This window comes from Haliotis rubra, unplaced genomic scaffold (genome assembly GCF_003918875.1).
Source record: "Haliotis rubra isolate DU_JTF1 unplaced genomic scaffold, ASM391887v1 Scf102, whole genome shotgun sequence".
In the NCBI taxonomy this organism is placed as follows: Eukaryota; Metazoa; Mollusca; class Gastropoda; order Lepetellida; family Haliotidae; genus Haliotis; species Haliotis rubra.
This window is the reverse complement of record NW_025764915.1, coordinates 859,157-931,245: the sequence shown is the minus strand read 5'-3', so window position 1 is coordinate 931,245 and position 72,089 is coordinate 859,157. Positions and strand designations below refer to the sequence as shown.

Below are 72,089 nucleotides of genomic sequence, written 5' to 3'. Positions count from 1 at the left end.
CACGTGTAAAGGGAGAGTACTGGAGTATTACAGATATAACATGGCCACGGGTAGAGGGAGAGTACTGGAGTATTACAGATACAATGTGACCACGGGTAGAGGGAGAGTAATGGAGTATTACAGATACAATGTGACCACGGGTAGAGGGAGAGTACTGGAGTATTACAGATACAATATGGCCACGAGTAGAGGGAGAGTACAGGGGCTATTACAGATACAATATGGTCACGGCTAGAGGGAGAGTTCTGAGTATTACAGATACAATATGGCCACTGGTAGAGGGAGAGTACAGGGGCATTACGTATACAATATGGCCACGGCTAGAGGGAGAGTACTGGAGTATTACAGATACAATGTGACCACGGGTAGAAGGAGAGTACTTAAGTTTTACAGATACAATGTGACCACGGGTAGAGGGAGAGTCCTGGAGTATTACAGATACAATGTGGCCACGGGTAGAGGGAGAGTACTGCAGTATTACAGATGCAATATGGCCACGGGTAGAGTAAGAGTACTGGAGTATTACATATTCAATATGACCACGGGTAGAGGGAGAGTACTGGAGTATTACAGATACAACATGGCCACGGGTAGAGGGAGAGTACTGGGGTTTTACATATACAATATGGCCACGGGTAGAGAAAGAGTACTGGAGTGTTACAGATACAATATGACCACGTGTAAAGGAAGAGTACTGGGGTATTACAGATATAACATGGCCACGGGTAGAGGGAGAGTACTGGAGTATTACAGATACAATTTGACCACTGGTAGAGTAAGGGTACTGGAGTATTACAGATACAATATAACCACTGGTAGAGGGAGAGTACTGGAGTATTACAGATACAATGTGACCACTGGTAGAGGGAGAGTACTGGAGTATTAGAGATACAATGTGCCCACTGGTAGAGGGAGAGTACTGGAGTGTTACAGATACAATGTGTCCACAAGTAGAGGGTGAATACTGGGGTTTTACAGATACAATATGGCCACTGGTAGAGGGAGAGTACTGGAGTTTTACAGATACAATGTGGCCACTGGTAGAGGGAGAGTACTGGAGTGTTAGAGATACAATGTGGCCACAAGTAGAGGGGGGAGTACTGGAGTATTACAGATACAATATGGCCACGGGTAGAGGGAGAGTACTGGAGTATTACAGATACAGTAAGGCCACGGGTAGAGGGAGAGTACTGGAGTATTACAGATACAATATGGCCACGAGTAGAGGGAGAGTACAGGGGCATTACGTATACAATATGGTCACGGCTAGAGGGAGAGTTCTGGAGTATTACAGATACAATATGGCCACTGGTAGAGGGAGAGTACAGTGGCATTACGTATACAATATGGCCACGGCTAGAGGGAGAGTACTGGAGTATTACAGATACAATGTGACCACGGGTAGAAGGAGAGTACTTGAGTTTTACAGATACAATGTGACCACGGGTAGAGGGAGAGTCCTGGAGTATTACAGATACAATGTGGCCACGGGTAGAGGGAGAGTACTGCAGTATTACAGATGCAATATGGCCACGGGTAGAGTAAGAGTACTGGAGTATTACATATTCAATATGACCACGGGTAGAGGGAGAGTACTGGAGTATTACAGATACAACATGGCCACGGGTAGAGGGAGAGTACTGGGGTTTTACATATACAATATGGCCACGGGTAGAGAAAGAGTACTGGAGTGTTACAGATACAATATGACCACGTGTAAAGGAAGAGTACTGGGGTATTACAGATATAACATGGCCACGGGTAGAGGGAGAGTACTGGAGTATTACAGATACAATTTGACCACTGGTAGAGTAAGGGTACTGGAGTATTACAGATACAATGTGCCCACTGGTAGAGGGAGAGTACTGGAGTGTTACAGATACAATGTGTCCACAAGTAGAGGGAGAATACTGGAGTTTTACAGATACAATATGGCCACTGGTAGAGGGAGAGTACTGGAGTTTTACAGATACAATGTGGCCACTGGTAGAGGGAGAGTACTGGAGTGTTACAGATACAATGTGACCACGTGTAAAGGGAGAGTACTGGAGTATTACAGATACAATATGGCCACGGGTAGAGGGAGATCACTGGAGTATTACAGATACAATATGGCCACGGGTAGAGGGAGAGTACTGGAGTATTACAGATACAATATGGCCACGGGTAGAGGGAGAGTACTGGAGTATTACAGATACAATATGGCCACGGGTAGAGGGAGAGTACTGGAGTATTACAGATACAATAAGGCCACGGGTAGAGGGAGAGTACTGGAGTATTACAGATACAATATGGCCACGGGTACAGGAGAGTACTTGGGTATTTCATATACAAAAATGATAGCTTGGGATTATGGACAGCAGTCGGTCACGGCAGCGTGGAAGTGTATAGAGTAGTAGAAACAGGGACAACATAAGCAGGTTTTTATATAGCCAGAATAGATGGAAACATGTGCACAAACAAGCCAACATTCGAGGAACACGGACTTCTGAATAAATCTTCACGAACTATTCCACGGAAGCGATTCAAAGAGGCGGACGTACAATCACCGGGTAGTTCTTGTTGTAGGCACGTATATAAGGTGAGGTGAAGCGTACTTGAGAATATTTCGGTCATATGACTACGTGCAGGCGTGTTATGTGTGGCTGCTTGTACCAGCCCAGGCTTCAGCTGGTTTTATAGTGCTAACTTACTGAGATACCATGCCGCAGTTAAGCATGAATGCCCCACTCAGACACATTATACTGACGTCGATCCGACCAGCACGTCCTTGTTGTACCCATTAATGCCGAGCGCCTGGCAGGGATCAACAAGTACCATATTTTAACGTCTTTTGGTATGTCGTGGCCGGGGATCGAACCCGCGACCTTCCGCTCTCCGGGCGGGCGCACTAACCACTGCACCACGGAGGCGGTGGCACGTATATAAACCCTTTGCAGCATTAATATTTTGTTAAAATTTCTTTCGAAGTGGGCATATCTAGCATTGTATTCGATTGTAAAACACAAACCATTGTCGTACTCGAAAGATGAGCTCGAAACGCTATCAATATTTTCACGGAAGTAATATCCGGTGAATAATTTACGACGCTACTTCTTGGTCCGGGGCGGTGAGGTAGCCGAGTGGTTAAAGCGTACCCTGCCCTACATAATTGTCATAAACAAATGGAAAGACAAATGGTATAAGTTCAAAGGGACCCATAGATCAATTAATAAGCCCCACGTGATTAATTCAACAGGTAAATTGTAACAGTAAATTATCACATAGATAGTGACTGTCACTATCGCCTTCTCGACCTTTGTGAACAGTGTTGATGTGCGAAATCACGATAACGATATGACACGTCATTTGGCGACGTAAATTCCAGCACCAAGAGTTGGGTTTTACCCAGTTTTAAAATATACATTTCAGCACATTGCACCCATATGGGGAATCAAATCTGGGTCTTAGGCGTGGCGAGGGAACGCTTTAACCAGTAGGCTACTCCACCGCAATTGCCTATACCAAATTCCATACTCTCTGAAATTGTCCCAAGAGGGCTACACGCTCCGTAAAAATCAAAGAAAAGAATGATTCAATGGTCACCAAATACGACATGGGCCAGGTTCCACAGTACAATCTTAGTGTGGAGTGAGCGAGTTTAATTTTACGCCGCTTTCAGCCTTATTTCAGCAATATCACGGCAGGGGACACCAACATGGGCTTCACACATTATATCCATGTGGGGAATCGAACATTTTAACCATGAAGCTACCCCACCGCCCCTCTTAGCGTTGAGACGACCGTAGCTTTGGTGTGGACTTAACGCTAAGATAACCCGACTTGTGCATCTTTGTACAACACAATGTTATTTGTCTGTCGCTTGTTTATCATGATACTGCTGTAACGTAGGTTGACTGTTATTTAAGACAACATTCGGTCATCATCTTTTAAAGCCGCCCTGAAGAGTGTTTCAGTTATATCCTGGAGTGGCAGCTTGATGTGGCTGGAAGTGATGCTTACAAATTTAGTTTGTTTGTCTTACGCCGCACTCAGCTATATTACAGCTACGAGCTATTACAGCTATTACAGCTATTACATATACAGCTCGTATATGGCGGCGGTCTGTCGAGTCCAGACCAGACCATCCAGTGGTCAACAGCATGAGCATCGATCTATGCAACTGGAATACGATAACATGTGTCCACCAAGTCAGCGAGCCTGACCACCCGATCTCGTTAGTCGCCTCTTACAACAAGCATGGGTTACTGAAGACGAATTCTTACCCGGATCTTCACGGTCTAATAAATTCACGGTAAATTATATTCCATTCCACCATGTATCGTTGATACACGAGACGAGGGTTAATCTGTTAAGTGCTTTGTTCATACGAGCAACACAACACCGACCCTGTGAAAGATGGCGTCTCATCACAGCAACTGGTCGCCAAGGCTGATCGTTGAACCGTTACAAAACCACGTAACAAATCTGGGAGTAAAAGAACAGAACAACTCCAGTCACCTGCATCTGCGTATTTGTCAGTACACGGGACTATCGTTCAACTAATGATACTATGTCAGTTTGACGTTGGTGTTTATGCATACACATATCTATAGTACTGTCGGAAATAGAATAAAACTGGTTTTAGGCTGTTACTCTGTATCCCTAAAATTGACACAATTGCAAATAGCATATGTCGAAATAACCCACTTCGGCCTAACTGGGCGTTCAGTGGGATGCGTAATACGATATCCAGAAAAGCATGTTTACTCGTAAAATCGGGCAAAACTTAGAAAAAATACGAATAGCTGCTGAAAACAATAGATCAGACTATAGATGGCAATTAGGTCGCTCAGCCAGGTATGACGACGGACCGTCGACTCACCTGGCATGAAATGCACTTGCTGCCTACAGGCACAAGGGGTCATCTCAAAGGTATTTTGTGCTTTTTCATGTGTGTTGGCTATGCCTCATCTACTGATCAACATCTTACGTGACTTTCTTTCATAAAGTTTATGTTGACATATGTAAGAGAGTATGATACCCGAAAACCATAGAAACGCATCGTAGTATATAGGTGGCATGACCACGTAAATTGTTATGACGTGCCGTGTACCTCCCCAGTATAATTGCCCTAAAGGATTATCTTATCTTAGCTGATATCTCTATCCCCAAGCCCGACCCCAGGTTTTGCTTTTGAGGCGACCCCTCCTATCTGTTTCTTTTTATAGTGACAGTGAGACTGCATGGTAGCTACATCCTTAATAGTTTCGGCATAAAAGTTATTATTTTTTACGTCAGCTGTCGTTTATAATGAATCTACGTCTAATTTCAAATTGGGCATTTAAAAAGTGTCCTTTGTAATACAATATCGTCGCACACTAATTTGATTAAAGCCATGGTCTGTTCCAAATAAGTCTTTTGGACTTCGGAAAAAACCGCATTGCTCATTTCTGCACTAATTTCCCGGTTTCCTATCTCTCTACCACTGAGACTAGTTAGGCCGAACTTAGTTTAAGAGATATTTCACACTTTCACATATCAACTACATAAATTGTAGAGATAAATGAGAAAATACACTTTTTTCCATTTCCGACAGTAGTAGGTCCGTGTCACACACTCATGAATAATGTAAATAAGCTGAGCCGGGTGTACAGAACGCCGACAATGACAAGGTTAGGGACGGGTGGAGACGGTTCGCTGTTGTAGAACATCTAACATCTGGTTGACTGTTGTCCATTACCGCTGTCTGTGGAGGTATCGTGCATTATGTTTATACAAAGAGGGCTCCGAAGGTACTTCGGTCTCAGTCTGTTCGATAGGTAAGTGTTTCAGTTATTATTGTAATCTATCAGCCCTATAATCTTTCACCCCCACCCAGTGTCTGTCTCACCGTCAATGATTCATACTATTTCCTCTCTATCTAGCCATTACTGTAATGCTGTAGCCGTTATATGAAACATGTCAAGATGTCCTAGAATTTCTGAAACTCCCATAACCTTTTCAAAATAAATACAATGTGTTATTTCTGTTCGAATACCCGTTAGTCTTCATCCTTCTCTGTAAGTGTCACACACAATCCTCTCTCGCTTCAAATCCGGGCGACATATTTATTTTAATCGTTCGCTCGTTACACCGAATACCCGGCATATATTCCCCACATGGGTACAATGTGTGAAACCCATTTCTGGTGTCACACGCCGTGATATTGCCGGAATATTGGTTAAAGTGGCGTAAAATCCAACTCACTCACTCATTCACTTTCTTTCCAACCGTGTTATTTTTCTTCTCACAATAACAGTCGTTTAATGTGAGTGAGTGAGTGAGTTTAGTTTTACGCCGCACTCAGAAATATTGTCTTTAACATATGAACATATGATCATTACACGGCTCTCAACGATATTTTGCAATATCTGAAGCCCATTCCTGGTGTCCCTTACCATGATATTGCTGGAATATTGCTAAAAGCCGCGTAAAACTAAACTCACTCACTCACTCACTCACTCACCCTCCACAATATTACATGCGATCAAGATGGAATAACTAAATACGATAAATTCAACTCTAAAACTCTAAAACAACAATTGCCAAGCAGTCATCCCATTCTCCAACATGGCGTGACAAAACGAAAGCTTTGACGAAACCGAAATGACCAAACTTTGGTGTATAAGTAGCCTTTTAGGCCACCTCTCGCCCTACCCCTCCACCAAAAGGAATAAACAAATTAAACTGACTCAAGACGGCTGGGGAATTTCCCGTCATTGTTCTTAGACAGTGTGTATCTTCGTCCCTAATATTAATCCCACTCTTGCCTGGCCCAGTCTCGAATACTCGCTTCGGTGATATTGGGTCTTCACATATACGTAATCAAACCGGGTCGTCTTTAACTATAAGGCTCCCCCGCCAGCGTTTGGGGCGTTGGTAGTAGTCGCTTGTATTACTGGAATAGGTTGGAACAGTGGAAGATGGTTGTTTTCGAGTGCAAACAAGATGATTATTTCAATTTGATGACTCGTTTCCTCTTTCAGATTAGGATGTCATGTGGGCCATGCCAAAAGTTGGGAAACTGTACACAAAAACACAAGCAAAAGCACCGAATGTACTGATTCAACACTTGACCTATTCTGACTTGAGGGGCAGAAGGAAACACAACCCTAATGCAAAAACTGCACTCAGAAGGATTCAAGTTTGTTTGTCAGCCCTTCGTAACACATCCGGTGGCAAACTGATCATTCATGTCAGTGGACAAGCTTACAGTGATCATTTCCTTGGCTATTTCGATGAGTTTCTTGAAGAAAGTCTGAACAATTTGATCTGTGATGGACAACTATTCATTACAGCATATGAGAGACACTGGTTGCGGGAATTACCAACGTTTCAGAATTTCAAAGACTTCATCGTCATATCTGTTACTCAAACCAAAGGAGTGGCTACAGTTGATTTCAAAACGAAAGTGTGTTCAGATCTGAAAGTTGAACGCCCATCAGCACTCAATATTCTGTCCATTTTGAGTGACTCGCTCCCATTTCGAGTCAAACCAGCAGAATTGAGAGGTATCGAACCAGTACCCTATGAAAGTCGACATGTGCAGCTAAAGACTTTCAAACCAAACGAAGACGACAGGAAGATTATAGACAAAGACCCAGAGAGATTTGCAAACTACGTGTGGGATAAGCTTCGATTTCGAGAATATCTGAGCTGTATGACAAAAATTGAAAGCGGGGGTTCTTATTATTTGGGCATTACTGAAAAGAAGAATACGTTCAAGACGTCTAGTGAAGTACAGTATGAAAGTCTAGTTCCTCACATTGAAGGTTTTGAACTTCAGTTTGGTGTTCAGGAGCTAGAGGAGCAACTATATCGTGTAATAACATCAAGTGCTATCGTATTAGTTGCAAATAGTTCCTTCATCGCCATTCAACGAGAGCTTGTTCAATTCAAGTTCTATACTGTGGCCACGGATAAATACGTTCTTGAAATTGCAGTTGGTCGTTTGACAGGAGGTATTGTGTTCTTTGACAAGCAAGGCCCAGAAGCGTATCAAATATTGCCGAATGGAAATGTTGAAAGATTGACCAAAGAGGATTGGTTGCACAGAATGCGGAGTACGCTAGATGACATTTGTAAATCAACGTACAACAAAGGTTAAACCTCTTACCATTTTTATCAGCAAGAGAGTCAGTTGGAACGTTTACGAAAACGGATAAAAACTCAGAACTAAATGTAGAACACTCTGCTGTGCTTTCTAAATAGTTAAATGATCGAGAGTGGGACAACGCAACTTGTGTGGAGTGCAACATATGCATGAACATGGCTTCAAACTCGGATGGAACCGATTCAGATATAAATACTGGCAATCTGTATGAGAACATTCGCTGTGAGTACACGAAGGGATACTCCTCTACCTTTGATAGTAGCAGTGATTCGGACTCTCGGGCCCGTTACCACTCTGATTGTGATGGGGTTTCAGTTCTTCGTGATGAAATCCTTCTTAGAGGTATGAGTGGACGAAGGATGGAACCGAACAATAAGGATTCAGAATCAGGTAATTTGGAATTTGATTTTTTTAAAAATCGCAGTCAGTAGTATTCAAGCTGTACGACTACGGCGTGTTCATGTAAACGTGTAAAAGAAGCGAAACAGATGCAAACAAGAAATATTTATCCAATGATGATGGACTGATTGTCTGACTGAGTTTAGTTTTACGCCGCTTTTAGCAATATTCCAGCAATATCACGGCGGGGGTCACCAGAACTGGGCTTCACACATTGTACCAATATGGGGAATCGAACCCGGGTCTTCGGCGTGACGAGCCAACGCTTCACCCACTAGGCTACCCCACCGCCCCCGTTTTAAGCCAAGAGACATTTTGGAAGGTTTGAAGTTTTATGGTCAAATACAGTAAAGGCAAAGATGACTGACGTCATCCCTCTTGTCATAGAGTCGTGTAGAGAGGTCTTTTATCCATATGAATTGTTATGCATATTAGATATAAATATGCGTAGATGACGTAGATGACGCAGATGACGGACATTATAAGCAAATATGAACATCTTAGGGACACATTAACTTTGCAGCGATCGCATATGGTGAACAGTCGCTTCTGAACTCAAGCACTTGGTGCTATGACCTGATCTGCCCTGTTGTATCTCCTGACCGGTCGAGGCGATGGTGTAGCCTAGTGGTTAAAGCGTTTACTCGTCACGCTGAAGACCCGGGTTCTTTTCTCAATGTGTGAAGCCCATTTCTGGTGTCCCCCGTCGTGATATTGCTGGAATATTTCTAAAAGCGGCGTAAAACCATACGCACTCACTGACTAGATACTAAGTGGTCCGCCATGTATACATTTTCTGATCCTTATGTTATACTACTCCAAAGGAGTGAAACTGAACACGATTTTCCACATGACTTTGTGTTCTTGTTGCCATGACAATGATTTCTTTAATTTCTTTAACCTTCTTGAGTCCCCCGCCGTGAATTTGCTGGAATGTTGCTAGAAGCGGCTTACAACCATACTCACTCACTCACTCTTTAAGTTCTTGGTAGGTGTATATCTCCAATTACAGTTATACTGAAGCGAGCACAAACATACTTATCACTTAGTAAAGCTTGGGTTGTACAATACGCATTTATCAGATGATCATAAGCATAACTATTTAATGCATATTGTTTCTATGAATTCACATACAAGATGTCAAACCGCAGCCGCCTGTTGATTGTGATCAAAGGGGCCTCTTTCAAATAATCATGGACATGCAACGCCAGATCATGGATGTCAAAGCTTCTGTAGGTGAGAGGTGTTTGACAAGGATTGTCTTTAAAGATTTGCAACTGAATATAATGTTCACCAATATTCCTTCTGTGTCATTGTTTATTTAAAGTATCGACTCTGAACCAAACAAACCGAAAACTGATAAACTATTATCCTGACCACTTGATCCAGGCAAGCACACGTTACTGGGACCCCAGAATTCCAAATGTGCTTGAAGTGGATTAGTTGGATTCAAACAACTCCGGCTCTTGAGATATTCAGAGTGGAAAACAAACAGGCCACCTCCCTACAAATATTAGCGCCTACTACAAGCATATACACTAAGTCAAAAAAGGAATTTGATTCTGAACTTCTGATATCGATCAGACTAACGTTAAGAAGACTAAGAACTAAGAAAATTACATTTCGTCCCCTATATATATTCATATATTATTTTCATAATGTATGTAAAACATTTTATAAGTTGAATATCATGATACGATTACAGATGATCCCAGGATAATGAATTCCGACTTATTCTGATAATAGATAATAGACATGCTTTCACTCTCTGGTTATCCACGACCAGCATATCGACACCTTTACATTACGACCCGTGAAGATCCGGGTTAGAATTGATCTTCAGCAACCCATTCTTGTCGTAAGAGGCGACTAACGGGATCGGGTGGTCAGGCTCGCTAACTTGGTTGACACATGTAGTCATCGGTTCCCTGTTGCGTAGATCGATGCTCATGCTGTTGATCACCGGATTGTCTGGTTCAGACTCGATTATTTACAAACCGCCTCCTTGAAGCTGGAATATTGCTGAATGCGGCGTTAAATTACAAACAAACAAAGAAACTGACAGTAAGTCGGATCAAGCAATCTAACGGGCATTAGTTGACAGCGCTAACATTTTCAGACTCACTTCGAGAGGAGGTTCGGGTAAACCATGAGCAGATCATGAAGCAGTTGGTGAGGATTGAAGGTAAGCAGTCTATAGTGACAACTAGTGTTGGGAATTGGTTAAAATCTAATAATTGATGATTGGTCCATTACAACCGATCAATCATCGAAAATAATTGGTTAGCGTCATTTATCAAATGTTCCTGTTATCTTTGTTAATGCACACAATTTTTTTTAGAAAAAAAATGTAGTAAATTTGGGTTTATTGCAAATTGCTCAAAATTCATTTGCAAATTTTGCATATTTAAAGGATGATTAGTTTGTTAGGAACACAGAATTCCTGGATTCTTTAAGATAAATTCAATCATGATTTGGAACGAGCTTGTAGCGCTTATGAAATGTAAATTTAATGACACAGACAAAACCAACCTTGTGAAAAATATTGTTAATGCAAACAAGTGTTCCAAGATTGGTTGCGTTCGATTATGAGAAAACATGTTCGATTGCTTAGTTGTTTAGCCACTGCGACCAATCTTCGATTATTTCAATTAATCGGACCACCACTAGTGACAACCCACGCTTCAGTTAAACCATAGACCCATGTGAACGATGTACATGCCGTTCCCAAAGTGTAAAGGGAGATATTTGATACGTATATGTTACAGGTGTGTCGTATAAGGTTGACCTCGTTTTGAGTGGATAAATGTGTCCTTGAACCACGTGAAATCTCATGCAGAAATCCTTTTCATTAATAATAAAAACGAAGCTTTTTCTGGATTTACACTTCATTAAACCGCTCGCTTTAAAATTGAAAATGATGCATTCTTTGTAAGTTGTATGTAAATCTACAGCCAACACTATCTCGGCGAATAGATTGTGAGCTCATGAGCTATATATATATGCTCGATAACGTTCTACGTTCGAATTCGTTTAACGTAAATGTAATGCCTCAACGCGGGGGAGTATGATTGACACTGGATGTTTTTTGCTAAAGGTTTTGTTTGATAGTATCAATAAATACGAATGCTCGTTTGGTAAAGTTGTTGTTTAGCGCCGCACCCAGCAATAATCCAGCTATATGGCGGTGGTGTATAAATAATCGAATCGGGACAAGACAATCCGGTGATCAACATCATGAGCATCTATCTACGAAATTGGGATGCGATGATATGTGTCAACCAAGTCAGCAAGCCAGACAACCCGATTCCTTTAGTCACGTCTTGCGACAAGCATGGGAAAAAGAATGTAATACCAGAATAGTGAATCTGAACATACTCGATACAAAATACACATTTCAGTGTTAAGTTGAACTATTATTCATACAAGTTAACATTCAGATTCCCCAAAACCTCTACTTTCACATTAGTAATCTGTTTCGTCAGACACCAAATCGAAACTAATTATTCTCTCAGACTGACGTTTTGAAAATATTCGATTTCCGGGCCACACGGAAGTGTATTAAATGTTTATGACACTTTTGTTATTTGTCAGGAAGTAATGAGGAAAGCGTCAAGAGACCTCGCAGTCGGCGACCCAGCGTAAGTAAACAATGAACAGTAAACAATAAATTAATGGATTGTTTGGTTTGTTTGCTGTTTAACACAGCACTCCGCAGTATTTCAGATATATGGCCGAAATCTGTAAATAATCGAGTCTGGAGCAGCCAATAAAGTGATCAACAGCATGAGCATCGATCTACTCAATTAGGATTCGATAAATTAATGGAGAATCGGTGGAACCTTCTCTGTTGAAGATATTTTCACCTGGAATTGCCTTTGATAACAATGTCGCACTTGTTTGATATGTTTGTCATCTTTGCTTCAGAAGAAGAAGTTCATTCAGCTTTAAGACCACATATTTGCTCTCGCGATATATATTGACATTAAATACTGAATGTCAACAAAAGTGATTTGAATACTTAAAGAACGTATAATTCTGCTGCTGGGTTACTAAAGTTTCAAGGATACAAAAGCGGTCCTCACATGCGTCCCACATGCAGAACTGTCGTTGCTCATTTGCTGATCATTTGTTAGAATCTCGCATTCACCTTTCTGGGTCCTTGGATCGTCAGCTTGTGGGTTTCATCCAAATAAACGAAGTCTAGGACCTACATGATTTCCTCTACATTAGCCGACGGTGGCCAATTCATGTGTAAAACAGCATTAGTCACGACAGAAACCTATGATCGAGGGGTCGAATCCCGGATCGGCCCGATTATGTTTCTGTAGGTGCAGCATGTGCAACGTCTCATACCTGCATAATGTTGGTCTTTCCTCCCAGGTTGAGCTGACAAGCCGTGATGTAACTGAAGCTGTTCAAACCTGCGTTAAACCCAACTCCCTTAAACTAGTGGGCTAAAGAAAGTGAACACCCTTATTAATGATCGATAAAATCAAATCAAAACATACAATGTTTTTCAGTTATAGTACATTTAATGAAGGCAGCATTTGGGACAATGCACCCACAGTGTCTATGATAAACTCCTCACAGATAAAGAGCACGTGTCATGTAATGGACAGAGGGGTAGGAATAGCACAGTTCACAGATACAAGAGTCAATCATGGAATGTCTTCATCATGTCAAGTCTCTGGTCACGCATACACGCATCCGTCGTAACGAGTGTGACCACCTCTAGCAGCAATATACGCCCCGACTCGCCGTCTAATCGATGTCGTCAGCCGCCGAATGACGTCATTCTTAATCCTATTCCTCTCGTTCCTGAGAGCGTCTTCAGGTTCTTGTGGTCGTCTTCTCGCGTGGCCGTTTCGGCCTAAAAGGATTCTACTAACTTGGACAACTTTGCCAAAAAATCAAAATAAAGAGTGTTCACTTTCTTTTGCCCATGAGTTTAGATCCGTAAAAATCCGGGTTAGAATTGATCTTCAGTAACCCATACTTGTCGTAAGAGGCGATTAACGGGATCGGGTGGTCAGGCTTGCTGACTTGGTTGACACATGTCATCGGTTCCCAATTGCTTAGATCGATGCTCTTGTTGTTGATCACTGGATTGTCTGGTCCAGACTCGATTATTTACAGACCGCCGCCATATAGCTGGAATATTGCTGAGTGCGGCGTATAACTAGACTCACTCACTCACAATAACTGAAACTCAGCGTTAAACTCAAACCACTCCCTCGGTTACAGGTCACAAGGATTTCTCCTGAAGACACGTCTATTGACAGCCAAATATTGACAACACACCTACTGCAGGTTCCGCTACATGGACATGACGTGCACCGTAAAAGAAGTCCTGGAGGAAGCGAAACTGATGATTAAACAGAGGGTTTGTCATCTCGCATTTAATAGACAAGACATGAAGACAAGTGTTGACAGTACTTCACAGTTGAGTCGAATGCAGGTCGAATGTGACAATATTTAATGTTTAATCAGCAGCCACCTGCCTGTCTTTTTCATTAAGTCCAGAAAGAGTTACGTCCCCTGCCACAAACCTACCTGTTTGGTGCTGGTTTCATTTCTGTTTTGATTCTAGGCTCGCCAGCAGCATACACATGCTACTGTTTCTTCGAAATGGAAAATGGCAAAGAAATGCATCACTTCGGACTTAGCTTTCATCTAAATCTGACAGGGCGGTGAGGTAGCCTTGTAGTTATTTCATAGTTTTCGCACGTCACGCCGAAGACCCGGGTTCTATTCCCCACATGGGTATAGACTGGCGCTCGGCATTAATGGGTTCAACAAGGACTGGTCGGCTCGGAGTCAGTACAATGTGTCTGAGTGGGGTATTTATGCTTCACTGCGGCATGGTATCTCAGTGGGCTAGCACTATAAAACCAGCTTCAGTCTGGGTTAGTACAAGCAGCCACACACATACACACACATGCACGTCGTCATATGAGCGAAATATTCTCAAGCACGACGTTAAACCCAATTTCACCTCACACCACCTCACCTCACATGGGTATAATGTGTGAAGCATATTTCTCGTGTCCACCGCCGTGATATTGCTGGAATATTGCTGAAAGCGGTGTTAAACTAAACTCACTCTTAATCTGACATGCTGTGATATAACTGATCATGAATTACTGTTCAATGGAGCAGTAAACCGTACTCCACCTTCGAAAAGCTATATACGACATGGGACAGAGTTTGAGGGAACGGTACTGTCAAAAACAGAAAAAAGCGTTTCTCATTTATGATTACCATTTTACGTTTTTTTCTTAAAATATTAATATATTAAACGTATTATGCTTTGTGTTGCCAATGAATTGATTTCCAAATGGTTGTGTTTAGATTTGATTTAAGAATCTGTCGGTCTCTGTGACAAGTGATTAATGTGAAGATAATGTGGATGCACGGACAGTCATATTAACTAATCAAATATTATTGTCACACATTTCGCAACTTCACGTACAATAGGTCTGTTATATATGTTGCTGTACAAATATCAAGTTTCCACAATCTACTGGAATATTAACATAGCACGTTATGGCTGAGAGTAATGCCACTGGGATCAACATAAAGTCCTTTATTGCCTTCTTATTGGCATACGTACACAGTACAACTTTACTTCTTTACGTACAGGACAGTATTGTAGAAATAATTAGCGAGCTCGATTTGGAAGCTGTCAACTTACAATTTATTTATATGGATTAATACTACAAATATGTACATATTTCGTTGATAACAGACATCGTACTGTCCATACTCAACCCTATATTCTAATTCTCCAGCCTATTAACCCGGTGGATGAGAATTACTTACAATATTATTTCATTGTAATGTTTCCAGGTTATCTAGTTCTGTACCTTTCATAATTGTATTGTATTGTACTTAAAATATATTCTTTACAAATGCGACATTGTGATTGTTGATCTGTTATATCTGTCGGCGATGATCTGTATGTTGGCAATTCTGAAACCAACGTTTGTTCGATATGTATTCGGCAGGTGCCGTTAAAGAATACAGAATGGTGTTTTGTTGCACGAAAATAGCGTGCATTTTGTTTGTTCAATTTTCAACTGAATATCATGACAAAAAAGAGAGAAAATATTTCATGTGAAAATATCAACACAAACACAATCCTCAACGAAATCCTTATTGGTTCCCTAAGCTATACGTTTCTGGTTAACGCTGTGGAGCTGTCGGAAATGAAGTTTAGGGTTGCGGTTCTCTTATTAGCAATTACAAACATCCTTCCTATTGGAACATAGACCCGTAAGGTTGCAAATCTATTGGAGTATGTGTAACACTTGTGGATAACATCCGCTGTTCTTAGCATCACAAGTTTATGACATTACGTTATCTGAAGAATGGTTTTACTTACATGCCAAATCTCTGCAGGGTTCATAGGAAATGGTACAGAAGATGGTACACACTCAATCGTACACCCGTGATATACTCTATCATTCGCCCCCAATACACCCGATGGTGTACATAGTGTAACAAGCAAAAGTACACCCAGTGTAACAAGCAAACGTACATCCAGTGTAACTAGCAATAGTACAGCCACAGTAACTAGCAACAATGCACCTTATGTAACAAGCAATGGTACACAACGATCTAACAAGCAATAGTACACACAATGTAACAAGCAATAGTGGACACAACATAAAAAGGAATAGTACACCCAATATAAAAGCAATAGTGCATTTTATGTAAAAAGCAAAAGTACATCCAATGTAAAAAACGATAGTGAACACAATGCAAAAAGCAATAGTACACCCAAAGTAACAAGCAATAGTGAGCACAATGTAACAAGCAATAGTACATGCAAAGTAACTAGCAATAGTACATGCAAAGTAACTAGCAATAGTGCACCTTATGTACCAAGGAATAGTACACCTTATGTACTAAGGAATAGTACATTCGATATACCAAGCAATAGTACACCCAATATAAAAAGCAATAGTGCATTTTAAGCAACAGTACAATAATACACCCAATGTAACAAGCAATAGTGGATATAATGTAACAAGCAATACTACACATGGCGTACCAAGCAAGAGTACACACGATATACCAAGCAATAGTACACCCAATGTAACAAGCAATAGTACATGCAAAGTAACTAGTAATAGTGCACCTTATGTACCAAGGAATAGTACACACGATATACCAAGCAAAAGTACACCCAATATAAAAATCAATAGTGCATTTTATGTGAAAAGCAATAGTACACCCAATGTAACAAGCACTAGTGGACACAACATAAAAAGCAATAGTACACCTAATATAAAAAGCAGTAGTACATCCAATGTAAAAAGCAATAGTACACCCAAAGTAACTAACAATAGTGCACCTTATGTACCAAGGAATAGTACACCTTATGTAACAAGCAACAGTGCACACGATGTAACTAGCAACGGTACACCCAATGTCAAAATCAATAGTACACCCAATGTAACAAGCAATAGTACACCCAATGTAACAAGCAATAGTACATCCAATGTAAAAAGCAATAGTACACCCAAAGTAACAAGCAATAGTGTACACAATGTAACAAGCAATAGTACATCCAAAGTAACAAGCAACAGTGCACACGATGTAACTAGCAACGGTACACCCAATGTCAAAAGCAACAGTACACCCAATGTAACAAGCAATAGTACACCCAATGTAACAAGCAATAGTACATCCAATGTAACAAGCAACAGTACACCCGTGTACACAATGTAACAAGCAACAGTACACCCAATGTAACAAGCAATAGTACATCCAATGTAACAAGCAATGGTACACCCAATGTAACAAGCAATATTACACCCAGTGTAACAACAAATGTAACAACAACTATAATCCCAAATTGTACTGTTATTGAAACAATAAAGCTCTATAACACACTGTGCGACATATTTAACGTTTAATGGATAAAATATACTTTGATAATGGGATGCAACATGGATGAGTTTGTCGTGCATGGTTGAATGCGTGTCATTTAACCGCGTCAATGTTGATAACTGCTGACAGTACGCGGCACTGGATTGTTAGGTCCAGACTCCACATCGTGCAGGCCGCTATTTAGTGCGGATTTGACGGACGAGCAAAACATGATTTCCAAATTAATATCGAGTTGATAAAGTTGGAAGACTTATGGTATGTTATGGAATCGTCTGGTGATCACATTCGTGGATTGATAAGTCATACCGAAGATGTTGGTGCACGGTATATAGCATTTAACTGGTAAGGCGATAAAAACAATGCCATGAATACATTGGCTGCTGTTTGGGAGAGGTTGTCAGTCAAAGGGACGAAACTCTGGGCAGACTGATTACAGCCAACATCAAAGCTGAATGTACTGATGGAAGACGCTGCAATGGAGGACGTAAACAATACGGAGATATAATGTTGTAGGACATGGGTTGGTCACATATATCATATCACGAAAACATGACGCAGGGACAACCTACACAATGTGGGTGCAGACAGTAAGGTCAATCTGACAAATCTGAAAGGTTTTCCAGGTATAGTGGTGAATAAAGCAGTTACAATGTGGCAACTGGTAGAGGGAGAGTACTGGATTATTACAGATACAATATGGCCACTGCTAAAGGGAGAGTACTGGAGTATTACAGATACAATGTGACCACGGGTAGAGGGAGAGTATTGGAGTATTACAGATACAATGTGACCACGGGTAGAGGGAGAGTACTGGAGTATTACAGATACAATATGGTCACGGGTAGAGGGAGAGTACTGGAGTATTACAGATACAATGTGACCACGGGTAGTGGGAGAGTACTGGAGTATTACAGGTACAATGTGACCTCGGGTAGAGGGAGAGTACTGGAGTATTACAGATACAATGTGACCACGTGTAGAGGGAGAGTACTGGAGTATTACAGATACAATGTGACCACGGGTAGAGGGAGAGTACTGGAATATTACAGATACAATACAGCCACTGGTAGTGGGAGAGTACTGGATTATTACAGATACAATATGGCCACTAGTAGAGGGAGAGTACTGGTGTATTACAGATACAATATGGTCACGGGTAGTGGGAGAGTACTGGTGTATTACAGATACAATATGGTCACGGGTAGAGGGAGAGTACTGGAATATTACAGATACAACATGGCCACGAGTAGAGGGAGAGTACTGGAGTATTGCAGATACAATGTGGCCACGGGTAGAGGGAGAGTACTGGAGTATTACAGATACAATATGGTCACGGGTAGAGGGAGAGTACTGGGGTATTACAGATACAATGTGGCCACGGGTAGTGGGAGAGTACTGGAGTATTACAGATACAATGTGACCACGTGTAGAAGGAGAGTACTGGAGTATTACAGATACAATATGGCCACGGGTACAGGGAGAGTACTTGGGTATTACATATACAATAATGATAGCTTGGGATTATGGACAGCAGTCGGTCACGGCAGCGTGGAAGTGTATAGAGTAGTAGAAACAGGGACAACATAAGCAGGTTTTTATATAGCCAGAATAGATGGAAACATGTGCACAAACAAGCCAACATTCAAGGAACACGGACTTCTGAATAAATCTTCACTATTCCACGGAAGCGATTCAAAGAGGCGGACGTACAATCACCGGGTAGTTCTTGTTGTAGGTCCGTATATAAGGTGAGATGAAGCGTACTTGAGAATATTTCGCTCAAATGACTACGTGCAGGCGTGTTATGTGTGGCTGCTTGTACCAGCCCAGGCTTAAGCTGGTTTTATAGTGCTACCCATTAATGCCGAGCGCCTGGCAGGGATCAGCAAGTACCATATTTTAACGTCTTTTGGTATGACGTGGCCGGGGATCGAACGCCCGAGAGAGAGAGAGAGAGAGAGAGAGAGAGAGAGAGAGAGAGAGAGAGAGAGAGAGAGAGAGAGAGAGAGACTTTTGCCACTACTAGAAATTGAAGATAGATACAATGAAACCCTTTCCACTTCCATAAGAAATCTCTTATCTGATAAAAGCAGTATCATGAGCATGTCTTTGTGAATCACCGTGAAATAGTCACCATGCCAAACGTTCGTTAAAAGGGGACGTACCCTGGCCTACATAATTGTCATAAACAAATGGAAAGACAAATGGTATAAGTTCAAAGGGACCCATATATCAATTAACAACATCCCACGTGATTAATTCAACAGGTAAATTGGAACAGTAAATTATCACATAGATAGTGACTGTCACTATCGCCTTCTCGACCTTTGTGAACAGTGTTGATGTGCGAAATCACGATAACGATATGACACGTCATTTGGCGACGTAAATTCCAGCACCAAGAGTGAGTGAGTTGGGTTTTACCCAGTTTTAAAATATACATTTCAGCGATATCACGGCCTGTGACACCAGAAATGGGCTTCACACATTGCACCCATATGGGGAATCAAACCCGGGTCTTAGGTGTGGCAAGGGAACGCTTTAACCAGTAGGCTACTCCACCGCAATTGCCTACACCAAATTCCATACTCTCTAAAATTGTCCCAAGAGGGCTACATGCTCCGTAAGAATCATAGAAAAGAATGATTCAATGGCCACCAAATACGACATGGGCCAGGTTCCACAGAACAATCTTAGTGTGGAGTGAGTGAGTGTAATTTTACGCCGTTTTCAGCATTATTCCAGCAATATCACGGCGGAGGACACCAACATGGGCTTCACACATTGTACCCATGTGGGGAATCGAACATTTGGCTCGTCACGCCGAAGACCCGGGTTCGAGTCCCACATGGGCACAATGTGTAAAGCCCATTTCTGGTATCCCCCGCCGTGATGTTGCTGGAATATTGCTAAAAGCGGCGTAAAACCAAACTCAGTCAATCAGTCAGTCTTTGTGCTGAGACGACCGTAACTTTAGTGTGGACTTAACGCTAAGATAACCCAACTTGTGCATTTTGTACAACACAATGTTATTTGTCTGTCGCTTGTTTATCATGATACTGCTGTAACGTAGGTTGACTGTTATTTAAGACAACATTCGGTCATCATCTTTTAAAGCCGCCCTGAAGAGTGTTTCAGTTATATCCTTGAGTGGCAGCTTGATGTGGCTGGAAGTGATGCTTACAAATTTAGTTTGTTTGTCTTACGCCGCACTCAGCAATATTACAGCTACGAGCTATTACAGCTATTACAGCTATTACATATACAGCTCGTATATGGCGGCGGTCTGTCGAGTCCAGACCAGACCATCCAGTGGTCAACAGCATGAGCATCGATCTACGCAACTGGGATACGATAACATGTGTCAACCAAGTCAGCGAGCCTGACCACCCGATCATGTTAACTGTCTCTTACAACAAGCATGGGTTACTGAAGACCAATTTTTACCCGGATCTTGACGGTCTAATAAATTCACGGTAAATTCTATTCCATTCCATTCCACCACGTATCGTTGATACACGAGATGAGGGTTAATCTGTTAAGTGCTCGGTTCATACCACCAACACAACACCGACCCTGTGAAAGATGGCGTCTCATCACAGCTGCTGGTCGCCAAGTCTGATCGTTGAACCGTTACAAAACCACGTAACAAATCTGTAAGTAAAAGAACAGAACAACTCCAGTCACCTGCATCTGCGTATCTGTCAGTACACGGGACCATCGTTCGAGTAAACTAATAATACTATGTCAGTTTGACGTTGGTCTTTATGCATACACATTATCTAGGTCGGTGTCACACACTCATGAATAATGTGAATAAGCTGAGCCGGGTGTACAGAACGCCGACAGTGACAAGGTTAGGGACGGGTGGAGACGGTTCGCTGTGCTAGGGATATCTAACTTCTGGTTGACTGCGGTCTGTGGAAGGTATCGTGCATTATGTTTATACAAGAGGGCTCCGAAGGTACTTCGGTCTCAGTCTGTTCGATAGGTAAGTGTTTCAGTTATTATTGTAATCTATCAGCCCTATAATCTTTCACCCCACCCAGTGTCTGTCTCACCGTCAATGATTCATACTATTTCCTCTCTATCCACCCATTACAGTAATGCTGTAGCCGTTATGAAACATGTCAAGATGTCCTACAATTTCTGAAACTCTCATAACCATTTCAAAATAAATACAATGTGTTATTTCTGTTCGAATACCCGTTAGTCTTCAACCTTCCCTGTAGGTGTCACACACAATCCTCTCTCGCTTCAAATCCGGGGACGGCGTAGTAGCCTTATTATCTATTTAAAGCGTTCGCTCGTCACAGCGAAGACCCGGCATATATTCCCCACATGGGTACAATGTGTGAAACCCATTTCTGGTGTCCCCGCTGTGATATTGCTAAAAGCGGCGTAAAACTATACTCACTCACCTTTTTATTCGTGTAGATTTGCAAAGTCGTATTAAAGGTGAATTTAACCAGATTGTAAGTTAAATTGAGGTTTGGATAAGTTCCGTAGCTATGGCAATGGATAATGGTTACATTTTTTCCATGTGTATACTAATAAGGTTCTTAAGCGGCATATAGAAGTTGGTATTCAAGTAGAAGAAGGAAACCCTCTTTGAGTGGCATAAAGAAAAAGAAGGAAAAGCCCACAAACGCTGTGTATACAATAAAGAAGTTGACATCCATAATATTTTGTCTTTTACTAATAAAAATCACAACGAATCTGCGATTCGAACCCTCGATCAAAAATTTGTGATACGTAGTTGCGTCGCCTACCCCCCCCCACCCCACCCCCCGACGCGTGACAGGCGATATATTCACAGTCAGCAGACCGAAGAAAACATACTCAAATTATAGGGATAAAGGATCTTCGTGGGAATTCAGTTGTGTACAATAAAATTCTAGGTGCGATTTCTGTCCCCAGCTCGTCACAACACCTATGTTTTTTTCACTCATTCATTCACTTTCCATCCAACCGGGTTTTGTTTTCTTTTCACAATAGTAGTCGTTTAATGTTGTCTTTAACATATGAACATAATTATGTTCTTTACACGGCTCTCAACGATATTTTCCAGGGATAGAACAGTTACGCCGTCCTGCCGCCCCGCCATATCCTCCGCTTTTCTCCCTCCTACACTCCTGGGGCGGTGGAGTAGCCTAATGGTTAAAGCGTTGGTTCGTCACGTCGGACCCGGGTTCGATTCCCGACATGGTGCAATATCTGAAGCCCATATCTGGTGTCCCTCACCATGATATTGCTGGAATACTGCTGAAAACGGTGTAAAACTAAACTCACTCACTCACTCACCCTCCACAATATTACATAATGCGATCATGATGGAATAACTAAATACGATAAGTTCAACTGTAAAACTATAAAACAACAATTCCCAAGCACTCGTCCCATTCTCCAACATGACGTGACAAAACGAAAGCTTTGACGAAACCGAAATGACCAAACCTTGGTGTATAAGTAGCCTTTAAGACCACCTCTCGCCCTACCCCTCCACCAAAAGGAATAAACAAATTAAACTGACTCAAGACGGCTGGGGAACTTCCTGTCATTGTTCTTAGACAGTGTGTATCTTCGTCCTTAATATTAATCCCTCTCTTGTCTGGTCAAGTCTCGAATACTCGCTTTGGTGATATTGGGGCGTTGTTAGTAGTCACTTGTATTATTGGAACAGGTTGGAACAGTGGAGGTCTGTTGTTGTCGCAAACAAGATGATTATTTCAATTCAATGACTCGTGTCCTCTTTCAGATTAGGATGTCATGCAGGCCATGCCAAAAAGTTGGGAAACTGTACACAAAAACACAAGCCAAAGTACCGAATGTACTGATTCAACACTTGACCTATTCTGACTTGAGGGGCAGAAGGAAACACAACCCTAATGCAAAAACTGCACTCAGAAGGATTCAAGTTTGTTTGTCAGCCCTTCGTAACACATCCGGTGGCAAACTGATCATTCATGTCAGTGGACAAGTTTACAGTGATCATTTCCTTGGCTATTTCGATGAGTTTCTTGAAGAAAGTCTGAACAATTTGATCTGTGATGGACAACTATTCATTACAGCATACGAGAGACACTGGCTGCGGGAATTACCAACGTTTAAGAATTTCAAAGACTTCATCGTCATATCTGTTACTCAAACCAAAGGAGTGGCGACGGTTGATTTCAAAACGAAAGTGTGTTCAGATCTGAAAGTTGAACGTCCATCAGCACTCAATATTCTGTCTATTTTGAGTGACTCGCTCTCATCTCGAGTGAAACCTGCAGAATTGAGAGGTATCGAACCAGTACCCTATGAAAGTCGACATGTGCAGCTAAAAACTTTCAAACCAAACGAAGATGACAGGAAGATTATAGACAAAGATCCCGAGAGATTTGCATACTATGTGTGGGATAAGCTTCGATTTCGAGAATATCTGAGCTGTATGACAAAAATTGAAAGCGGGGGTTCTTATTATTTGGGCATTACTGAAAAGAAGAATACGTTCAAGACGTCTAGTGAAGTACAGTATGAAAGTCTAGTTCCTCACATTGAAGGTTTTGAACTTCAGTTTGGTGTTCAGGAGCTAGAGGAGCAACTATATCGTGTAATAACATCAAGTGTTACAGTTTTAGTTGAAAATAGTTCCTTTATCGACATTCTACGAGAGCTTGTTCAATTCAAGTTCTATACTGTGGCCACGGATAAATACGTTCTTGAAATTGCAGTTGGTTGTTTGACAGGAGGTATTGTGTTCTTTGACAAGCAAGGCCCAGAAGCGTATCAAATATTGCCGATTGGAAATGTTGAAAGATTGACCAAAGAGGATTGGTTGCACAGAATGCGGAGTACGCTAGATGACATTTGTAAATCAACGTACAACAAAGGTTAAACCTCTTACCATTTTTATCAGCAAGAGAGTCAGTTGGAACTTTCACGAAAACGGATAAAAACTCAGAACTAAATGTAGAACACTCTGCTGTGCTTTCTAAATAGTTAAAGGAACGAGATTGGGAAAACGTAACTTGTTTGGTGTGCAACATATGCATGAACATGGCTTCAAACTCGGATGGAACCGATTCAGATATAAATACTGGCAATCTGTATGAGAACATTCGCTGTGAGTACACGAAGGGATACTCCTCTACCTTTGATAGTAGCAGTGATTCGGAGTCTCGGGCCCGTTACCGCTCTGATTGTGATGGGGTTTCAGGTCTTCGTGATGAAATCCTTCTTAGAGGTATGAGTGGACGAAGGACGGAACCGAACAATAAGGATTCCAAATCGGGTAATTTGGAATTTGATTTTTTTTAAAAATCGCAGTCAGTAGTATTCAAGCTGCTCGACTAAGGCGTGTTCATGTAAACGTGTAAAAGAAGCGAAACAGATGCAAACAAGAAATATTTATCCAATAATGATGGACTGACTGACTGACTGACTGACTGACTGAGTTTAGTTTTACGCCGCTTTTAACAATATTCCAGCAATATCACGGCGGGGGTCACAAGAATTGGGCTTCACACATTGTACCCATATGGGGAATCGAACCCGGGTCTTCGGCGTGACGAGCCAGCGCTTTACCCACTAGGCTACCCCACCGCCCCCGCTTTAAGCCAAGAGACATTTTGGAAGGTTTGAAATTGTATGGTCAAATACAGTAAAGGCAAAGATGACTGACGTCATCCCTCTTGTCATAGAGTCGTGTAGTCGTCTTTTATCCTTATGAATTGTTATGCATATTAGATATAAATATGCGTAGATGACGTAGATGACGCAGATGACGGATATTATAAGCAAATATAAACATCTTAGGGACACGTTAACTTTGCAGCGATCGCATATGGTGAACAGTCTCTTCTGAACTCAAGCACTTGGTGCTATGACCTAATCTGCCGTATTGTATCTCCTGACCGGTCGAGGCGATGGTGTAGCGTAGTGGTTAAAGCGTTTGCTCGTCACGCTGAAGACCCGGGTTCGTTTCTCAATGTGTGAAGCCCATTTCTGGTGTCCCCCGCCTCGATATTGCTGGAATATTCCTAACAGCGGCGTAAAACCATACGCACTCACTCACTAGATACTAAGTGGTCCGCCATGTATACATTTTCTGATCCTTATGTTATACTACTCAAAAGGATTGAAACTGAACCCGATTTTCCACATGACTCTTGTTGCCATGACAATGACTTCTTTAATTTCTTTCTTCTTGAGTCCCCCGCCGCGAATTTGCTGGAATGTTGCAAGAAACGGCTTACAACCATACTCACTCACTCACTCACTCTTTAAGTTCTTGGTAGGTGTATATCTCCAATTACAGTTATACTGAAACGAGCACAAACATACTTATCACTTAGTAAAGCTTGGGTTGTACAATATGCATTGATCAGATGATCATAAGCATAAATATTTAATGCATATTGTTTCTATGAATTCACATACAAGATGTCAAACCGCAGCCGCCTGCTGAATGTGATCAGAGGGGCCTCTTTCAAATAATCATGGACATGCAACGCCAGATCATGGATGTCAAAGCTTCTGTAGGTGAGAGGTGTTTGACAAGCATTGTCTTTAAAGATTTGCAACTGAATATAATGTTCACCAATATTCCTTCTGTGTCATTGTTTACTTTAAAGTATCGACTCTGAACCAAACAAACCGAAAACTGATAAACTATTATCCTGACCACTTGATCCAGGCAAGCACACGTTACTGGGACCCCAGAATTCCAAATGTGCTTGAAGTGGATTAGTTGGATTCAAACAACTCCGGCTCTTGAGATATTCAGAGTGGAAAACAAACAGGCCACCTCCCTACAAATATGAGCGCCTACTACAAGCATATACACTAAGTCAAAAAAGGAATTTGATTCTGAAACTTCTGATATTGATCAGACTAACGTTAAGAAGACTAAGAACTAAGAAAATTACATTTCGTCCCCTATATATATTCATATATTATTTTCATAATGTATGTAAAACATTTTATAAGTTGAATATCATGATACGATTACAGATGATCCCAGGATAATGAATTCCGACTTATTCTGATAATAGATAATAGACATGCTTTCACTCTCTGGTTATCCACGACCAGCATATCGACACCTTTACATTACGACCCGTGAAGATCCGGGTTAGAATTGATCTTCAGCAACCCATTCTTGTCGTAAGAGGCGACTAACGGGATCGGGTGGTCAGGCTCGCTAACTTGGTTGACACATGTAGTCATCGGTTCCCTGTTGCGTAGATCGATGCTCATGCTGTTGATCACCGGATTGTCTGGTTCAGACTCCGATTATTTACAAACCGCCTCCTTGAAGCTGGAATATTGCTGAATGCGGCGTTAAATTACAAACAAACAAAGAAACTGACAGTAAGTCGGATCAAGCAATCTAACGGGCATTATTTGACAGCGCTAACATTTTCAGACTCACTTCGAGAGGAGGTTCGGGTAAACCATGAGCAGATCATGAAGCAGTTGGTGAGGATTGAAGGTAAGCAGTCTATAGTGACAACTAGTGTTGGGAATTGCTTAAAATCTAATAATTGATGATTGGACCAATGATCAATCATCGAAAATATATCATTTATCATGTTCCTGTTATCTTTGTGAACACCAATTTTTTAATAAATTACTGAGTAAATTTGGGTTCCATTACAACATTCCCTGTTAGGATATTTTGCATATTTGAAGTTAATAGTTTGTTAGCTTAAAACTTTGGATTCTTGAGTCTCATTTCATCCCTTAGGTCTAAGGAGCTTGTAGCGCTATGAAATGTTGATTTAATGTACTGATGACACCAAGTCAAAATATTGGAAATGCACCGATAGTGTTCCAGTTGATGTTTTAACAACATGACGATCTGTATAGATTGTTTTCATAACCAATCTTCGATTATTTCAACATGTTATGAGATTGGTCCCACGCTTCCTCTAACCATAGACCCATGTGAACGATGTACATGCCCTACCCCTAAGTCTGGAGGGAGATATTTGATACGATATGTTACAGGTGTGTCTATAAGGTTGACCTCGTTTTACACTAAATGCATCTGAACCATTGTTATGATTAATCATTTGTCGTTGGCTTTTTCTGGATTTACACGATATTAAACGTTGTGTAAAATCAATATTCTTTGTAGTTGTATCAAAATCTACTGTTACATCTCGGCACATTCCCTGTAAGCTATATATATATATGCTCGATAACGTTCTACGTTCGAATTCGTTTAACGTAAATGTAATGCCTCAACGCGGGGGAATATGATTGACACTGGATGTTTTTGCTAAAGGTTTTGTTTGATAGTATCAATAAATACGAATGCTCGTTTGGTAAAGTTGTTGTTTAGCGCCGGACCCAGCAATAATCCAGCTATATGGCGGTGGTGTATAAATAATCGAATCGGGACCAGACAATCCGGTGATCAACATCATGAGCATCTATCTACGAAATTGGGATGCGATGATATGTGTCAACCAAGTCAGCAAGCCAGACCACCCGATTCCTTTAGTCACGTCTTGCGACAAGCATGCGAAAAAGAATGCAATATCAGAATAGTGAATCTGAACATACTCGATACAAAATACACATTTCAATGTTAAGTTGAACTATTATTCATACAAGTTAACATTCAGATTCCCCAAAACCTCTACTTTCACATTAGTAATCTGTTTCGTCAGACACCAAATCGAAACTAATTATTCTCTCAGACTGACGTTTTGAAAATATTCGATTTCCGGGCCACACGGAAGTGTATTAAATGTTTATGACACTTTTGTTATTTGTCAGGAAGTAATGAGGAAAGCGTCAAGAGACCTCGCAGTCGGCGACCCAGCGTAAGTAAACAATGAACAGTAAACAATAAATTAATGGATTGTTTGGTTTGTTTGCTGTTTAACACAGCACTCCGCAGTATTTCAGATATATGGCCGAAATCTGTAAATAATCGAGTCTGGAGCAGCCAATAAAGTGATCAACAGCATGAGCATCGATCTACTCAATTAGGATTCGATAAATTAATGGAGAATCGGTGGAACCTTCTCTGTTGAAGATATTTTCACCTGGAATTGCCTTTGATAACAATGTCGCACTTGTTTGATATGTTTGTCATCATTGCTTCAGAAGAAGAAGTTCATTCAGCTTTAAGACCACATATTTGCTCTCGCGATATATATTGACATTAAATACTGAATGTCAACAAAAGTGATTTGAATACTTAAAGAACGTATAATTCTGCTGCTGGGTTACTAAAGTTTCAAGGATACAAAAGCGGTCCTCACATGCGTCCCACATGCAGAACTGTCGTTGCTCATTTGCTGATCATTTGTTAGAATCTCGCATTCACCTTTCTGGGTCCTTGGATCGTCAGCTTGTGGGTTACATCCAAATAACGAAGTCTAAGACCTACATGATTTCCTCTACATTAGCCGACGGTGGCCAATTCATGTGTAAAACAGCATTAGTCACGACAGAAACCTATGATCGATGGGTCGAATCCCGGATCGGCCCGATTATGTTTCTGTAGGTGCAGCATGTGCATAATGCATAATGTTGGTCTTTCCTCCCAGGTTGAGCTGACAAGCCGTGATGTAACTGAAGCTGTTCAAACCTGCGTTAAACCCAACTCCTTTAAACTAGTGGGCTAAAGAAAGTGAACACCCTTATTAATGATCGATAAAATCAAATCAAAACATACAATGTTTTTTAAGTTATAGTACATTTAATGAAGGCAGCATTTGGGACAATGCACCCACAGTGTCTATGATAAACTCCTCACAGATAAAGAGCACGTGTCATGTAATGGACAGAGGGGTAGGAATAGCACAGTTCACAGATACAAGAGTCAATCATGGAATGTCTTCATCATGTCAAGTCTCTGGTCACGCATACACGCATCCGTCGTAACGAGTGTGACCACCTCTAGCAGCAATATACGCCCCGACTCGTCGTCTAATCGATGTCGTCAGCCGCCGAATGACGTCATTCGGAATCCTATTCCACTCGTTCCTGAGAGGCGTCTTCAAGTTCTTGTGGTCGTGTTCTTCGCGTGGCCGTTTCGGCCTAAAAGGATTCTACTAACTTGGACAACTTTGCCAAAAAATCAAAATAAAGAGTGTTCACTTTCTTTTGCCCATGAGTTTAGATCCGTAAAAATCCGGGTTAGAATTGATCTTCAGTAACCCATGCTTGTCGTAAGAGGCGATTAACGGGATCGGGTGGTGAGGCTTGCTGATTTGGTTGACACATGTCATCGGTTCCCAATTGCTTAGATCGATGCTCTTGTTGTTGATCACTGGATTGTCTGATCCAGACTCGATTATTTACAGACCGCCGCCATATAGCTGGAATATAGCTGAGTGCGGCGTATAACTAGACTCACTCACTCACTATAACTGAAACTCAGCGTTAAACTCAAACCACTCTCTCGGTTACAGGTCACAAGGATTTCTCCTGAAGACACGTCTATTGACAGCCAAATATTGACAACACACCTACTGCAGGTTCCGCTACATGGACATGACGTGCACCGTAAAAGAAGTCCTGGAGGAAGCGAAACTGATGATTAAACAGAGGGTTTGTCATCTCGCATTTAATAGACAAGACATGAAGACAAGTGTTGACAGTACTTCACAGTTGAGTCAAATGCAGGTCGAATGTGACAATATTTAATGTTTAATCAGCAGCCACCTGTCTGTCTTTTTCATTAAGTCCAGACAGAGTTACGTCCCCTGCCACAAACCTACCTGTATGGTGCTGGTTTCAAATCACAATTTCATTTCTGTTTTGCTTTTTCGCCAGCACCATACACATGCTACTGTTTCTTCGAAAGGGAAAATGGCAAAGAAATGCATCACTTTGGACTCAGCTTTCATCTAAATCTGTAGTTATTTTATAGTGTTCGCACGTCACGCCGAAGACCCGGGTTCTATTCCCCACATGGGTATAGACTGGCGCTCGGCATTAATGGGTTCAAAAAGGACTGGTCGGCTCGGAGTCAGTACAATGTGTCTGAGTGGGGTATTCATGCTTAACTGCGGCATGGTATCTCAGTGGGCTAGCACTATAAAACCAGCTTAAGTCTAGGCTAGTACAAGCAGCCGCACATACACATACACACACATGCACGTCGTCATATGAGCGAAATATTCTCAAGCACGACGTTAAACCCAATTTCACCTCACCTCACCTCACCTCACATGGGTATAATGTGTGAAGCATATTTCTCGTGTCCACCGCCGTGATATTGCTGGAATATTGCTGAAAGCGGTGTAAAACTAAACTTACTTACTCTTAATCTGACATGCTGTGATATAACTGATCATGAATTACTGTTCAATGGAGCAGTAAACCGTACTCCACCTTCGAAAATCTATATACGAGTTTGAGGGAACGGTACTGTCAAAAATAGAAAAAAGCGTTTCTCATTTATTATTACCATTGAATTGATTTCCAAATGGTTGTGTTTAGATTTGATTTAAGAATCTGTCGGTCTCTGTGACAAGTGATTAATGTGAAGATAATGTGGATGCACGGACAGTCATATTAACTAATAAAATTGTCACACATTTCGCAACTTCACGTACAATAGGTATGTTATATATGTTGCTGTACAAATATCAAGGTTACACAATCTACTGGAATATTAACATAGCACTGTATGGCTGAGAGTAATGCAACTAGAATCAACATAAAGTCCTTTATTGCCTTCTTATTGGCATACGTACACAGTACAACTTTACTTCTTTACGTACAGGACAGTATTGTAGAAATAATTAGCGAGCTCGGTTTGGAAGCTGTCAACTTACAATTTATTTATATGGATTAATACTACAGGTTTGTACATATTTTGTTGATAACAGACATCGTACTGTCCATACTCAACCCTATATTCTAATTCTCCAGCCTATTAACCCGGTGGATGAGAATTACTTACAATATTATTTCATTGTAATGTTTCCAGGTTATCTAGTTTTGTACCTTTCATATTTGTATTGTATTGTACTTAAAATATATTCTTTACAAATGCGACATTGTGATTGTTGATCTGTTATATCTGGCGGCGATGATCTTTATGTTGGCAATTCTGAAACCAACGTTTGTTCGATATGTATTCGGCAGGTGCCGTTAAAGAATACAGAATGGTGTTTTGTTGCACGAAAATAGCGTGCATTTTGTTTGTTCAATTTTCAACTGAATATCTTGACAAAAAAAGAGAGAAAATATTTCATGTGTAAATATCAACACAAACACAATCCTCAAGCTATACGTTTCTGGTTAACGCTGTGGAGCTGTCGGAAAGGAATTTTAGGGTTACAAACTTATTAGCAATTACAAACATCCTTCCTTTTGGAACATAGACCCGTAAGGTTGCAAATCTATTGTAGTATGTGTAACACTTGTGGATAACATCCGCTGTTCTTAGCATCACAAGTTTATGACATTACGTTATCTGAAGAATGGTTTTACTTACATGCCAAATCTCTGCAGGGTTCACGTGTCATAAGGTCTTTTCATGTTCTTTCTTAAAATGTCAGTAAGTGATATATAAATTAACTTCCTCGAGGTTTGGAATTACGAACTATCTGTCTATTATGAATGTATTGAAATATATTGTAAATGAATACCATTTTAAATAAATGAGTGACTTAATTAGATATATTGCTGAAAATGTTTACAAGTACATAAAATAATTTAATATGTTAATGTCATCAGCAAATATTGAAGGTATTCAAAATACTGTTATGTATATTTACTATGCAAATGTAAAACGTTCTGCAGCCTCCTGATTGTACATATCAATATGTAGTTATCTGTTATACATTCCCCAGGGGAAAGCCTGTAACGATCATGTGTGTTGTAATCATGGGCCTGTGGCCTACATTACAGTACAGTAAGAAATAAAGACTAAAGACTGAATGAATTATGTAAGTCCCGCGTATCTTGTTGGTGTTTTAGATAATATCTGTTTTCATGTCTAGTTCACTAGTATCAAGTTGAAGCATTAAAATCCGATACCAAACTGTTATATCACGTACCAAATACTAAGCACATCATTGCAAGACAAATGGAAATACCTACTCGTGTAATCACAAAGACAAGGTCGCCATGGGCTCATGGATATATAAATATCACAGTTGTTCCCTTGGCAACGTTATCATGGAACCGTTAACTCACTCGGGATCTAAATCGACAAATAAGATAATTGTTCAAGCATCGCATCACTGCTTCGTTGACATTTATTTTTTAAATACAATTGATTGTCAGACTTGTGTCAACGTAGATACTGCATTTGATGTTATCAACATCCTTCTTCCTCGTTCGGATCCCTAGTTCATTGTGCTGCTACCTCAATTCTTTTCCGTTGCTGTTAACAATATTTCAGAGTTCACCATTTCCTTGCATACTACTAAAAGTACATTTAACACTTGGGTGGAGTAACTTAAGCTTTACAAACCGGTTTCCATTGAAATCGACATCGTTCAATTCATGCTGAAGCGATTTTCTAATGATATCAAACTATTTTGATTTTGTTTTGTAGTTTTTCTAAGTTCTTTAATTGAGCATAAAGTGTATGTATATTCTATGGCTCAATTCAAAACACTTGTAGATTTTGCGCAAAGTTGTAATCGTTGTTTACGTACATAACTAAATCTAAGGGATTTGTGAAGATTAACCCTATATACGATAAAGGATCTGCAATGTGTAACTCTTTGTTATAGTGTGAATATTCCCTCGGTTGGATTATTATCAGTATTAAACCATATTTATTTTTTTAGCATAACACACACAAAGGCAAGCCAGGTTTCTGCCTGCGCAAATACGGAAGCATACGGTACAAATCAAATAGGAAATTGATTAAGATATCATTCTTGTAGCAGTTGGAAATAGAAACATTATCAGGGAAATGAGTGAGTGAGTTTAGTTTTACGCCGCGCTCAGCAATATTCCATCTATATAGTGGCGGTCTGTAAACAATCGAGTCTGAACCAGACAATCCAGTGACAATCCATCAGCATGAGCATCGTCCTACGCAATTGGGAACCGATGACATGTGTCAACCAGGTCAGCAAGCCTGACCACCCGATCCCGTTAGTCGCCTCTTACAACATGCATGGATTACTGAAGATCAATTCTAACCCGGATCTTCACAGGTCCCATTATCAGGGACAATATGGGAACATCCATATTGACCTAAGAGACAGTGACCTGAGCAGCAAATTGCGGAGCCTTGTATCAGCGAACCAAACACATGTACGGTCTACTGAAATATTAATTTAACATGAAACATGTGCATATATTATAGGTCACGGTTCTACAAAGCAATCATACACCCAATTCTTACCTCAGTCTTGGACAGGCCAAGGGTTAAGATAGCACAATGATTTATTGATTTCCGTTGTACAGCGGAAATAATTTCTGGGTTAAAAACAAACAAAGACACTTCCTTGTTCTTCTTTCCTTGACCTTGTATTTCTGTGATACAAGGAAAGATTGTATCGATTAAGATTTGTTTCCGTTTTCTGCTAACTTCATTGGCTTTGTTCAACCAGAAAAGGGCTTAGTGTGTTGGTATAAATGCTCAGGAATCCGAGGTAGAGGTATGTACTCGTTACATGTTTACAGGGAGATTTCTAGTCTCCTTTTCAATATATTAGTGGATCGGTTGGTTGAGCTTGAAGACGTTCTATTTGTTTAAAATGCGTTGTCGTACCTGGCAGCACTGATCATTGCTCATAACACCAATCACCTGATTGTCTGGTTTTACTCGTTGATTTACAGGCCATAAATAACCGCTAATGGTTTTTTTAATGAAAATTGGTGTGTGGGTCCTTTTTAGAGGAGGAAATTTGCACCCTATTCGCGAACAACTGTCATAGTTGAATTCACATAATTTTTATCATGCTTTGCTTTTATGGGATCATTGTGGAGACATCCTTTCGCCTTGAGTTTCGTTAACCGTAACATTAGTTTACAGCTATAACATATCGCCGTGATAACATGCGCCGGTATGCTGGATCAACCTTCCACTAAACATAACACTAGAATGCAGTATAAAACTTCCCGAAGAAAAGATATCGAGCCTTCCCTTCACATCCTTGTATACTGTAATCGTCTTACCGTTTTGTTGTTTTAAAGGCCACATTCAGCATTATTCTGGATGCTATTCTAGACCAGAAAACCAGTGGTTGATATTATGAAGTACACCGCCGTCAATAACTTCACCCACTCTCTACCAATGAATTTTGTTGCTTCTTACGACCAACATAGGTTGGTTATGGGGCTATTCTATCGCTGATTATATTATACAGAAATATCCCGTCAAGAATAGCACCTTTGTAGGAACCGAACCCAAGCCATGTTGGAACATATGTGCATAAATATATAGGTCACCGTTCCACATAGGCGATCAGAAAGCCTGTTCGTACCTCAGACTTGAAGTGAGTGAGTTTAGTTTTACGCCGCACTCAGCAATATTCCAGCAATATAGTGGCGGTCAAATCGAGTCTGGACCAGACAATCCAGTGATCAACAGCATGAGCATCGATCTAGTCAACTGGGATACGATGACATGTGTCAACCAAGTCAGCGAGCCTGACCACCCAATCCTGTTAGTTACCTCTTAGGACAAGTATGGGTTGGTGAAGACCAATTCTAACCCGGATCTTCACGGGTCTGCAAACCTGTTCCCCGGTCTCTTGATTAGGTGTACGCGTCACCAGCAACCTCCGATGTTCCTAATAGATACGTTGGTCAGGTAAGCCGACTTGGTTGACTCAACATCATCGTATCTCATCTAAATCGATCGATGTTCATGATGTCAGTCACTGAATTGTCTGGTCCAGCCGAGATTATTTTCAGACCACAGTGAACAATATTTCACCACTTACTGATAAAATAAACGATGGTCAACGTCTACGAAGTCGCACAAGGAACCAAACCAGGCAGCATAACCACCCTGGATTATTTGTTCCTAACAGTTCGATTGATCCCTACTGCATTAACAGCAGTAGTGCCTTCTGGACCAGACAAGCCAGTGATCAACAGCACATATTCAACTTCAAACGAACAAACAAAACAAACATGACTATATGGTATTATCTATGACAACTACTATATTATTTACGGTATATACGGTCATGTCATTAACGAAACGTTTCCCTAAATATTTCGACGATTACACCTTCTTCACAAAAGGAGGTTATTACCGGAAACGTTTATGAAACGTCCGTATTTATCTTATACATTATACCCGGATGTTTGATAAATTATACTGCTTAACGTTTGATAAGGATCATCTATAAAGGGTATACGTACAACGAATTAATAATGAATAATAAACGCATATCTATTATGCGCCTATTCCTCACCCTATGTCATGCTCAAAGAGCTACAGAATATGATTATTATTACCCCGGATAACCCATGCTGCTTGCGAGGCGGTAGGAGGTTAATAGTCACATGACGTATCCTACCAGGTATCCATTTTCTACTGAGGCAACTTGAGGCAAGTTTGAACAAACTCACTTACCTAAGGTGAGACAACATGTAACAGATGTGCTTAGTTGCGGGGCAGGACTGAAATCACAGAAACTCTCAGGAGCCAAGCTGCCAAACACGGTCACCCACCCAAGGCTCTCCGCGAGAAGCTTTGCTTAACTTCAACTGATTTGTGACGTGAGCTCTACTCACATACCTCCACGAATAGCCAAAGACAATATTGCAAGAGAACACTTCGAATGAATTGAACACTATTATAGGCTGCCTCAATATGCTAACAAACAATATGTAGTCAGGCTGAGTACTCGTCAAAATGAGAGAACCTGACCAAAAACTGGATCTCTGCACTTCGTTCCACATTGTTGGATAGCGTTGTGATTTGATGACCAGACTGACCACACCATGTGGACAAATCCCCCCCCTCCCCCTGCTCAACGTAGGCGCGATAAGATGCGATATCATCCTTGATCCAGACTAATTCTTCTGTAGTCTATTGACGTCATTGGCGCCGAGGGAGTATAAGTGCAGTTATTGCTATCCCCAACCGCACATGTGCTTTCTGATAATGATGTTCAACAATTCTGTAACGATCCCACAGTAATGGTTAACAATTCACAGGTATGTGTTGGGTGATTTCTGATATCATCATAGCTGGATCCTTATCAAACTTTGAGTAGTATAGATTTGGTTGTATTGTCTATTGTGTCAACATATATGCAGAGATAAGTAAATCATATGTGTATCTATCAACACTATGTACCTGGTCAGTCGTACATGATATCAAGTTAACATTTCAAGATTAGATTACATAACATTTCAAGATTAGATTACATAACGTATTGCTCGTTCAGTTCACTGATATAGGGAAGTGGTGAATATTTCAAGGCCCGGACATGTAATTCACTTGAACAGCGTGGTAATTTGACCGTTATATATTTAGGGGATGCTTTGATGAATGTAAACAAAATGTGAACAATTTTATGTGAGGTGGTATCTTGTCTCGTTTATACAGATATAAAATTTTAGGTTTTGAGGAATTCAAAGATTTCATCCTTACATCTCTTGAGAAAACGAAAGGAGTTGCTCTTGTGGATTTTATAACAAAATTGTGCTCGGATGTTAAGTCTGACAAACCATCAACGCCTAATATCGTGTCTCTCTTGTGTCACAGAATAACGAGGCTTGAAATCAACTCTACCTGAAAGTCGAATCATCGAGTTCAAAGAACAAGAAAAACAGCAGTGAACGTCACTCAGACACTGGGAAAACTTCACTTCTGAGAATATGAATGTTGGAGCTAATCTTTTTAGGAATTGCTGACAAAAATACAAAACATTAACGGACGTCTTGTGCACTTAGGTGTGTATATTCCTAGAAACCGAAGTATTTGAATTACAATGTGGAAAACGTGAACAATCCCAAACGGCTAATTGAATTCAGTGTCACCATCCACACTTAGCTATTTCTTCAGACTTCAATTTCCAGTGTTATCCTGTGGAAGCGAGAAAGCATCAGTTGAATCGTTGAGATTGCCTTGTCCGGAGGAAGATTGTTGTGTGACTAACAAGGTCAATTCTCTTATCATCGCTCAAATATAGACTTCGTTGCACGAACAGCTAGTGGATATTGATTGTGTAAAGTACCAGATTTAAAAATCTGACTTGATCTCCGTTGCCACCAAGGACCTTGTAACAGGTGCTGTATCCCTTTCTTTTCCTTGAAAGAACATTTAGGACATCTATGCGACAGCTTTTCATTGTGACATCTTCATTGATAGATACCCTTCACAGTGGAACATATTACCGCAGTTATTGTGTTCAAAAGGATTCTGGTTCGCTAAACATACCCACCAAAATGACGTCCAGTTCAGAGACTAACCATTCGAGTTCCTCAGATGAATCGCTTGACAATCTTCATAAAGCTCCAGGTGTTAGATGTGTCTACACTCTATATACATCTTCCTGTGACGACAGCGGTGGATCACCAGCTGAAACATTCGAATATACAGTAAATGATCCTGAAAATGATGTAGCAAACAACTGTGGTGAAGACACGTTACCGACGGAGACGAACAGCTCGGATTCTAAAGCAGGTATGATGGTCCTTTTCATTGCTTTCGATAATTATGGAATGATACATTATTTGGTTCTGAAGACAATTTCAGGATTTACAAATACGCTTCTGCACCTTTAATGCATTGCTATCGTGGTATTATTACGCCACATTCGAGATTACTTCACGAGAATATAATTAGAGGATTGACACACAAGTAAGACTTTACTACCGTACCGCACTTGCTTCACTTCAACATTTCGTTGAAGGGAAATTAACTTCTTTATATTCATCCTTATCAATTAGAAATGATCAAGGAACAAACACTGTAGACCATTTAGTACCTGTAACTGCTCTTCTTATATATATTATCAGCTGTTCACCGATTTATGATACATGATTTAAATATATATTCGGATTATGTTTTCGGATCTCATGCGGTTTGTTTACACTCACTATAACAATCCGGATTGTGTTACACAGACATTTTAAACACTCGGACGATGGGTTGTGCTTAACATAAAGTTGTCTTTAATACGTCAGTGGCATGTAACTGTTCATGCAAAAATTGAGAAGACAACGGATGTTCTTAAGCGCCCAAAACACACAACACATAACTGTATTGCGAACTATTTGTTAACTATATATAACGCTTTATGTCTGTTACTACTCTAGTTCCTATTTCCTATTTTACATCACACAAAATGGCTTTATGTTCACAAGATGCTGACACTGAAAAACAAGCAACGTCACCCCACGTGTGTCATCAGAAAGAATTGCTGGAGCAGATCAAGATGCAAATGCAAGGGCAAATCGATGAACTGAAAGGTGATACAGACCCATCAGATACATTAGCAACGTTCATGTTGATAGAGACAGCAGAGATGCTGCTATTTGGAAATACCTTAAAAGCATTTCGCCCTATAACTGTTGTAACCCAACTATTCATACGTAACACTGTTCAAAATGGGCAGAAGATTGTCTCGACACCAACCTATATAACTATATATATTAAAAAATATACATACATACATTAATCAAGGACAGTCTTGCCGCATGTGCCCGGAAAGCCACCTTACCAATACATTACAGATTTTAAAAACAACTATAACATACAAATTATAACATATATATATATTATTATGCAAGATTCCATACATGTGATTACCATAGATGAGAATATACCGTATTATCAGAATAAAAGCAACTACGTGCTTATGTTAAACCAATAATATCTTTTGTCATTGTTTTGATAAATATATCATATGGTTTATTTTGAAACTGATGATTGTAAATAAGGTGTCATGTCCTGACTGTTACGACAGACACGCTGCTGAAGGAGATAAGGGAGATCAAAGACACACAGAGGGAGATTCAACGAGATTTGGTGAGACTGAAAGGTAAGTAGTAAACATCATGGAATAACAACGGACCTTCCTTATTCACAACACAGCGTTCAAATGCATTATTGCACCAAATTGCATTTATTGTATTACCAGTATTGCACCAGTAGTTATTGCACCAGTATTGTTCCAGTATTGCACCAGTATTGTTCCAGTATTGCACCAGTATTGTTCCAGTATTGCACCAGTATTGTTCCAGTATTGCACCAGTATTGTTCCAGTATTGCACCAGTATTGTTCCAGTATTGCACCAGTATTGTTCCAGTATTGCACCAGTATTATTCCAGTATTGCACCAGTATTGTTCCAGAACTAATTTGTGGGGGAAGATTTGGATTGGGAGATTGGTAGATACGGAAAGCTTACGGAAGGGAAAATTCAAGAAAATCAAAAATGGTCTGTCATTTAACCTCCGTCCTCTTTGGCATGACCGTAAATGAATTGGTTGTCAGAATGTATTATCCTACTGGACTCGCAGTGCGATGTTCTGGCTGTCAGTAACAATTTGCATCCGTATCGAGGCCATATATCGGGTCCGTCATAACCCTGTAATGTGGACCCAACCCCACAGGAATCTTCTTTGCAGGTAGCGGTATTGATGGTGATGACAGTATACAGGCGCTGCAGTATGAGCCGTACCATAGACGTGCCCAGTATACAGTGAGTTGGATTTCATTATTGTATTTTTTTCTGAGAAGTTATTGTGTTTCCCCGCAATAGGAGGAAGGCGAATATGCGTGTACACTATCCGAATCCTTTCAACTTTGTTACAGCTTCTATGTATTCATGGTAAGAGACTGATTTTATCTGTTAATCATACATAAGAAGAAGGCGAATATGCGGGGGCATTTTGTTTATTCCCCCCCCCTTTTTTTTTCGTGTTAAGGCGAATATGCGGGGGCATATTGTTTATTTGCCCCTTTTTTCGTGTTGCTTAACGTCGCACATTTTCGGCTATATGACAGCAGTCACTAAATAATCGACCCTGGGCCAGTGAGACCAGTGACTGACATTATGAGCATCGATGAACGCAACTGAGATACTATGACGTGCATCACCCAAGTCAGCTAGCCTGACCAGCCGATGCGGATGGTCACCGCTTACGACAATCATGGGTTGATGAAGACCAATTCTATCTCGGATCCATTTTGTATTGAGTTAGCTGTCTTGTGTTGTAATAATACTACACAACTTTGGAAAGGGATAGGAAAAAACTTCATTCCCCTTACGTTTGTCATAATGCGGAAGTTGTAGATGTAGCAGTATGAAGTATTTCAGTATCCTTGTCAAACGTTAAGTATTATATTTCCATCGTTGCAGGTTCGCCCTCTGAGTACGACTGGCACACAAACCGCCTTGTCTGTGGAAACTCAAACGCCAGATTCGTGGGAAGTGGAACCAGATGCTGACATTGAGATCACCAGTCTTTAACTGACACCGCGAGGAGTGAATGAATGAGTTTACTTTTACGCCGCTTCTAGCAATATACCAGCAATATTACGGCGGGGGACACCAGAAATGGGCTTCACACATTCTACTCATGTGGGGAATTGAACCCCTGTGTTCGGCGTGACGAGCAAACGCTTTGACCACACGGCCACCACACCGGGAGGACGTTAGAGATATGCTTGTATTCCACACCGACTGTAGAGCATATCTGATTCTGACAGAAAGAATGTCTCTGACTTAAACCGAAGATTATGGATCTTTTGTCGATTATCGCCCTAATAACTAAAACTTTCCCAAATATCTTTGTTTTTCAGTAATTCATAAAGGTAGGAGGGTAACGATTCTTTTGGCGTCTAGTGTATGATTCTGATCAGAAGAGTGTCTCTGATGAACACTGAAAGCTTAGTTACCGCTACACAGCGTATGAACATTCAACGACATATCTTTTGTCAGTCGTCTCTCTCATTAAGGACGTGTAGAGGTTAACTATGGTGTCACACATGCTAACAATGCATGCAAGAGTCTTTCAAGTCAGTCAGCATACAGTGCATGATTTTATTAGCACAACACTGTGAGTAGGAAATGCTTCATTCAGATATTGTTGCCCAATCATCAACACAAGACGAGTTATGTACCTTAGAAGGCCTGCATCCAGAAACCAGCGAGGAACAATGAGAGTTCAGTGTTTATTTTATTTTCATAACTGTTAGTTGTATACACGGGTGACTCAGGAAGGTAGATTGTACAAACACGTGAGTAATGACGATACTATTGACCATATCGTGTCAGTGATAATGATCAACAAACTGATGTCATTATGCATACTGTGATTACACAATCGTGTATTTATCAGTTACCTGCAGTTACACCGTTTCAATTTAATGAGTGCCATAACGATAACGCACAAGTGAACTCCACTCTACAGTGAGTGAGTGAGTGAGTATGGTTTGACACTGATTTAGCAATATTCCAGCAGTATCACCGCGGGGAAAACCAGAAATGGACTTCACTTGCCCCTTTTCTAATCCGTTCCTTCGGCGTGACTAGCGAACGTTTTAACCACCGCATTGCCCAACACTCAGTTATGAGCGAGTGAGTTTAGTTAAAAGCTGATTTTAGCAATATTCCAGCAGTATCACCGCGTGAAAAACCATACATGGACTTTCTGTAATTGCATCCATGTGGGAAATCGAACCCGGGTCTTCGGCGTGACGAGCGAACGCTTTAACCACTAGGCTACCCCACAGCCCAACACTCAGTTAAGATGAAGAAGAGGTTGTTGTGCGCTGTTTCAGCAGGACTTGTGATGTCAGTGCATGTGCTGTGCTCATTCAGATTTACATATTTGTGGTACGTACACTGTGCGGTTATCAGTGAAAGGCGATGCTATTGACAGGAACTTATGATTGTCCGAATCGTTGATTATTGTGTTTCTAGGTGTGTCAGCACTAAGGGTTTCACTAAACTGCGAATTTCTAAGCGTACATCTTGATCGGATTGGTCACTTAACAAATTCAGCCAATCAGTATGAATGATAAACACTGAACACAAAAATTTAATCTTTAATCATTGGTGAGAGATGAGGAGGTGAGGTGAGGTGAGGTGAGGTGAGGTGAGGGGAGGTGAGGTGATCATGAGGTGCCATTGTTGGTCAGTTGAAATACCATTAATATAGATAGCCCCCTTAGTTACACAACACTGGTCCATGTCTTATACACGTAACGCCGTACCGCCAGGCAGGGTAACAAAAAGTTCCATGTTTAAAGTGATGTTACCAGGGAACCAAACCACTGACCCTGTACACACACACACACACACACACACTCTCTCTCTCAATTGCACTTACTCAGGCTTAGTCTGATAGAACTATGATAGAAACAAATAACACATATATGATATAATTATATGGAAAAGGAATCCCAGTGAGATGGGAGACTGCCTGAACCTGAATAAAAATTATATTTAATCTAGACTTGCTTGAGTTGTTGCTTGTGCATCAGACGAAGGGTCTGGCGTAGGGGAAAATATATATAACATAGTGCAGGGACTGGGGCAAACTAACATTTACTTTGTTATGAAATTTTGTGGCGGATGGGACTGGTCATGCCGGACATGCTTACCTTTTCATCAAACACCTGGTGTCGTAACTGGTTTTCATTATTCTATAACTGCAGTTGCAACCACAATATCATAGTACGCTCTGTAAGACACAGGTTATGCCTTTGGAGTTGACGTTTTGAGATAATGTTTGAATAACCTTCGAATTTTACAATCTCGATAGATGTTGTACTGAAACCGTAATTAAGCCATTAGGTCTTACTTGATGATACCAACCACATAAATCATTTTGAAGAAACAGTTTTCAAACAAAAGAATAAATTCATTTGCAGCTTCAATATACAATTTGACTGAAATTACACCTCCTGTATTTGTACGTTTTGAAGTAATCCCAAATACAGGTAGCGAGTATAGGTAAAGCATACATGTAAAGGAACGTTTCGGTAATCCCTTCTTGGATTAAGGATTAGAGACTTTACCACTAAAGTATGCATGCTGTGAGAGGTCGGACGGGATTCGGTGTCTCAGATGATAGAGAGTCAATGTCCTCGTCACCCCCCCAACCCACCCCATAGCGACTTATACCATCCAGTAAATGTAGGGGATATTGGATTTACAAGATTGATAAAATGCAAATGATGAAGCCAAGGAGGAAACAGATGATGAAGAGAAATGATCGGAAAATGTGACAATTGATTCCATTCCTTTGGAAATGTTTCATCTGTATGGATATATATTACTTTTAATATTACTCGTTAAACAACAAACTCAAATGCAACACAATAGTATTACCATACAGGAAGTACATACTCGGATAACAACTAGACGATGAAGGGGAACTCCTTCGCACTTGACCCGTGAAGATCCGGGTCTTCAGCAACCCATGATTGTCGTACGTGGCGACTAACGGGACCGTGGTGAGGCTCGCTGACCTGGTTGACACATGTCATCGTATTGCAATTGCGTAGATTGATGCTTATGCTGATAAACACTGGATTGTCTGGTCCAGACTCGATTATTTACAGACCGCCTCCATATAGCTGGAATATTGCTGAATGCGGCGTTAAGCAAGAAACAAGAAACAACAACAACCATCCTTCACACAGATACATTGTCCATGAATCCATTTGGAATTTATTTCATTATTAATTTCTCTTTTGTATGTTGTGTGATGCTTCGTGTGGATGAGGGTGGTTGAATACAATATACAATGTACATGAAGAGCAAACATCATGAAATTGATCAATCTATCATTTCAGTTGAAAATATATATACACATGTGGGGTACTCAGCTATTTAATGGTGGGTCTACAATACGGTATCCATACATAAAAAAGAGAGATCACACAACAATTGAAGAACAGTTTAATTTTGGCAGACTGATAATAATATAAAGCAAGTATCAATAAGAACAGTTAAAAAGTAGAGAGAGAGAGAGAGAGAGAGAGAGAGAGAGAGAGAGAGAGAGAGAGAGAGAGAGAGAGAGAGAGAGAGAGAGAGAGAGAGAGAGAGAGAGAGAGAGAGAGAGAGAGAGAGAGAGAGAGAGAGAGAGAGGGAAGAACTCATCAACGCATCCAAGGAAACGATCATCACAAGCTGTGCCGTTGACATGAAGAATAATTTTGCCCCTTGCTGTATTTCGGAGGGCAGACACATGGATTTCGATTTCCCTCAGTCTTTTCTGCTTTTGCGTTTTATGCTTCCGTTTGCCTTTTAAATCACATATGTCAAGGTGATCAACGAACAAATTTGGCACCTTTTCCTGTGTGTCTACGTACTGACGTACAACCTTCTCGCAGGTACTGCACGTGCATGACATACTTTTCTGAAAGAAAAAAACATCATACGTTGAAAATGTGGAAACATACGTATATACATGAGAAAAAACATTCACACACGCATATATACACATACGTGTATACATGACTGTACACACACACACACACACACACACACACACACACACACAAACGTGCATGTACACATCCACGTGAACACATGAGTACACAAATATACATCTGAACATATATTCATTCACATTGGTACATAAACACACATGCATACATCGGTTTACCCAAACACCCCTCTGCCTGCCTGCCTGCCTGCCTGCCTGTCTGCCTGCCTGCCCGCCATCCACCCACTCATCCACACATACAGAGAGAGAGAGAGAGAGAGAGAGAGAGAGAGAGAGAGAGAGAGAGAGAGAGAGAGAGAGAGAGAGAGAGAGAGAGAGAGAGGGAGAGAGGAGGGACGGGAGAGAGAGAGAGAGAGAGAGAGGAGGGAAGGAGAGAGAGTATCAATCTATCTCAATCGTTAGGCGATTGGGAAATTGTCTCTGCACAAAAAATGTGATTAGGACGCCAGGATCACATGAGGGTAAAACTAAATAACTTCAACTTAGCCCGAACTAAGATACTTCCCAAGAAGGCGCTAAACTCACTCACTCACTGTCATAACTGAATTAAGCAACAGACTATTCGTTTGTAAACCTCCAAGGTTTAAGGAACAGTTTAATGTCTGCCGTTATATTTTTTATTCCGATTAATCCAGTAGTCTATAATTTGACATAAAAAATATATAGGTAGCGGCCATCATGGCGATTATCCTTGAGGGAGAGAGAGAGATGGGAGGACAACCCGAAGTGATGCAGGTCTTTGACTTTTGTATGGAATACTGTAAGGGACATTCTCGCGATCTCCCATTCTCGCGATCTCGACCTTTGCAAACAAGCTAAAAGCCAAAAGTGCGAGAATGCGAGATCGCGAGGACGCGAGATTTGGCCTAAATCTCGCGTTCTCGCGATCTCGCAATCTTTTGGGCTACTTGAAATTGAAAATGCAATCAGAGGAACATCAACACTTCACATCATTTCCACATCCATAAGAAATTACTTAGCTGCTAATAGCGGAGTCGATTGTATGATTGCGGCACTCTTGAGAAAGGGTGTGAGGGAGGGGTGCACACTTAATTTACACCCGTTTTCACGGGTTATATAATAAACTTTCATGACAAAAGGTGTTGGGGTGGGGTGCGCACCCCTGCATCCCCCTCTCGATCCGCCTATACGTATCATGAACATGTGTTTGTGAATCACTTAGAAATAGGTGTTCGCTAAGAGGTGAGAGTATCCTACGCTCCATAAATGCCATAAACAAATGGAAAGTTATTTGTTCACCGAATTGGAATGGAGGTACAAGTATAAAGAGACTCAGTTCAATAGGTAACTTGTAACAGTAAATTATCACATAGATAGTGAATGTAATTATCGCCTTCTCGACCTTTGTGAACAGTGTTGATGTGCGAAATCACGATTACGATATGACACGTTATTTGGCGGCGTAAATTCCCCTCACAAAGTCCAGTACCAAGAGTGGGTGAGTTGGGTTTTACACCGTTTTTAGCAATGTTCCAGCTATATCACATTGGGGGACACAAGAGATGGGCTTCACACATTGTACCCTTGTGGGGAATCGAACCTGCGTCTTCATCGTGACGAGCGAACGCGTTTACCACTAGGCTACTCCCTACCCTACTCCACAACGCCTAAGAATTATTCAGGGATCGCCAAATATGACCAGGGCCAGTTTCCGCAAAGGAATCTCAACGTTGTGACGATCTTAACTTCGGTATGGACTTGCGTCAGTCGTAACGCTATGATAACTATCCGTGCAGCGGGTCCTGACTGAGGAGTATTATGCCTCGTCGTGTGCATCTTTGTTCAACACAATGTTACTTGTATGATGCTTGTTTATCATTATATTGCTGTAACGAAGGTTAATTGTGGTTTATGACAACTTTCGGACATCATCTTGTATAGCCCACGTGAACAGTTTTCAATTATATCCCGGAGTGTCAGCTTGATGTGGGTGGACAGCCTGAAGTTATGCTTACAATTTTAGTTTGTTTGTTGTTTAACGCCGCACCAGACAATCCAGTGATTAACATCATGATTTACGCAATGGGGATACGGAGACAAGACCAGTGTCAACAAAGTCAGAGAGCCTGACCCTCGATCCCGTTAGTCGTCTGAAGGCCAATTCTAACCCGGGTCTCCACAGGTCTTACAATTTAAGTGAAACCATCGATAGCGTGTCTGTGATGACATACCAAGACTCTAGGTTCGAACCTGCAGCAGCACATCAAACAAAGGATCCTATGTCTTAACAACACAATATTTGCAAAATTGAGCAGCTTTGCACGTGCTCTTTTGTAACACCGAGAGGAATATATTAGACGAGAAAAATAATGAATTGAGTTTTACGCCACTTAAAACAGAAACAGTACGTTTATTTTATCCCAGTGTGCCAGTGTTTATTAATAATAATTCATGAATTTATATAGCGCCCCATTCACAGTCCTATGCTCTGTGCGCTTAGCAAGGGAAAGCCTAGGAGAAGAGAACAGTCTTTAATTTTGACGTGAAAGCTTCCAGTGAAGAGGCAGATTTAAGGTTTTTGGGTAAACAGTTCCATTTTTTCTGCAGCTGCATATTTGAATGTTCTCTTGCCAAAAGTTGAGGTCTGAAGTTTTGGAATGGTGAAAGGTTTTTGCTTTTGTGATCTGAGAGGTCTTGGAGGACGATAGATGTTGAGTAGATCAGTGAGGTATGGTGGAGCACTTTTGTGAAAACTCTTGTAGGCATACAAAAGTATTTTATAATCAATGCGGAATGAAACTGGCAACCAATAGAGATCTTTCAGTACTGGGGAAATGTGGTCAAACTTTGACGCTCTGGATGTGATTCTGGCAGCAGTGTACTGAAGGGTTTGAAGTCTTTTGATCTGTTCTTTAGTGGTATTGACAAGTAAACAATTACAATAGTCCAATCTGGATAAAATAAGGGAAACAGTCAGTTTTTGTGCAGCAGGTCTGGTGAGGTATGGGCGGATCTTTCCGATGTTTCTGAGATGATAGATTGTTGTCTGGCACACACGAGTAACATGGTGATTCATACTCAGCAAACAGTACACCCAAATTCTTCAATTTTGCTGATGGGGTGATGACGGAATCTCCAATTGCTTGATGTCATTGCAACATTGTTCAACTTTGATCACGCTTGTATCTGCATTCCCAATCGTGAATCCAATGTATATCTGATTCATCAGCATACTGATGTTGATTTAGACCATGCTTGTCTGCAATCTTGCTGAGCGATCGAGTATACAGTGTAAAGAAGATAGGACCTTATATCGAACCTTATGGAACTCCACAGTTAAGATCACATGAGTCTGATGTTGGGCTGTTAACAACCACTGACTGTTTTCGGTCAGCTAAATAGGATTTGAACCATGCAAGTGCAATCTCTGTAATACCAAGGTCATATTTAAGGATTCCTAAGAGAATGTTATGATCCACGGTGTCAAAGGCTGATGAAAGATCTAGTAACACCAAGATTACCATCTTGCCTTCATCAACAGCAGTTACGATGTCATTCGTAACTCGGATCAAAGCCGTCTCGGTGCTGTGTCCACATCTGTAGGCAGACAGGAATTTTTCATTTAAACTGTTGTTATTTAGATGTTGTTGTAGCCTCAGAGAAACACATTTCTCAAGAACCTTTGATATGAAAGACAGGTTTGAAACAGGCCTATAGTTCTTTAGTTCATTTTGATGGAGATTATCCTTCTTGAGAAGTGGCTTGACAACGGCTTGTTTGAATGCTGTAGGAACTGTACATGTTCACAATGTCAGTGATGGTTGGAAGGAGAACATCCATACATTCTTTAACAAGAGCAGTCGGTATTGGATCCAGAACACAGGTTTTGGAAGGCATAGTCTTTATGACATCTAGAATTTCATTCTCAGAGAACACATACATTCATACATCGACTTTCCTATCGAGTCATTTCAACCTATGGCGGTCACATACCAAGATTCATAACAAGATCAAATCTGGAATTTGAAGCCTGGACCAGTCATCCGGGAACGGCAACCACGCAGTCTTTTTGTGCCCTCATGCTTTGAAATCCAATCCGGGGTATATAGAAATGTTACGCTTTTATTTACAATGTCTGGTAATTGTGTCTTAGCTAATAAAATCGTGAATGTGACTGTAACTGATAACACCCATTCCACCATGTATCGTTGATACACGAGACGAGGTCTAATCGGTTAATCGGTTCATACGGGCAACACAACACCGACCCTTTGTCCTATCACAGCTACTGGACGCCAAGGCTGATCGTTTAACCGTTGCAAAACGAACAGAACAACTGCAGTTATCTGCACCTGCGTATTTGTCAGTAGACGGAACCTTTGTCCAAGTAACAATAATATTACAATGTCAGTTGACGTTGGTGTTTATGCATACACATATCTAGGTCCGTGTCCCACAGTCATGAACAATGTGAATAAGCTGAGCCGGGTGTACAGAACGCCGACAGTGACAAGGTAAGGGACGGGTGGAGACGGTTGTAGGACATCTAACATCTGGTTGACTGTTGTCCATTACCATTGTCTGTGGAAGATATTGCTGCATTATGGTATTACAAGATGGCTCCGAAGGTTCTTTGGTCTCAGTCTGTTCGTTAGGTAAGTGTTTGAATCGTTACACTCAAATCTCTGTCACCGTCAGTGATTCATAATATTTCCTCTCTCCAGCCATCACAGTAATACTGTAACCGTACTGAACCATCCAATATTGTCAACAGTTTCTTAAAATACATACAATGAGTTTATTTATGTTCGAATACACGTTAGTGTTCATCCTTCCTAGGAAGCGGCTCACACAATTCTCTCTCGATTCGAATCTGGAGCAGCCTAGTTGTTAAAGCGTTCGTTTCTTACACAGGATATATTCCCCACATTGGTACATTGAGTGATGCCATTTTCTGGTGTCCCCTGCCTTGACATGCTGGACTATTGCCAAAAGTGGCTAAAACCCAGCTCACTCATATTCATTTCACCTTCTTTCCAATCGGGTTTTCTTTCCTCTCACAATCGTTAAAGTATGACCATATGATCATTACACAGAACACAACGATATTTTCCAGGGAAAGAACAGCTATGCTGTCCTGCCGCCTGATCCCAGCCTCCCCTTTGTCCCTCCTATGCTCCTCCCTACTACACAAAATACGACAAATACGATAAATTCCCTAGCTCTCATCCCATTCTCCAACACGGCTTGAAGAAACGAAAGCTTCAATGGAACCGAACGAAACCGAAATTACCCATACCTGTAGCATTTTAGGTCACCTCTCGCCCTCCCCCTCCACCACCAACAACAAAAATAAAATAAAATGAAATGAAATGAAATAAAAGACGGCTCGGGTACTACCTGTCGCTGTTCTTAGACAGTGTGAATCGTCGTTCATAATAATAATCACTATCTTGCATGGCCCGGTGACACTGAGGCGTTGGTATTAGTCACTTGTATTACTGGCTTGAGTGAGTGAGTGGGGTTTTACGCTACTTTTAGCAATATTCCAGCAGTATCACGCCGGGTGACACCAGAAATGGTGTATTAAAGGAACAGGTAGGAACAGTGGAAGTCCGTTGTTGTCGGAACGCAAACAAGAGTGATTATATAAATTCAATGAATCGTTTCCTCTTTCAGATTAGGATGTCATGTGGGCCATGCCAAGAAGTTGGGCAACTGTACACAGAAACACAAGCCAAAGTACCGAATCTACTGATTCAACACTTGACCTATTCTGACTTGAGGGGCAGAAGGAAACACAACCCTAATGCAAAAACTGCACTCAGAAGGATTCAAGTTTGCTTGTCAGCCCTTCGTAACACATCCGGTGGCAAATTGATCATTCATGTCAGTGGACAAGCTTACAGTGATCATTTCCTTGGCTATTTCGATGAGTTTCTTGAAGAAAGTCTGAACAATTTGATTTGTGATGGACAATTATTCATTACAGCATACGAGAGACACTGGTTGTGGGAATTACCAAAGTTTCAGAATTTCAAAGACTTCATCGTCATATCTGTTACTCAAACCAAAGGAGTGGCGACGGTTGATTTCAAAACGAAAGTGTCTTCAGATCTGAAAGTTGAACGTCCATCAGCACTCAATATTCTGTCTATTTTGAGTGACTCGCTCCCATTTCGAGTGAAACCTGCAGAATTGAGAGGTATCGAACCAGTACCCTATGAAAGTCGACACGTGCAGCTAAAGACTTTCAAACCAAACGAGGACGACAGGAAGATTATAGACAAAGATCCCGAGAGATTTGCAAACTACGTGTGGGATAAGCTTCGATTTCGAGAATATCTGAGCTGTATGACAAAAATTGAAAGCGGGGGTTCTTATTATTTGGGCATTACTGAAAAGAGGAATACGTTCAAGACGCCTAGTGAGGTAGAGTATGAAAGTCTAGTTCCTCACATTGAAGGTTTTGAACTTCAGTTTGGTGTTCAGGAGCTAGAGGAGCAACTATACCATGTAATAATATCAAGTGTTACCGTATTAGTTGAAAATAGTTCCTTCATCGACATTCTACGAGAGCTTGTTCAATTCAAGTTCTATACTGTGGCCACGGATAAATACGTTCTTGAAATTGCAGTTGGTTGTTTGACAGGAGGTATTGTGTTCTTTGACAAGCAAGGCCCAGAAGCGTATCAAATATTGCCGATTGGAAATGTTGAAAGATTGACCAAAGAGGATTGGTTGCACAGAATGCGGAGTACGCTAGATGACATTTGTAAATCAACGTACAAGGAACGTTAAACTTCTTACCACTTTTTTCGGAGTTGACGGCTCAGCAGGAGAGGCAGTTGGAACCTTTACGAAAACGGATAAAAACTCTCTGGAACACTCTGCTGTGCTTTCTAAATAATTAAAGGATCGAGATTGGGACAACACAACTTGTTTGGAGTGCAACATATGCATGAACATGGCTTCAAACTCGGATGGAACCGATTCAGATATAAATACTGGCAATCTGCATGAGAACATTCGCTGCGAGTACACAAAGAGATATTCCTCTACCTTTGATAGTAGCAGTGATTCGGAGTCTCGGGCCCGTTACCACTCTGATTGTGATGGGGTTTCAGTTCTTCGTGATGAAATCCTTCTTGGAGGTATGAGTGGACGACTGACTGACTGACTGAGTTTGTTTTTACGCCGCGTTTAGCAATATTCCAGAAATATCACGGCGGGGAACACCAGAAATGGGCTTCACACATTGTATCCATGTGGGGAATCGAACCCGGGTCTTCGGCGTGACGAGCGTACGCTTTAACCACGAGGCTACCCCAACGCCCCATGAGTGGACGAAGGATGGAACCGAACGAAAAAGATTCAGAATCGGGCAATTTGGAATTTGAAAAGCGTTTTAAATCGCAGTCAGCAGTATTCAAGCTGTACAACTAAGGCGTGTTCATGTAAACGTGTAAAAGAAGCGAAACAGATGCAAACAAGAAATATTTATCCAATGATGATGGACATGTATTTTAAAGGGTATCATATTTGTGGTTTTGGGTGTTTCAAGGTTTGGGGACTGTTTTCAGCCAAGTGACATTTTGATAAGGTTTGAAATTTTATGGTCAAATCCAATAAGGGTAAAGATGGCTATTGGGAAACGGACGCCATCCCTCTTGTCATAGAGTCGTGTAGAGAGGTCTTTTATCCATATGAATTGTTATGCGTAGATATAAATATGCGCAGATGACGGACATCATAAGCAAATATCCACATCTTAGGGACACATTAACCTTTCAACACCAACGCACAAGGTGAACACTCGCTTCTGAACTCAAGCACTTGTTGTATCTACTGGCCGGTCGGGTCGGTGGTGTAGCCAAGTTGTTAAAGCTTTTACTCGTCACGCTTAAGCCCCGGTTCGTTTTACAAGTGTGAAACCCATTTCTGGTGTCTCCCGGAATGAGATTACTGGAATATTGCTAACAGCGGTGTAAACCCATACGCACTCACTCACTAGATCCTAAGTGGTCCGCCATGTTTACATTTTCTGATCCTTATGTTATACTACTCAAAAGGAGTTTAAAAGTTTACTTGGGTTGGAAACATGACAAATTTACACACCTCAAATATTTATGCATCATACCGGATTTCAGGTGTATGTTTATGAACGGTTCATACATCGTCATGTCACCTGTGCTCGAGCAAGATGATCATATGTTTCCATCATGTGATTTAGTTGGGTCATGTAATTTCATTTTCACACATTTTCGTACGTTTGAAATCAATGTTCACGTGACCTCATTATTCTTATCACCAAAAGAGGCTGACAAAGAAAGCAGTATTACGCAAGTTAACACGCATTATTAAGCTGCACGCGCTCTTGCTACCAGTATCAATTACGCCTTGTCTGCGGTGTTGGCAAATCTTGTGAGGTGCTTGTTTCGAGAGATTGCGATGAGCTGGCCCTTTGTCCTCGCAAGTGTCCCTAGATGTCCCAATAGAATAGCACTATATCTCTCTTGGAACACAGTCTATTATGCTACACGAACCAACTCGTAATTTTTTAAGTCTTGTTCAGCTCGCGCATCACTAGTGTATAATATTTTTTGGCAGTACATAATTGGAATATTATTGCACTGCATGTGACCTTTCTTAATAGTCTCACAGTGCCTGAACCATGTTATTTCTCCTTCCGCTCAGCCTTTGCTGTAATAACGCCATACATGAACTTTAAACTTGTCCACATTTGTTTCACTACCACAAAAGTATACGGTAACAAACATATATAGTCTGTGAGACATGAACTGAAAAATAGTGTTTTATCATTTAGCGATTATGATCGGATAGCACAGGCGTTCTCTATAGTATAGGCATGTTGTGCCTTTTGTGAAATTTCTCTTGATTTCCCTGTTTAAATTGACGATCCATAAATCCAGGTTGCGAAAGCAAATGTCACACAAGTAAATGTGATGTTGCATTGCTTTAATATTTTCCGTCGGAGAAGTCCTTCTCACAAGATATATATTCCGATTTTTGGAGCAGGCCTATGATTATTAGTCCCCAGTGTTGCTAAACATATTGTAGACCTTTAGCCTGACATAGACGCAGACTTCGCATGTTCAATTTCAGATCTGACAGGTGCCGAAAATATTGATTCCGACATGAATGCAATATCTCAGTGGGCTATTGCTTTCCTAAGTAAGTGGAGTGCTTTCTACAACATTGGAGATAATTGTATCGTTGTCCTTCTCATATTCCCCCGAAAGGAAGCTCTACCCATTTAGGGTACAATGTGTTTGTTACAGAATTGAAGAGAATAGTCTTAAGACTTTTCTACTTTGACCAGGATTCTTCGAACTTGCAACAGTCGTTTGAGAAAATCAAGAGAGAAAAGGGTAATGCGCGATGTATCTAGCGGACGTATATGGAGAAAGTTCGAAGAATGTTACTGTATGAATACAATAACAGAAATATCGGTTATGTTTAAAAAAGAACCCTCAATCTGATAGCCAGTGAGATTATTGTGAAAGATCGCAATATGTATCATCATAAACGGGCCCAGATAAAAGTACATTCATCCCCAATTTATATCCCCTTATAGACACGGGACATAGTTGTTACAGGTAGGGCAAACACTTTCTTCTATAGGTATTTGTCGGTTTCACGCTGCATACATGTATTCAGATTATTGAGAAAAGTAGCGACGCAAGTTCTCCTCCATCACACATATAACTGTATAGATACCCATTTTGATGGCAGCAACTTTTCAAAATGTACGACATACACTATCATCTGCATTAGTACTGCCATACCTAGCATCGTATGTATTACTCTCTTACAAAAGGTGAAATATCACAGGGTTGCCATGCTAACGATAACTTGGCATACTATTTATTGTCTTATACTTTAATCTGCGATTAGAATTTAAATCAGTTTTGACGTGTGCATGTTTAGAAAAAAGAAGCTGTAAAACGAAATGTATTGTGATCGAACCTATAGGCCTTTTTAAAAGCTAGTTTCAAGCCACCTACATAAAAAACTCCTGTTTTCATGATAAATGTCTGTTAATCCGTGCCACGATTCCGACCATATCATGAGCATGTGTTTGTGAGTCATAATCAAATAGTGATGTTACAAGGCGTCCATGCTGCGTCAACAACACATGCAAACGCACGAGAATTGCAATCCGGGCCCCTAACCACTGATACTCCGTGACCTAGAGATGCATGTGCTTGAGCGTATGTAGGAATAGGTAGAAGACAAAAAGACAAAATGGATCCTCGTGTATTTTCCAGTTTCAACCAAATGTACATTCGAAGGATATCGAAATCTAGGTTAAGCTATTTGAATCATATTTACAATTGAAAGACCCAAACAATGGTCTGTTGTCCAATGTTTTGGTTTTCCTTATCTTGTCCCAGTCTGTATCATAGTCACAGAACGATTTTATTTCCCCTTCCGCCCATCCCTTACTGTAATGATTACCCCCTAAATGAAGCATGTCTAGATATTCCCAGGTTCAGTGTCTGTTATAATCTGCAGGAAACTCACTGCAGGGTTAGGGTTACAGAGTAAACATACCAAACACCCATGGCTGGCGGGACCAACATCTTCAGTAACATCTGCCAACGCTTAAAGGAGAATACGAAAGAATTGCAATAATTTGCTGGGTGAAAGATAAAGTCATCAGAAACATATACCCAAATGTTCAATTACAAAATATGTATATTTATGTTTTAATCGCGAAAACAGTTTCTGTTATCTGAGCTTCGGCCATTATGCATATTCCGCTGGAACTCACGTGACCTTTCCGCTCGTGACGTCAAATGTGCCTAGAACCCGCCATATTGCCAAAGACCAGGCGCTACAGTAGTACAACTTTTACTTTCAAGACCAGTTGGCATCGGAATGCACTCACCACAGTCACACCGAAGAAATATATTAAAGTATATTGAAAACATCTAAAATGATTTGGCACATTAACAATATAACTGAACCGATAAAACCGATTATTCGACAGTTTTTTATATGACGAACTTACCAGTCTGTGTTCCCGAGTCTTCCGATGTTGACATCAAGTGGTCAAGATGTTTAAAATGTAACCTATTATAGCTACCTTGTTGGTCTGTTCTCATTGTCAAGGAAATGGTCAAAAGCATGTCAAACTATCTCGCTGAAAGACAGTAAAGTAATTTTCTCCATGTATAGATTATTTCGTAAGAATAAGCATATTTCCTTCACCGTTGCTTATAAAAATATTTAATAGTAAAATCATGCCTGTATTACTAAATGGTTCAGAAATTTGGGGGGCTAGGTATTATGAATGCATAGAAAAGGTACAAACTACATATTTCAAATTATTTCTAAATGTTGGCAAGTATGCATCAAATAAGGCAGTATTGGGTGAGTGTGGTAGATACGCGGTGCACGTGTCTACTCAAATAAGTGTTATAAAGGTTTGGTTAAAATTATGAGGAATGGAATCACACCGCCATCCTCACCAGTGTTATTTATTCCTCAAAACACTTGATGAAAATGGTCATCATAAATGGGTTTCAGATGTCCGTCACTTACTTTTCACAACTGGGTTTTTATATGTTTGGATAGCGCAGGATGCAGGAAACATGCATATGTTTATCAGTACTTTTACACAAAGAGTCCGTGATATATATTCCCAGGTCTGGCATGACCCATAGTGTACATCCACATTTTTAAAGAATTACTCGACTTTCAAATCATTATTACAGCCTGAACTATACCTTACAGCACTAAGTGATAAGACCTTGATTCGTGCATTCTGTAAATTACGTATTGCATTGCATTCGTTTAAAGTAAATCTATTGAGACAATAAAATGTACTTATAAAAACATTCTTGTATGCACAAGTTGTAATCAAGGAGTTCTCGGAGATGAGTACCATGTATTATTTGTATGTGAAAGGTACGCGGATCTCCGAACAAAATATTTACATAGTATCAATTACAAAAGTCTATCTGTTCTCAATACAATAAATATCCAAACCATAACTTCTGTCGCAATTTTCAAGGAATATGTATACTGAGTCAAAAAAGAAACTTCACAAAATGTAATTTGAAAAATAATGAATAATTTTTCTCTGATGATACATGTATGTATCCGAAATGGGATCCCTATCTTTCGACTCTAGAAAAACGTTAGCAAAACCCACTCAAACCCATCCATTCGTCGTGCAAATGACGTTAGTGCCAAATCAGGTTTTGCACGTGCAGTCGATCTTCGCATCCAAGTTTTCTTCATATGCACGTGTTTGCATTGGCCTCAAGAATTGAAAAAACACTTTTTAACCACAGTTCTAACGGTACTTGAAATGCCACGATTGTCACATGTGCAACGTGAACGTGCCGTTGGCATGTTGCAAGCGGGAAGATCAGTTATTGACGTCGCAAGAGCAATGGGATGCAGCCGTCGTACTGTGTATGACTTGCGAGGTCGTCTACAACAAACTGGCACCACTTCTGATCGCCCAAGGTCGGGTCGTCCACGTGTGACGTCACGAGCAGAAGACCGTCAAATCGTCCTACGTCACCTACGTGACAGATTTCTGCCGGCTACACGAACCAGGGCTGAGATGTTTAGAGATCGACTGTCCTCACAGACCATTCGAAATCGGTTGCGGACTGCCAATCTCCATTCTCGACGTCCATATCGTGGGCCAATATTGACGCCGTTTCATCAACGTCAACGTCTGCTGTGGGCCCAACGTCACCTCCGATGGACCCAGAGAGACTGGAATCGAGTCGTCTTTAGCGATGAATCCAGGTTTACCCTCAGATTCGCGGACGGCAGGCATAGAGTCTTGAGACGACATCGTGAACTGTATGCCCAATGTTGTGTACAGGAAGTCGACAGATTCGGGGGGCCGAAGTTGCATGGTGTGGGGGTGCTTTCTGTGGGAACAACCGTTCCCGACTTCTGGTCATCCGTGGAAACCTCACAGCTGCTGCTTACCGCGACCAGGTGCTCACCCCTGAACTCGTTCCTTTCATGGCGGCTCATGGCCCAGGTCTACAGTTCCAGCATGATAATGCTCGGCCGCATACCGCGATGTTGACACGAAATTTCCTTCAAAACGCTGGAATCAACGTCATGGACTGGCCATCGAGGTCCCCTGACCTTAATCCAATAGAGCACGTTTGGGATGCACTTGGGAGAAGGCTTCGTGGTCTTAGGAACCAACCTCAGAATTTGCAGGAACTTGGCGCTGCCTTGCAAGAGCAATGGCGCAGAATCCCCAACCACGTGTTCACAAGCATCAGGCAGTCGATGAGGAGACGGTGTTTGGCAGTGGTGAATGCGCGGGGCGGCCATACACGATATTGAACTGAGAAATTTTGCATTTTTATTCTTGTGACTTGACATTCTGTATATCCATGTTTTGGAACGGCGGTGTAGCCTAATGGAACTGATTATGGCACTGTCAGTATATCGAGTACACCACACAGATCTCAGCAATGAAATAATAACAATTTAACCATCTTACCATCTCTTGTTCTTTTAAGTGCCCTGAAGAAAGAATGTGAAGTTTCTTTTTTGACTCAGTATATTTTCCTTGTCATGAAGATGTACATATGTTCTTCCTGTCACGTGTTACAGCTATGTCGTCACAATCAATTGAACTTTGGGCCACATGGCCAAAATACCGAATAAATGCATTGAATTTAATTTAATCAAGTGGTGCCTCAGTTTCGATGGATTTTTCTTTTAAATCTTCATTGGAAGTTTCTCTTGCATGATGTAAAAACGGCTCGAATTGGTACGGTCAAACATCCAGATCAAAAATGACATCGGGAACATCTTTCATTGCTTCAGAATCCATGGGCACAGTCAAGTTGTCATATAACGTGATACGTGATACCCGGGTGTTTCCGTAATAGGCGGAAATTCGAGGGCATTTTTCACGTTTTATTGCAATTTTACAAACTTTTTTGTAAAACTTTAATAACGGAAGGTGACTTTTAAGATGTTTTTTTCCATATATCAAAAACAAAATACGTTGGTATTCTCCTTTAATTCGCAAGTGGTGAGGCAATACGCTAATGAGGCTAAGGTTCCTGTACCATGTTTATGAAATATCTATGATGACTTATATGAAGTCTATAATCTAAACAAGTCCAGCTATGTATGGCTTTAAGTCACTGCTTGACGAAAGGCTCATTTAGAATTTTATTTGGTAATTTTATTAGTATTTCACTGACTCAGTCATATTGGAAACATGTTCATTGTGATTTGATTAATTAAGGCATCATTGTAAAACACAAGGGTTATTTCCTTTGAGTTAACTGACGCTGAAGGGGTCGTTGTAGGCACAGGTACTACTGTATTCTGATTTTGTTTAGGGTGCATGTCGGTATACAGAAACGTACCTGGGGTACATATCTGTAGTACCCCATTAATACATTGTCATCATCTAACGAACCCGATGTGACAGTTATATTACGGAACCATTGAAATACATGTTAAAGTAGTGTCAATCTTGTAACACTCTATTTCCCTCGATCATTGGATGTCAATCTCAGCGGCACATCATATTATCAACCTCAACTCCCTGGGGATCATACAACTCTTGCAGCCCCTAGGCTCACTGAGTTAATGTGACTTTCCCATCCTTACGAGGTACCCATTCACAGCTGGGTGGACTGGGACACATATAGTCACAGTGCTTTGTGCAAGTTTACTGCACGTGGCTGTACTCGCAACTAAGTGTTTGCACGTATTCATGTGGCCACCATCTGGTCATATACCAGCGGATTCGTGGGTTCCTTTAAGTGCACAGGGTTGTGTACTGTACACTAGGGGTTGTTACAACACTGAAAGAGTCTGCAAACAAAGTTGACTCCAAGGTTTTTACACCCGGTCACAGGTGGGCTCGGCAACTCCTAGCTCGCTGGATCTCTAGCCTGGCGCCTTAGACAGCTCGCCCACCGCGCCCCCTACTTCTTGGTCGGTGTATATCTCCAATTACAGTTTTACTGAAGCAAGCACAACATACTTATCACCTAGTCAAGCTTTCCTTGTACAATGCACATTTATCAGATGAACATAAGTATAAATGTTTAATGCATATTGTTTCTATGAATTCACGTTTACATAGAAGATGTCAAACCGCATCCGCCTGCTGAATGTGATCAGATGGGCCTCTTTCAAATCATCATGGACATGCAACGCCAGATCATGGATGTCAAAGCTTCTGTAGGTGAGAGGTGTATGACAAGGATTGTCTACGAAGAATTGCAACTGAATACAATCTTCACCTATATTCCGTCTGTGTCATTGTTTACTTTGAAGTATCTACTCTGAACCAAACAAACCGAAAACTGATAAAATATGCAAAATACAACACCATCGGGTGTCGACCGGTCACCCTGACCACTCGATCCAGTCGCTTCTTGCGACAAGCACATGTTACTATGACCCCAGAATTCCAAATGTGCTTGAGGTGGATTAGCTACTAGTTCAAACAACTCCGGCTCTTGAAATATTCAGAGTGGAAAACAAACAGGCCACCTCCCTACAAATATGTGTTCCTACTACAAGCATATACACTAAGTCAAAAAAGGTATTTGATTCTGAAACTTCTGATATCGATCGGACTAACGCTAATAAGAATAAGGACTAAGAATTTCGTCCACTATATATATTTGTATATTTTTGTCATAATGTATATTAAACATATTACAAGTTGAATATCGTGATGCAATTACAAATGATCCCAGGATAATGAATTCCAACAGATGATTAATATCCAGATAATGGATAATAAACTTGCTTTCACTGTGTGGTTATCCACGACCAGCATATCGACACCCGTACATTAAGATCCATGAAGATCTGGGTTAGAATTGGTCTTCAGCAACCCATGCTTGTCGTAAGAGGCGACTAACGGGATCGGGTGGTCATCCTCGCTAACTTGGTTGACACATGTCATTGTATCCCAGTTGCGTAGTCCGATGTTAATCTGTTGATCACGGGATTGTCTGGTTCAGACTCCATTATTTACAAACCGCCTCCTTGAAGCTGGAATATTGCTGAATGCGGCGTTAAACAACAAACAAACAACGAAACTGACAGTAAGTCGGATCAAGCAATCTAACGGGCATTAGTTGACAGCGCTAACATTTTCAGACTCACTTCGAGAGGAGGTTCGGGTAAACCATGAGCAGATCATGAAGCAGTTGGTGAGGATTGAAGGTAAGCAGTCTATAGTGACAACCCAGTTAAACTATAGACCCATATGAACTATGTACATGCCGTTCTCACAGGCTAAAGTGACAGGTAGTGAGATATTTAGTACGTATATGTTACAGGTGAGTTGTACAGCGTTGACCTGGGTAAGCGTTTTGATTGGATAAGCGTGACCTTGGATCACATGAAATCTCATGTTGAAATCCTTTTGACTCATAGTAAAAACGAAGCTTATCTGGATTTACACTTTATTAAACCGCGCGCTTCATAATTGAAAATTATGCATTCTTTGTAAGTTGTATGTAGGTCTACAGCCAACACTATCTAACTGACATTTCGGGGTAAAGATTTAGGAGATAATCCTATTGTGTTTACATTTTGGAAGTGATTATAGTTGGTTGAACCGTTCAACCAACTATAATCACTTCCAAAATGTAAACACAATAGGATTATCTCCATTCTACCATGACATATGCACCATGAATAAAACGCGTTTTAGATATGCACTCATTACCCTTGCGTAGTGTTGTAAGGGTTAATGAGTGCAAAATATTCCTACGCGCACTGAACCGTCTCTTAGAAGTGGTTATTGAACATTATTCACTGCTAATTGTTTAGTAACAGCCAATCAAAAACGAACATACTTAAATGTCATGGTAGAATGTGGGGCATCTTTGTCGAAGCCCATTAAGCTGCTCGATAACGTGCAACGTTCTATTTCGCTTTACGTAAATATAATGCCTCAACGCGAGGGGGTAATCTGTCTGGATTATCTGCAGTGAAAGGTAAGATAGTGATGAAAACTATATGATTGATGACAAGGGGTGTTCATTTTGCGTAAAGTTTTGTTTGATAGAATCAATGAATACGAATGCTGGTTTGGTTTGTTTGTTGTTTAACGCCGCATCCAGCACTATTCCAACTATATGGCGGTGGTCTTTAAATAATCGAATCGGGACCAGACAATCCGGTGATCAGCATCATGAGCATCGATCTACACAATTGGGATGCGATGACATGTGTCAACCAAGTCAGCAAGCCAGACCACCCGATTTCTTTAGTCACCTCTTACGACAAGCATGGGAAACAAATGATTATATCAGAATTGTGAAACTGAATATAGTCGATACAAAATAAAAATTTCAGTGCTAAGTGAAGTATTATTCATATAAATTAACTGAAACATTCAGATTCCCAAAATCTTCTCCTTTGACTTTAGTAATTTGTTTCGTCAGACTCCTAGTCGAAACTAATTATTCCCTCAGACTGCCGTTTTGAATATATTCGACACTTTTATTATTTCTCAGGAGGTAATGAGGAAAGCGTCAAGAGACCTCGGAGTCGGCGACCCAGCGTAAGTAAACAATGAATAGTAAACACTAAATTATGGATTGTCTGGTTTGTTTGCTGTTTAACACTCCGCAGTATTCCAGCTATATGGCCGAAATCTGTAAATAATCGAGTCTGGACCAGCCAATGCAGTGATCAACAGCATGAGCATCGATCTACGCAATTAGGATACGATAAATTAATGGAGAATCGGTGGGACCTTCTCTGTTGAAGATATTACAACCTGGAGTTGCCTTTGATAACCATATCGCATTTTGTGTGATATGGTAGGCATAATTGCTTCAGAAGAAGAAGTATATTCAGCTTTAAAGACCACATATTTGCTCTCGCAAGATTGAGAATAAATACCGAATGTCAACAAAAGTGATCTAAATACTTAATAACACTTATAGTTTTACTGCTGTGTTACTAAAGTTTCAAGGATACAAAAGCGGTCCTCACATGCGTCCCACATGCAGAACTGTCGTTGCTCATTTGCTGATCATTTGTTCGAATCCCGCATTCACCTTTCTGGGTCCTTGGCTCGTCAGCTTGTGGGTTTCATCCAAATAACGACGTCTAAGACCTACATGATTTCCTCTACATTAGCCGACAGTGGCCAGTTCACGTGTAGAGTACAATGCCTTGGTCACGCTAGAAACCCATGATCGAGGGGTCGAATCCCTGATCGTCCCAGTGGTGTTTCTACAGGTCTCACATCTGCCGTGATGTAACTTTAACTGTTCAATCCTGCGATAAACCCAACTCATTTAGACCCGTACAAATCCGGGTTAGAATTCATCTTCAGTAACCCATGTTGGTCGTAAGAGCTGACTAACGGGATCGGGTGGTTAAGCTTGCTGGGTCCGGCGTAAAATAATTCAACTCACTCACTCAATATAACTGAAACTCAGCGTTAAACTCAAACCACTCACTCAGTTACAGGCAACAAGGACTCCTCCTGAAGACACTTCTATTGACGGCCAAATATTGACAACACATCTACTGCATGACGTGCACCGTAAAGGAAGCTCTGGAGGAAGTGAAACTGCTGATTAGACAGAGGGTATGTCATTTCGCATTTAATAGACAAGACAAGTGTTGACAGTTATTTCACATTTGAGATCAAAGTGCAGGTCGAATGGGATAATATCTAATATTTTTGAAGTCACCATCTACCTGTCTGTCCAGACAGAGTTACGTCCCCTGCCACAAACGTACTTGTTTTGTACTAGTTTCAAATAACAATTTCATTCTGGTTTTCATTCCAGGCTCGTCAGCATCATACACAAGCTCGTGTTTCTCCGAAATGGAAAACGACTGAGAAATGCATAACTTCGGCCTCTTCGGGGCGGTGGGGTAGCCTAGTGGTTAAAGCGTTCGCTTGTCAAGACATGGGTACAATGTATGAATCCCATTTCTGGTGTTCCCCCACTGCTGACGGCGTTCACTCACTCAATCTTAATCTGACATGCTGCGATATAACTGAAATACTGTTCAATGGAGTGGTAAACCCTACTCCATTTTTGTAAAGCTATATACGACATTGGATAAAGTTTCCAATTAGCTTCTTTATTAAGTGTGATTAAATTTCTTATCAATGTGTCTATTTCAGGGAACAGTACTGTCAAAATTAAAAAAAAGCGTTTCTAATTCATGATTTCTAAGTTTACGTTTCTTCTTAAAATACCATATTAAACGTATTATGCTTTGTGTTGCCAATGAATTGATTTCTAAATTGTTGTGGCTACATTTGATTTAAGAATATGTCGCTCTCTGTGACACATGATTTATGTGAATATAATGAGGATGCACGGATGGTCATATTAAGTAATAAAAGTGTCACGCATTTCGCAACTTCAGGTACAATGGGTATGTTACGTTGCTGTAAAAGTATCAAGTATACACAATCTACTGCAATATTAACAAAGCATGTTATGTCTAAGAGTAATGCAAATAGAATCATCATGAAGTCCTTTATTGCCTTCTTATTGACATACGTACACAGTACAACTTTACCTCTTTACGTACAGGACAGTATTGTAGAAATAATTAGCGAGCTCGGTTTGGAAGCTGTCAACTTACAATTTATTTATATGGATTAATACTACACTAATGTACATATTTTGTTGATAACAGACGTCGTACTGTCCATATTCAACCCTATATTCTAATTCTCCAGCCTATTAACCCGGTGGATGATAATTACAATAATACTTCACTGTAATGTTTCAGGTAATCTCGTTTTGTACCTTGTGCATATTTGTATTTTATTTCACTTCTATGATTCTTTACTAATGCGACATTGTGATTTTTTATCTGTTATTTCTGTCGGCGATAATCTCTATGTTGACCATTCTGAAACCAACGTTTGTTCGATATGTATTCGGCAGGTGCCGTTAAAGAATAAAGAATGGTGGTTTTATTACACAACAATGACGTGTATTTTGTTTGTTCAGTTTGTTTTCAACCGAATATCATGAAAAAACAAGTGAGAAAATATTTCATATGAAAATATTAACACAAACACAATCCTCAACGAAATCCTTATCGGTTCCCTAAGCTGTAGATTTCTGCTTAACGCTGTGGAGCTGTCGGAAATGAATCTTAGGAATGCGGTTTCTGTTATTAGCAATTACAAAACTGCTTCCTATTGGAACATTGACCAGTGTGATTGCAAATCTATCTGAGTAACTCTAACATTTGTGGATAACTTCCACTGTTCATAGCCTCACAAGTTTATGACATTACGTTATCTGCATTATGGTTTTACTTCAATTACAAATCTCTGTAGGGTTCACGTTTCATAACTTTTTTTTGTTCCGTCTTAAAATGTCAATAAGTGACATGTAAGATCACTTCCTCGTGGCTTGGATTTACAGACTTTCTGTTCATTATGAATGAATTATGTAAGTCCCGCGTATCTTGTTGATGTTTTAGATAATATCTGTTTTCATGTCTAGTTTACTAGTATCAACTTTAAGCATGAAGATCCGATACCCAACTCATATGTCATGTACCAAATACTAAGCACATCATTGCAAGACAAATGCATAAAACTACCCGTGTAATCACAAAGACAAGGTCGCGATGGGCTCATGGATATATAAATATCACAGTTGTTCCAATGACAACAGTATCATGCATGGAATCGTTAACTCACTCGGGATCTAAATCGACAAATAAGGTAATTGTTCCAGCATCGCATCAGCTGCTTCATTGGCATTTATTTTTTAAATACAATTGATTGTCAAATTTGTGTCAACATAGATAATGCATTTGCTGTTATTAACATCCTTCTTCCTCGTTCGGATCACTAGACTTAGCTGTTGATTCTGATGCAACTTCAATTCTTTTCCATTGCTATCAGCAATATTTCAGAGTTCAACCACTTATTTATATTTATTTAATGAACGATGGCCACTGTCTACGAAGTCGCACAAGGAACCAAATCAGCCAGCATAACCACCCTGGATTATTTGCTCCTAACAATTGGATTCGATTGATCCCCAATGCATTAACAGCATCAACACCTTCCTCACCACTGCCTTCATTAGATAGTATTACATCATTGTTTGCCCAGTGTTTGGCCCTGCACCTGAATCTTAACATAAACAGTGTAATACAATTGCAAATTGTTTCACAATAGAGTACAATGCCATACAACACCCTAAACACTCCAACAATACAGGTGACAATAAACACCCTTGCCTCGATCCACGATTAACATCGAACCAGGAAGTAAACCAGGTACTCGCACACTACGCATAGTAATTTAGCATTGGGGTGCAGTAACTTAGGCTTTACAAACCAGTTTCCATTGAAATCGACATCGTTAAATTTATACTGCAGCGACCTTCTGTTGATACAATCAGTTGCTTATTTAATGTATAAAAGCAGATTACCTTTTCTGAATTTGTTTTGTAGTTTGTCTAGTTTCTATAACTGCGCATAAAGCGTATGTATGTTCTATGGCGGACCTCCTTTTTGTGAAGGCATTTGTGAAGGTTAACCCTTTATACGATAAAGGATCTGCCATTTGTATCTCTTTGTAATTGGGTTAATATTCCCTCGGTAGGACTATTATCAGTATTAAACCATACAAACACATGCAACGGCAAGTCAAGTTTCTGCCTGCGCAAATACGGAAGCATGTGGTACAAATCAAATAGAAATTGATTAAGATACCATTTTTGTAGCAAAGCTGGAAATAGAAACATGAGTGAGTGAGTGTGCGTGCGTGCGTGCGTGCGTGTCTTTACGGGTCCCATTATCAGGGACAATATGGGAACATCCATATTTACCTAAGAGGCGGTGACCTGAGCAGCAAATTGCGGCGCCTTAGACGAGCCATTGATCAGTGTCTGAGCGAACAAATTAATGTAGAGTATACTGTATCATTAAATTTTAATGAGGCATATAACATGAATTATGTGCATATATATAGGTCACCATTCTACAAAGCACTCATACACCCAAATCTTACCTCAGGCTTGGAACAGTCGAAGGGTTAAGACGGCACAATGATTTATAGATCTCCGTTGTACAGCTGAAATAATTTCTGGGTTAGATAACAAAGACACTTCCTTGTACTTCTTTCCTTGACCTTGTATTTCAGTGGTACAAGGAAAGACTGTATCGATTTAGATTTGTTTCAGTTTTTCAGCTAACTTGGTTGGTAGGGTTTGAAGACGTTTTGTTTGTTTAAAACGTGGTATCTTTAAAACGTTGATCTTTGCTCATGATACCGCGATCACCTGATTGTCTGGTTTTACTCGATGGTTTACAGGCCGTAAATAACCGCTAATGTTTTTTTTTATGAAAGTTGGTGTATGGGTGCCTCTTTAGAGGAGGAAATTTGCACCTTTTCCGCGAACAACTGTCATAATTGACTCCATATCATTTTTATCACGCTTTGCTTTTACAGCCTAAGGGATCTGTACATTATGGAGACATTCGTTCGCTTAGAGTTACGTTAACCATAACATTGCAATACAGCTATATAACATATCGCCGTGATAACTTGTGCCGGTATGCGGGATCAACTTTCCACTAAACATAACACTAGAATGCAGTACAAAACTTCCTGAACAAAAGATATCGAGCCTTCCCTTCACATCCTTGTATACTGTAATCATCTTACCGTCTTGTTGTTTCAAAGGCCACATTCAGCATTATTCTGGATGGTATTCTAGACCAGAAAACCAGTGGTTGATGTCATGAGCTACACCGCCGTCAATAACTTCACCCACTCTCTACCAGTGAATGGTGTTGCTTCTTACGACCAACATAGGTTGGCTATGGGGCTATTCTATCACGGATTATTTTATACAGAAATATTCCGTCAAGAATTGCATCTTTGTAGGAACCGAACCCAAGTGATGTATGAACGCTGCAAACTTTTCTGTTTGTTGTTAATAAGCCTCGCACTCAGCAGTATTCCAGCTGCTATATAAATATCGAGTCTGGAGTGAGTGAGTGAGTGAGTTTAGTTTTACGCCGCTTTAAGCAATATTCCAGCAACATCACGGCGGGGGACAACAGAAATCAGCTCTACGCACAGGACCACACACCACCACGAATTGTTTTCAGCTTTTGCAATAGCCAAAGACAACATTGCAAGAGAACACTTTGAATGAACTGAAGACTATTGTAGACTGACACAAAATGCCAGTAAACAATATGTAATCAGTCAGAGTACTCGTCAAAGTGTGAGGACCTGACCAAAAACTGGAGCTCTGCACTTCATTCCACATTGTTGGTGCGGGTTGTGATTGGATGACCAGGCTGACCACTCAATGTGGACAATGGTCTCCTGCTCAACGTAGGCACGATAAGGACGTGCGTTATCAACCTTGACCCTGCCGAATTCTTCAAAGGACGTCTATGACGTTGAGGGGATATTATAAGAGTAGTTATTGCTATCCCCAACCGCAAATGTGCTCTCTGATAATGATGTTCAACGATTCCGTGACTATCCCATAGTAATGGTTACCAATTCACTGATAGTTCAATATTTATGTGTTGGGTGATTTCTGATATCATCAAAGCTGGACCCTTATCAAACTTTGAGTAGTATATATCAATTTGGTTATATTGCCTATTGTGTCAACATATATGTAGAGATTAGTAAATCATATGTGTATCTATCAACACTATGTACCTTGATCGTTGTTTTACCCGGTCAGTCGTACATGACATCAAGTTAACATTTCCAGATTAGTTTACATAACGGGTTGCTCGTTCAGTACACTGATATAAGGAAGTGGTGAATATTTCAAGGCCCTGACATGTAATTCACTTGAACAGCGTGGTAATTTGACCGTTATATATTTAGGAGATGCTTTGATGAATGTAAAGAAAATGTGAACAATTATATTTGAGGTGGTATCTTGTCTCGTTTATACAGTCAAACGGCTGTGTAAAGTTTGAAGTTTTGAGGAATTCAAAGATTTCATCCTTACATCTCTTGAGAAAACGAAAGGAGTTGCTCTTGTGGATTTTAAAACATAATTTTGCTCGGATGTAAAGTCTAACAAACCATTAACGCCTAATATCGTGTCTGTTTTCTGTCACAGAATAACGAGGCTTGGAATCAACTCTACCTGAAAATCAAATCATCGAGCTCAAAGAACAAGAAAAACAGCAGTGAACGTCACTCACACACTGGGAAAACTTCACTTCTGAGAATATGAATGTTGGTGTTAATCTTTTTAGGAATTGCTGACAAAAATACAAAACATTAACGGACGTCTTGTGCACTTAGGTGTGTATATTCCTAGAAACCGCAGTATTTGAATTACAATGTGGAAAACGTTAACAATCCTAAACGGCTAATTGAATTCAGTGTCACCACCCACACTTAGCTATTTCTTCAGACTTCAATTTCCAGTTTTATCCTGTTGAAGCGAGAAAGCATCAATTGAATCGTTGAGATTGCGATTGCCTTGTCCGGAGGAAGAGTGTTGTGTGACTAACAAGGTCAATTCGCTTATCATCGTTCAAATATAGACTTCGTTGCACGAACAGCTAGTGGATATTGATTGTGTAAAGTACCAGATTTAATAATCTGAGTTGATCTCCGTTGCCACCAAGGACCTTGTAACAGGTGCTGTATCCCTTTCTTTATCTTGAAAGTACATTGTGACATCTTCATTGATAGATACCCTTCACATAGGAAAATATTACCGCAGTTATTGTGTTCAAAAGGATTCTGGTTCGCTAAATATACCCACCAAAATATGACGTCTAGTTCAGAGACTAATCGTTCGAGTTCCTCAGATGAATCTCTTGAAAATCTTCATAAAGTTCCGATTTGTCTACACACTATATGCAACTTCATGTGACGACAGCGCTGGATCACCAGTTGAAACATTCGAATATACAGTAAATGATCCCGAAAATGATGTAACCAACAACTGTGGTGAAGACACGTTACCGACGGAGACGAACAGCTCGGATTCTAAAGCAGGTATGATTATCCTTTTCATTGCTTTCGATAATTATGGAATGATACATTATTTGGTTCTGAAGACAATTTCAGGATTTGATAAATACGCTTCTTCGCCTTTAACGCATTGCTATCGTGGTATTATTGCCCCATATTCGACATTTCTTCACGAGAATATAATTAGAGGATTGACACACAAGTAAGACTTTACTACCGTACCGCACTTGCTTCACTTCAACATTTCGTTCACAGAGGGGAGATTCAACGACATTTGGTGAGACTGAAAGGTACGTAGTAGGAGTGACTGTTGAGGGAGAAACAACTATTGCGATAGCGATAGTCTATTGCAACATACTATTGCGACCAACTATTGCAATACTATTGGAATAGGTTTTTTTCTCCTTGGATTGTCTCATTTGAAGTCATTTCCCAAATATATGTATGTTTTTTATGAAATGAAAACAAGCTGAAGTAGTCTCTTTTAATAACTGACAAGAAACTTGACACCCAGATAAAGTTTGTTTAAGAGGTAACATGGGCGGATAACTCTAAATCAAAGTGAACGAATCTGGTACTTCCTGTATTTTGCGCTGCGCATTTATCAACAGAAGTCAATTACTAAACTATCGATAGTCATACAAACTATCGATGCATCGTTAGTTTTTCGTTTCTGCCATCGATTAATTGCTATCGGAAAATCAACAGAAATAATTCCAGAAATAATTTGTGGGGGCCGTATGGCACTGGCTAGATCCAACGGAATAGGGAGATTGGTAGATACAGAAGGCTTACGGAAGGGAAAATTCAAGAAAAACAAAAAATGGTCTGCCATTTAACCTGCGTCCTATTTGGCATGACCATAAATGAATTTGTTGTCAGAATGTATTATCCTACTGGACTCGCAGTGCGATCTTCTGGCTGTCAGTAACACTTTACATGCGTATCGAGGCCATATATTGCGTCCGTCATAACCCTGTAATGTAGACCTAACCCCACAGGAATCTGCTTTGTAGGTAGCGGTATTGATGGTGATGACAGTATACAGGCGCTGCAGTATGAGCCGTACCAGAGACGTGCCCAGTAAACAGTGGGTTGGATTTCATTAGTGTATTTTTTTCTGAGAAGTTATTGTGTTTCCGCAAAATAGGAGGAAGGCGAATATGGATGTACGCTACCCGAATCTTTTCAACTTTGTTACAACTTCCCTGTAATCATGATAAGAGATTATCTCTCTCAATCATTCACGTTAGGAGTAGGATTGTTTTAAGCCGTCGTCGTTGATTAATAACCCTTTCATTTGGGCCTTCACATATGGACAAATCAGTAAGCTGGGAAAATGAGTTTGAAACAGAAGTTAGAAAATATTAGGGGTGGGACATTTTGTTTATTTTCTTCCTTTTTTTCCGTGTTGTTTAACGTCACACATTTCCAGCCATATTCCACTAAATAATCGACTCTAAACTAGTCAAACCAGTGATTGACATCATGAGCATCGATCTACGCAAGTGAGATGCTATGACAAGCATCCCCCAAGTCAGCTTGCCTGACTAGGCGATCCCGTTAGTCACCGCTCACGACAGTCATTGGTTGATGTAGACCAATTCTAACCCGTGTTCGTTTTATAAAGAGTTAGCTGTGTTGTGTTTTGATATACAACACACCTTTTGCAAGGGATAGGAAAAATCTGTATTCACCTCTCTTCTGGCATTATGCGTAAGTTGTGGATGTAGTATTTCAGTATTCTTGTCAAACGTTAAGTATTATATTTCTTTCGTTGCAGGTTCGCCCTCTGAGTATAACTGGCACACAAACCGCCTTGTCTGTGGAAACTCAAACGCCAGATTCGTGGGAAGTGGAACCAGATGCTGACATTGAAATCACCAGTCTTTAACTGACACCGGGATGAGTGAATGAGTGAATTTAATATTACGCCGCTTTTATCAATATTCCAGCAATATCACGGCGGGGTACACCAGAAATGGGCTTCACACATGGTACCCATGTGGTGAATCGAACCCGGGTCTTCGGCGTGACGAGCGAGCGCTTTAACCACAAGGCCACCCCACCGCCCTACACCGGGAGGACGTTAGATATATGCTATTGTATTCCACACCGACTGTAGAGCATATATGACTTAAATAATGTCTCTGATTTACACCGAGGGTTATGGATATTTTGTCGATTATTACCCCAATATTTGACTGAATATATGATTCTGTTCAGAACAATGTCTCTGATTAACTATGAAAGTTTGATTACCACTACACTGTGTTTCAGTATTAAGTGACATTTCTTTGTCCATCATCTCTCTGATGACTTGAATATATGATTCTGATTA

General features: G+C 40.6%; 3 protein-coding genes across 11 annotated transcripts; all 3 read left to right on the top strand.

Annotated features, from left to right (window-relative positions):
* Nucleotides 1–5,644: 5,644 nt before the first annotated feature.
* Nucleotides 5,645–14,310, top strand: LOC124270145. Of its 6 annotated transcripts, XM_046705186.1 has the most exons (6): nt 5,645–5,801; nt 7,008–8,524; nt 9,671–9,769; nt 10,653–10,718; nt 12,128–12,174; nt 13,775–14,310. In XM_046705186.1, exons 2-6 carry the CDS (start codon nt 8,284–8,286, stop codon nt 13,910–13,912), a joined length of 591 nt encoding a protein of 196 aa, XP_046561142.1. In that variant the 5' UTR covers nt 5,645–5,801; nt 7,008–8,283; the 3' UTR covers nt 13,913–14,310. The 6 variants fall into 5 exon arrangements, 3 of the variants coding, with proteins under 3 accessions (XP_046561142.1, XP_046561150.1, XP_046561156.1); XR_006896687.1 differs by lacking the exon at nt 12,128–12,174 and having other exon boundaries at nt 13,781–14,310; XR_006896688.1 differs by lacking the exon at nt 13,775–14,310 and having other exon boundaries at nt 12,128–12,177.
* A 6,847-nt stretch (nt 14,311–21,157) lies between these two features.
* On the top strand, nt 21,158–30,401 carry LOC124270131. Of its 3 annotated transcripts, none has more exons than XM_046705165.1 (6): nt 21,158–21,425; nt 23,193–24,710; nt 25,862–25,960; nt 26,847–26,912; nt 28,208–28,254; nt 29,854–30,401. In XM_046705165.1, the coding sequence occupies exons 2-6, from the start codon at nt 24,470–24,472 to the stop codon at nt 29,983–29,985; spliced, it is 585 nt and encodes a 194-aa protein (XP_046561121.1). In that variant the 5' UTR covers nt 21,158–21,425; nt 23,193–24,469; the 3' UTR covers nt 29,986–30,401. The 3 variants fall into 3 exon arrangements, 2 of the variants coding, with proteins under 2 accessions (XP_046561121.1, XP_046561113.1); XM_046705157.1 differs by having other exon boundaries at nt 21,160–21,425; nt 29,848–30,401; XR_006896685.1 differs by having other exon boundaries at nt 21,202–21,425.
* A 3,538-nt stretch (nt 30,402–33,939) lies between these two features.
* LOC124270179 lies at nt 33,940–71,647 on the top strand. 2 transcript variants are annotated; one of them, XM_046705217.1, is made up of 6 exons: nt 33,940–34,017; nt 37,089–38,009; nt 38,693–38,797; nt 39,295–39,369; nt 39,958–40,031; nt 71,532–71,647. In XM_046705217.1, the coding sequence occupies exons 2-6, from the start codon at nt 37,658–37,660 to the stop codon at nt 71,640–71,642; spliced, it is 717 nt and encodes a 238-aa protein (XP_046561173.1). In that variant the 5' UTR covers nt 33,940–34,017; nt 37,089–37,657; the 3' UTR covers nt 71,643–71,647. The 2 variants fall into 2 exon arrangements, with proteins under 2 accessions (XP_046561173.1, XP_046561165.1); XM_046705209.1 differs by lacking the exon at nt 71,532–71,647 and adding an exon at nt 40,692–42,790.
* The last annotated feature ends 442 nt before the right edge of the window (nt 71,648–72,089 follow it).

Excerpts from the sequence above, each read along its gene's own strand:
- LOC124270145 (XM_046705186.1), top strand. The coding sequence starts at position 8,284 with ATGAACATGGCTTCAAACTCGGATGGAACCGATTCAGATATAAATACT. Across the intron at positions 9,770-10,652 it reads GGATGTCAAAGCTTCTGTAG|ACTCACTTCGAGAGGAGGTT; the intron begins GTGAGAGGTGTT and ends TAACATTTTCAG. Across the intron at positions 12,175-13,774 it reads CTCGCAGTCGGCGACCCAGC|TTACAGGTCACAAGGATTTC; the intron begins GTAAGTAAACAA and ends CCACTCCCTCGG.
- LOC124270131 (XM_046705157.1), top strand. The coding sequence starts at position 24,470 with ATGAACATGGCTTCAAACTCGGATGGAACCGATTCAGATATAAATACT. Across the intron at positions 26,913-28,207 it reads GCAGTTGGTGAGGATTGAAG|GAAGTAATGAGGAAAGCGTC; the intron begins GTAAGCAGTCTA and ends GTTATTTGTCAG. Across the intron at positions 28,255-29,847 it reads CTCGCAGTCGGCGACCCAGC|TTACAGGTCACAAGGATTTC; the intron begins GTAAGTAAACAA and ends CCACTCTCTCGG.
- LOC124270179 (XM_046705217.1), top strand. The coding sequence starts at position 37,658 with ATGCGACAGCTTTTCATTGTGACATCTTCATTGATAGATACCCTTCAC. Across the intron at positions 39,370-39,957 it reads AGATTTGGTGAGACTGAAAG|GTAGCGGTATTGATGGTGAT; the intron begins GTAAGTAGTAAA and ends TCTTCTTTGCAG. Across the intron at positions 40,032-71,531 it reads ATAGACGTGCCCAGTATACA|GTTCGCCCTCTGAGTATAAC; the intron begins GTGAGTTGGATT and ends CTTTCGTTGCAG.